Here is a 72,089-nt window from a genome sequence, read left to right as displayed (position 1 = left end):
TCTAAGAAATATTCTATAGTTAGTACAAGTAGCCTGAGCTGTAGATATTCTTAGTCACAGAGGTTTCATTTACGTCGGTAATTAGCCTAGTGAAGAAAATGAGATAGCCTACATCAATTACTTTCTTTTATTTCAAGTATATTGTTGTTTTCCCATATCTTCTCCATGTGGACTGTCTGGAGTTTTGGAGAAATAGTGTGTTATGGTGGTGAGAAAAAGAGCTGTAAAAGGAGACAAGGAAAGAAAGAGTAGTGTGTACATTTTGTTTTCAATAGAGTTACAAAATTTAACGCCAGACTAGTATATTCAGTTCCTCTCTAACTATTCTTGTTTTTTGCGGGGTGCTTTGATTTTGTCAGTGGTTCTTGGAGTTACTGACTTCTTCTCCCATGAGTATGGGATGAAAGATGGGTTCATAGACTTTACCGGGAAAAAATCTATCAATAACTCATAATTATAGACAAAAAAAATAAAAGAAAAAATTGTTTTTTTTATTATTTTATTTATAAAATTAATTTATTTTTATTTTATTTTATATTATAGAGATGTCAAACACAATCATGTCTAGATTCCTTTGGAACCACGTTTAGCTGCTTTATGTAAAATTCATTGTGATTAATTTGAAACTTCTTGAGTTTGTCACCAGTTGCAAGCTATTCTAAAGCAAATTTCCATACAATTGCTGGCATTTCTATTTAGTATTTCAAAGCCTCAATTCTTTTTTGAAGTGAGAGCTAGAAAATTGTATGGATGTAAAACTATAAGAGAAGTTACAATTCTTATCCGATCATGGTTGGGCCTTTCCCCTATACATGTCCATGTAAAACTATAAGAGAAACGTTTGGAAACAGTCTGTTGTGCATGTGCTTCTTCGAGAAGATAATCTTGGCCTCCACATGCTAAATAATTGATAAACAAAACGAACAAAAGAGAAAAAAAAAGACCAATACAAGAACAAGATTTAAGAACACAAGAGCTGTCGAGTTCTATTCATATACCTGCTCCAATTTATTTTAGAATTTTAAATAAATAATTCAATGTTCCCATTACATAAGTGGGAAGGAGCTCTGTTAACAACTTGAGAAGCGCCTTTAAAAATAAATAATAATAAAAATATTTTTTTTAAAAAGGTTTTGAACATCTCAGCAGCAGACATCTCAACTAGATTTTACACAACCTACTTTCTCAAACATAATGGATTCTACAACATCTTTTACAAATGTACAAAAGCATTCTCGGCAAGAATTAGGCATTAAAGTGGACTTGTGGAGCTGCTGAATATGTTCCATGTGGCTGCACACTGATCTTGGGAAGAAGTGAACCTCAGACTTACGGTGCTCTAAACCACATGCAGCCAAGATGGTATGTGTGGCAAGCCGTGCAATTTCCTTGAATGCATCAACTCCTGCATAAGCAAACAATTTCAAGTAAATCTCTTGTATTCGATTCACATGTCCTTTTTCTAATGACAAAAATGTGGTTCCAATCCGATGAAACTGACGTCATACAAACAGGCAAGTACAGAAAGGCCATAATGATTTCTAAAATTTACAAGCAGAATCTGGAAAGGTCACAAAAAAATTTCCAACAAGCTAAAAAGTACAATTTTATTTATTCAGTTGTTTGATTACCCCCTAATTTCTTTCCTTTTCTTTCATACTTAAGGTTGGGGGCACTACATTGGCCAGGGGGCCAATGCTGAAGGGGTAGGTCAGTTGTTTAATTATGATAAGGCATACCAAATTCAGCACATTCCATGCCAAAGAGATGACAATATGCTTCAAGAAGAATCTTGACTCAGTTTTGCAAGGACCAATAAAACACACTTCATCAGTTATAAAAGATCTGAATGCATTAAAATGAAACCCATACAGTGCATTTAGTACTTAGCAATGTCCTCAGATAAGGATACAATAGACTTAAATTAAAGTAACCTCACAATCACCTATTGACTCTACCATTAATAAAATATAAAATATACAGTAAATAATTAAATATATAGATAGAAGAATAAATTCAAAGATAATCATACCTAATTTCTTGTCTCTACTTAGAATCTTCATGTTCAGCTTGACGAGAGATTGGATCTCACTTTTGGCATCATTGTCTTTTCTGTCATTGCATTGGGTACAATCCTTTCCCAATCTAACTCTTTCCTTAGGAGCATCTGCCTTACCAGGAGAAGATGTACTGAGCTCTAGTTTGGCATAAAATGGATCAGAAGCCCCTGATATCGATCCAACCACATCCATCAAAGAAGAAGATCCATTTTGCTCATCAGGGACATTTGATGAGGCTCCGTTTATATTTTTCTGTAACAGTCTTGATCCATTTTGATTACAAACATCACCTTTAATACTAGACCATTCATACCTAGAGAATGAAGATTTAAAAGATCCTGGTAGATGAGTAGTTTTGAGACCCTCACTAGATTCTACAGTCTCACTAGTAGTAACACTCTGCTTTTGCTTTTCCAACTTGGGAAATTGACACTTTCCTTTTTCTTTTTCAATAGAACAATATTTATTTTCCTTCTCCTTTGTAGTTCTTCCTAGATCCTTAGCTCCAAATTGTGGTTGTTTAAATAACTGGAAACTTGAACTTATACTAGTAGCATCTTTTGAAGCTCTTCCTGTGCTAGAAGGAAGTTTTGTGACCTGATCAATAGACCTTGTCCTTTCATGAGCAAGTTCCATTGACTTTGCCCTAATCATCATTTTCCATGCTTTTTCAATATCATCTGAGCCTCTGTTGTCCCCAGAACTTTGAGCAGAACCATCCTCAGTTGTTGATTGCTGACTACTTGTCGAAGACGACAAATGTTGTTGACCTGATCTGTTATGCAATACTGCACTAGTCTTCTGTTTTTGACAACTTCCATTGCCAGATTTAAGTGAACTGGAGGAAAAGCTCAATGACCCATTACGAAAGGCATTCCAATTTTGACGAAGTGCCCGTATACGACTGTGGACATTTCGACAACGTTGCAATGTTCTTGGACCTGATTGAGTTGCTCTATCAGCAACATTCTGAAATTTTCTTGTCCCAGGCCCATTTACTCCCTGTGCAACATTGTTTCCCCTATCAGGGGCAACAGAAGGTGACAGTTGATTTGTATTTGAAACAATTCTTGTAGCTGTTCTGTTGACCATACGGCTATTTGAGTCTTGTACCATATCAAAGATGGTAACGTGTACCTCAGCTGTTGGCAATACAGTTTCATTGTCACTATCATCATCCATTTCCCTAATGATATGTTCATTTCTACAGACAGTGCAGTCATGACAAAACCAATCTCCCTCAGGTACAGTGAAACCCAGGCCAACACAGTATGTATGAGAAGCTGAATCACAAAGATCACAAAGTAATAGAAGACTATCATCTGTCATTTGATGGCACACATTACATTGAATTTGTGAATAAGGGTCAAGAGGCCCAGACGTTGAGTTTCCATAAGGAGTGCAAACCTGCAACAGACGCATAAGTTGGTATATTAGATTGGAGTGCAGATAAGTTTTATATCCAAGTAAAAATTGGCAAAAAAAAAACCAAAGAAGAGCTAATCCTCCAATTTTGCCACACACAACATTAAGTCAGCACACCCTCACTCAAGATCAAAGAAAGCAATGGGCTCATATTTGATAGTCTTTAAAAGTTATTTTTGGCTGGAGATTATAGGTACAGCCCAATTAGATACCAATAAGCACACAACTATATGAAGTTTTAGAAGTATGATACAATTAATACATATGATATAGTTATTTGGTAATTTTGGTTATATGCTGTTCTTAAATTTTTCTATTTAAGAATTCATATGCGTTTTGAAATCAAAATTGTTATGTAGGTGGCTTTTCTTTGGTCAATTAATTGACCGAGTCCTATTAGAACCCTTGTTTTTGATTTTCTCTTAATCAGTATACCCTAGCCGACTTTTGGTTTTACTCTAAAACTCTAAGAGCTAGCAGACTATAGCATCATCTAATAAAAGGCTATTTTGGCTATGTCAATTAAGTAGTGCCGCAACATAGAGCTAAGCTGTGGCATTGATTCTTAGAGAAATTCCAAGTTTCTTTTATCACATGTTTTTGATACGAGAGCTTTTAGGGTGTATTTGGGGTTTCAGTTTTGTGGGAGTGTCTTTGTGATGTAGGACAGAATTTCTTGACGCTACCTTTGTAATATCCTTATTTTGTTAGTGAAACTTTCTCCTCGACGCCACCCATGGATGTAGGCCTAAGGCCGAATCACGTAAATCTTTGTGTTCCCTTTGTAATTGTCTTTTCTATTTTTTATTTCTATTTTGCATAATCCCATTATTATTTGGTTACACAACAAATAGGTGTCAAAGCTTCTATCATCTCAACCAAAATTAATAGAATTTTAGCTAATTCTCTACATAAAATAAAAAAGAACCAATAACTGAGGTTGGAAAAATGCTAACCCTGGATGGTTCAAGTGTATATGATGAAGATAAACCCAAACTAACTGGGTTGTGAGAATCTTAACACAAAATGCACATGCACATGCATAGACACACTGAGAGAGAGAGAGAGAGAGAGAGAGAGAGAGAGTATTCTGTGTTGATTTCTCAAGTCCACTTCATCAGGTTTTCTCTTCCACAAACATACCCTAAGGACAAGGGATAAGTTTTTTTTTTTTTTTTTAAATGTCCCAATTACAATCAATTAGAGCACATCTTCTTTACTTTTCTTAGTTTTTTAAAATGTCTTTTGGCATAATCAATATAGAGATTAATAGTAATGTCAAACCAACATAATCACAAATTAATAAAAGCGATGAGATGCAATTATTCCTATTAAGAGTGAAAATCCCACGTTGATTAGGGAGATTTGATTGTTCCAATAAATAAAATGGTAAATAGCCTTTGTTTTGGATGTGAGTGTTAGAAGACAAAGTTTTGTATGGTGTGTTAGTGTGCCATTGGGGTATTGGGGTTTTAGGTTTAAGAGTCTTAAGTTTGTGATTTTTACCGATGAAATCATTTAAGTGTTCATTTGGGAACAACTTATTTAGTTGAAACTGAAAACTTTTTCCTAAAAGTACTGTAGATAAAGGTAAAAGTTAGCTGAAATAGTACAATGGGATGAATAGTACCAAAAAGTGCAGTGAAACCCATGAATGGTAGCAAAAAAAGCTGAATAGTAAAATAAACTGGCAAAAATAATCAATGCCAAACGCACAGTAACTTTTTTGTTTAGTGCATAATATCTTTTTCTTTTTTACAACTTGATAGCAAAGCTAGGTTTATTAGGATTAGAAATAGGGTTGGAAGAAGACCTTAAATATAACAAGCACAATGTTCAAGAATGAACCCTTTCATGGGGAAGATAATTTTGTTCCTTAAGAGTGAAACACTGTTAAAGGTATCTTGGTGTAACAAGGACTGATAAGGATGTGGTTTGGAGGGCTAAAGGAGCTAGCCTTTCTATCTGATTATGATTCAAAAAAGCTTGGATGAAAACAGTGAATAATATATGTTTGAGTAAGTATGATAATATTATGACTTTTAACCTCACTGCTTCCTTCATAATATACCTTGGTGACTATAATGTTGGTTAGCAAAGAGACACTCAAGAATGCAACAGTTCTTTTAAAGATAAAGATGTTTAAGAAGCCAAAAAATAATTTGAAATTTCAGACATTTTTAGTGAAATCCAAATCTAAGTTGAGGGAATATGTATCATGTAAAAACTTTTGATTGAGAGAAGTCAAGATTGAAATTTCGACCAAGGAAAGATACTAATATGTGGAATGCCATTCTATCATAAGTTAGAGCATATATAGTATTTAGTGGAGGAAGTTGAGAGCTGAATTACAAAATTTCAAGTCATAATTCTATGAATGCGGTGATTGTTGCAATAGATAATGGTAGTTATATTAATTTAGTAAAGGAGTAGATCCAATTATATTCTATGGATTTTGGATTCTATCTACTCCTTTCATGTGTTACAAGCTTGTGATTGTGATAAAGTAGCTATTATGTTAACTAGCAGTGTGGAATGTAAATTTGTGGGAAAAATTACCGTAAAACTATGATATTTGATAAAATATTTTAGAGTGATCAGTTTTAGTCCCTTATATGAATTGGCCAAACTAAAAAACTGACACGTCATCACTCCAATAGACACATCAAGCACTAAAATTGATATCTTAAAGTTTTTCTGGCCTAAAAGCGATCACTTTAAACTTCGGGTTTCGGGTAAAAGCCTAAAGTTCAGGGACCAATGTGTTTTATCCAAGCTTATTTGTTAGTTTTGGAATCCCACATTAAACAATAACAAGGTGCAATAATTTCTATTAGGAGATTGTAGTAATTGAAAGAAAAAAAAAACTGTCTTTTGTGTGAATTAGTGTGAGTACACAATTGGGTTTTGTGTAGTTTGTATAAATAATGAAAAGGGTTTCGAAATCAAAAGGCATAAACAAAAAGAAAGAGAAAAGTGGGCAGACCTGGTCACGAACTGGGACCTTGACAACGCGTTGGACAGCGTCCTTGAAGAGCCTTTGAATGGTACTGAACCTGCGCTTGCATATGGGGCAGCGGGACTCGACCTTGGACCACTCCATGATGCAGAGGAAGCAGAAGTAATGGTCGCAGCAATCGATTTTGCCTCTGATCGATTCTCCACCGTCGGATAAGCAGATCATACACGGTGAAACTGAATTGGCCGTCCATTGTTGTTGCTCTTCTTGGTGGTGATGATTATATGGGTCCTCCTCCTCGTCGTCTTGGATTTTCGATTTCGAGGTTGAGGTTGAGGTTGAGGTGGGGGATAGGGTTTTGCGGCGCTTGTTTGGGGACTCAGTCGCCGCCATTGGAGACGGAGTTGCTGAGCCTCGCCACTCGGTCGGGGTTACAAATTTATTGTGGGTACTGAAAAACTCGGAGTCGGTATCAACATCCTATATGTTATCGACTTAGGAAATTACGTTAAAAGACCTATGAAATTACTCCTAAGTTTTGTTTGGTTTTGGTTTTTTTTTTTTTTTTGATAAGAAATTACTCCTAAGTTTGTAAAAGGTCGATTCTACCAAGGAAAATGTTTTTTTTTTTTTGGGTGGTGGTTTAAATTTGGTGTTTTAGGTATAACAAGCTTATAATTTTTTTTTTTTTTTTACTCTTTTAAAAGAAAGGGTTATAATTTAAATTTTTAATTTGATATTATTATCTATCTTCTTTTTTTTAGTTTGAGTAATAATAAAATAAAGAGAAAAAAGAAGAAGAGAAATCGTTAAAAAAAAAAACTTTGTGTTTCACTTAAGAAACTATTTTCAATTTTTAACAATCACTTTCTTATCATTTTAAGCATATTTTTCTCTCTTTAAACAAAATCTTGTCTCTTTACTCTATCTATTCAAATCACTACAAAATTGATTCCAATAAGTCTTAAATGGAATACCAAATTTAATCCATAATTTCCCTTTTTTTTTGTTTTCTGTTTTTTTTTTTTTTTTTTTTTTTTTTTGTTTCATTACTGTCTAAAATAATGAAAATAAATAATAGAGATTAATAGAGACTTTGTATTTTTAAAAAAAAATCATTAATTTATGACAAAAAAAATGGGACCTAATCTAAAATAGGTATATACTTTGAGAATTTTTATGTAATTTCTCTTATCAAAATTGGTAATGTTAATTTGCTAATTCATTTTTTTTTTTAAATAAAGTTAATTTCATAATTTAATCTCATGTCCCATTAAATTTTAATTAAATTAATTTAAAACTTCAACAAAATTAATTGATGTGGAAATTGAAGAACACGTTAAAAGATTATTATAAAAAGTGTGAAAATTTCAAAATAAAGTTAATTTCAACTACTATTTTTATTATAAATTAAATGAAAAGAAGACTTGAGGATGATATTTACTTGATTTTAAAAGTTGAAAAATTAAATTGATTAAATTAATATAGATGAGTAACTAGATTGAGCTTTACTCGATACTTTGAGAATGTACCCCTTTTGTATTAAATTTTTGATTTGGTCTTCAAAATATTTGTGCACAAAACTTATTAATTTGATTCTTAAACTATTAATTTTGTTAACGAGGACTATGAAGTCCTCAACTTTTTAAATTAAGTCAATATTATTTTTAAATTTCCTTTCCATTTAAAGTTTTAATGGAACTAGTTGTTGTGTCAAACAAAACATGTACATATTTGATTCAAGGAAAGATGCCAACTTGGTATAGGAAAAAAAAGTAATGTTACCAACAAAACATTTTCCGCAACAATTGAATTGTCTAATTTTTTTCTATATCATTTTAATTGAAACATGTAATTGAAAATCTCAATTATAAATAATAATATTTTTTATGAATCTTTTTTATATTTTTAGAATCTCTAATTTAGGAGGAAGAGAAATAAGGAAGGTGGAGTGGGTGGTGGTTGAGTTATGGTCCCTAGTCCTATGCTAATTAACGGAGGTTGATACATGTACACTAGCCTATAAGATGGAGCATGACATTTAGCTTGATGCCTTTGATAGAGTTAAAAGGATTATTGGTTTTTTTACATACAGAAAAATAAAAGTTGACACCACCTTGATTAACCTTTTTTTTTTTTTTTTTTTTTTTTTTTTTTTTTTTTTTTTTTACAAATGAAAGTGTCCAGACCTCTTCGAATATCTGACTATTTCCTTGAGTGTATGTAGTTCTTCCATCCCACACGCATTAGGTTATTATAAGGAGGAATCTCATAAGAGTGGTCCTAGGATCTCATGGATATCATGAGGTCTTAAGAACCACTAAGCCAATCCCTTAGGGCTACCTTTATTAGATTTTCTAAATTCCTTGTATTATGTATTTAAAAATATCCTAATATAAATAAGTTAAAATTTATTGAATATATTGAGTATTTTGGATGGAAAATCAGGTTTTTCTCTTATCTATTTATTTATTTATTTTTTTGTAAAACCAAAAAACTAGGTCTGGGTTGGGTCTAGGTATCCATAGGTAAAAAATCTAGGCAAGAATCGGGTATGGGCTCCAATTGGGTAAATTTTTTGGGTCGAGTTTGGGTATACCCGACCCAAATCCGGTCCATGACCATCCTTAGTAGGATATTCCAAGTTTGATCGATTTCTCCTCCACTTTACTTCCTTTTTAAAATCTTACATGTTAGGCCTCATCTATTAAAAGAAAGTTTGAGCTAACATGTAATTAAATCATAATCTTAAACTTTTGGGAGCATTTAACAACCTTCACCTTAGAAACAAAAGAAGGGATCCTTACAAGTGGTTTTCTAATGTCCAAGTAGCTCTTGGTAAGTAATCTTGTAATCCAGCTCTAGTCACCATTCACCAATCTTACAGCTTGTTTAGATATACTAGATCCCTTTTATTCACGTCTCATGGGCCCAAGGATTGTCCTACAAAACTTACCTCACTTTGTAGTGTCGAGTTTAAACATGTTTATCATGGACATGCTTACCATGAAATTAAGACATTAATCGGTTTTTGGCATATGCGGGAATTGAACCTCGTCTCTTATTCAACTATCAGAAATTTTACCAATTGAACTAAGAGCTAAAAGTGTCATATTATAAAGTATGAATAATGTATGTAAAGCTTTCCTGTAAGAGTTTGGAATAAGTGTAATAATACTTTTTTTTTTTCTTTTGTAGAGAAAAAGATAAAAAGATTTTATTAAGAAAAGTCCATTATATTAGTCAAGTATAGAATAAAACTATGGTGGAATAACCTCCATTCCAATACAATCTGAAACACTAAGAGCATTCGCATCTGAAATCTTCACACTATTCTATTTTACTATCTCAAAACCTATTTTATCATTTATACCATATCAATTTACAGCACCCAACATCCCAACTTTTATTTTCCTATTCTACTCATTAAAATAATATTTCTACACAATAAAATAATATATCCCAAAATCACCATCATTCACTATACAACACATTATTTATTCTCTCTCCCATTCTTTCTGTCCAAGAATAACCACAAATTTACTGAAACCACCATTACCACAAGCCCACCACCGCTGCACTACACACACTTGACACCACCACCACCAGCAACCCATAATCTATCTCAACACCAAAAAAAACAAAATAAAAAAATACAGACCATCAACACCACAAAAAAAAAAAAGAAAAAAGAAAAAAAGCAACCCACGATCCCCACAACCTGCAGTAGCAAACCCAGACCTAGACCTACAACAAACCCAAACCTAGACCCATGACAGCAAACCCAAACCCATACTAGTAAATCCACCCCTTCACCACCCACGACAACCCCCACCTCCACGGCTCCACCATCATTAATCACCACACCACCACCAAACCAACCAATTCGAATCCAAACCAACCTAGTCATGACCCACCCGATCTCCATTGCTCGATCAAAACCCATGAACCACGCTGTGCAAAAGCCTTACAACGACTTCTTCGACGAGTTACCACCATCAATGTCGACTCTTTTCCTACTGTACCGTCTTGATTTGTTGTATAATATTTTTTTCCAGCGAGGTTCTAGTATCGGTCAACAGTTTGACCCACCTCTTGAATCTGCAGGACTTCAACGTCTTCAGTAACCGCTTCTCCAGTGAAATACCCAAATCTTTATCAGGTTTTCCCATTTCTGCTTTTTCTCAAAACCTAGGTCTCTGTGGGTCACCCACGAACCACACTGATCAAAACTCATGAACCACCATCTCGACCCACTCCGCGGGACCCACAACCACGCCAGAAAAAATGAACCATTGTTGAGAGAGATAAGACTGAGAATGTTCTGGAGAGAGAGAGAGAGAGAGAGAGAGAGAGAGAGAGAGAGAGAGAGAGAAGATGAGACAAGGTGAAGAGAGAGAAAGCGGCATATATATAAGGGAGAATAAAAAATTATTATTTTGTTTTGCAATACTGCTACAATACCATTGCAAATTTGCAATGGTTCTTAATGGGACTGACGAACTCTCTTTTCTTGGACGACCTCATCAAATATACTCGTCCACCTTGGCACAACACGGACGAAGGCAGGCAAGATTAATAAGAAGATTCAATGCCTCGAATAGTTATCAATCAGTTGGCAAACCGTTGGAGGCTCTTCAAAACCAGCATTAATAAACCCTGAGGCATTATAGAAAGAGCACTAAAGCCACAATTAAAGCCCCAACAGCTAGAAACTATGAATCCATATATACACACCCATCAGAGACAAAAAAAAGGTATATAGATTCACCCAAAAATACTCTTACACAGATATTTCTGATATTTAGAACTTTCTTATTTCTTTCAAAAAGCTTTTATACACTAACTTTGGCATCGAAGACGTTGTGGCAAGCACCAGATCACCTTAGGAGAGCCTTTGTCCTATGTTTGCAGGACTAGTGACGAGGATTTGGCTCCGTCTGGACGAACCTACAGGACTGACAATATACGCATCATTAGTTTGGAGCCGTCTATGGAGACGACATTTTCGCACTTAGGTTTGAAAGCGTAGTTCCAGTCAATTTCCAAATTCAAATGGAGTCTAACCAAGATTCTGCAACATTAGCCCTACAAATCCAAACACTTGTAGCTAGCATGGAAGAACTAACCAGATAAAACCAGGAGATGAGGCTGTAGCTTCAACAACAAGAGAACCGGTCTAGGACCAATCAGGAAGACAAGGGAGATAGTCATAGAAGGAGCGACTGTCGAAGACTAGCTACTTTAGACGGACCAAACTCGAATCTTCTTCGGGAAATGAAAAAGGAGATGGACAAGCTAAGGAACGCCATTAAAGGGAAAACAGATCGAAGCCTGGATAAAATGGTTAGGATGACGGATTCACCTTTTACGATGGCAGTCTTGGAATGCCCAATACCATCAAAATTTCACCTGCCTTAGCTTGAACCGTTTGATGGACTTAAGGACCCTCTGAACCACCTTAACACTTTCAAGATGATATTAGGCCTTCATCAGTCTCCTGATGAAATACTGTGCCGTTCTTTCCCTACCACTCTCAAAGGAGATGCAAGGGAGTGGTTCACGAAGTTACCAACATTGTCAATCGACAGCTTTGAGCAGTTGGTCAATTCTTTTTTACGCCACTTCATTGGAGGACAGCACCCGAAGAGGCCAGCAGACCACTTACTCACTATCAGACAAGGAGAGAAAGAGACCCTGAGGTCATACGTGAAGCATTTCACTTGAGAAACTTTAGCGGTAGACGAAGCTGATGACAAGGTGCAGTTAACAACCTTTAAAGCTGGATTGAAATCCCGGGAGTTCATGGTCTCACTCACGAAGAATCCTCCAAAGATGATGGTAGAGATGCTTCTGAAGGCATAGAAGTACATGAACGCTTAAGACGCCTTAGCCGTGATAAAAGACGTAGAAAAGACCAGTGAAAAAGGAAGGAAGGAAGATGACCAGAGAGGACGAAAAAGGGAGCGCTCAGATCGTCAAACTAACGATGGGGGTAAAAGGAAAGACGAAAAAGCTCCTTGGACGGTAAAATTTACTCCTCTATTTATGCTTGTTGACAAAATTTTGGCACATATTAAAGATGAGCACTACCTCAAATGGCCAAGGCCATTACATTCGTCACCCAACGTGCGTGATAAGAAGAAGTATTGCAGTTTCCACAAGGATCACGACCACTACACAGAGGATTGCAAGGACCTGAAGGAGCAGATAAAGGAACTCATACGAAAAGGGAAACTACAGAGGTTTATGAAGAAGGGAGAACCTAGTAGGTCCAGGGATGATAAAAAAAGACAAGCGCAAAGCCTCACCAAGGGACAAGGACCACACGTCCCAACGTCTGCCAAGTGTGATCAGGGAGATAAAAACGATCACAGGCGGGCCATCCATAGGTGGGTTGTTCAGATCGTCAGACTAACGATGGGGGTAAAAGGAAAGACGAAAAAGCTCCTCGGACAGCAAAATTCACTCCTCTAGTTATGCCTGTTGACAAAATTTTAGCATAGATTAAAGATGAGCACTATCTCAAATGGCCAAGGCCATTACATTCATCACCCAACATGCGTGACAAGAAGAAGTATTATAGTTTCCACAAGGATCAAAACCACTACACAAAGGATTGCAGGGACATGAAGGAGCAGATAAAGGAACTCATACGAAAAGGGAAACTACAGAGGTTTATGAAGAAGGGAGAACCTAGTAGGTCCAGGGATGATAAAAAGGACAAGCGCGAAGCCTCACCAAGGGACGAGGACCACACGTCCCAACGTTCGCCAAGTGTGTTCGGGGAGATAAAAACGATCACAGGCGGGCCATCCATAGGTGGGTTGTTCAGATCCTTCAAGAAATCATATTAGAGGCGGGTGAACAGCGTCCACAGAATACCCCCCTTGAAGTAAAGACAAATGGACAGGGACATGTTTTTCTCGGAAGAAGATGCTAGAGGAGTGAAGTTGCCTCATGGCTGGGAGAGGCCTTGTTATTAAAGGGTGGGCCCCACATGTTTCGATACTGAGTCACCGAGCCATGGGCACATTTCTGACTCATTGTGGATGGAACTCAATCCTTGAGGGAATTGTAGCTAGGGTGCCACTATTGACGTGGCCATTGGGAGCTAACCAATTTGTGAATGATAGTTTATTGGTGGACGAGTTAAAGGTGACAATAAGGGTTGGTGAAGGTAGAAAATTTGTGCCTGACCCAGACAAGTTGTCACGAGTTCTAGTTGATTTGGTGAGTTAGGAGTGAGTCGAGTGTAAATGAGCAGTTGAGTTGCGTGGGGTCACACTTGAGGCCATTAAAGAAGGTGGGAGTTCGGTTATTGAATTTGATTCGATGGTGAGCAAGTTGGCTGCACTTACATTACCAGTGAAGAAGGTGGGAGTTCGGTTACGCTCTATTTGTTTTACTGGAAAACTATCTATCCTGTGTTTAGTAGCACAAAAAAAAAAAAAAAAAAAAAAAAAAAAAAATAGTCAACGAAAAACTATTTTTAGTTAACGAAAAACCTTAATAAAAACAAGGCTTATTTTCTATGGGATGTTTTCCAAATTTTTTTTTTTTTTGGAAAACAATCTCTCTCTCACACATCACATCTCCTATAAATATTATCACTTTCTTTACCCTTTGTAGCCGCGGGAAACAACTTATTTTGGCGCCTACTCTATCTCAGAGTCTCACGGTAAGCTCTTAGTTTTCTCCTTTCTCTTTGCTTTTTCTCTCCTCTCATATTCTCACTATCTCTCCCCCACTAGTCTCTCCTCTTTTTAGTTTTCACAGATCTCTCTCTATCTGTCTCTCACAGTCAACAAATCTTCCTTGCACTGGTAATATTTCATTCTTCTCTACAAAAACCCCAATTTTATAGTTTGCTTTCTGTGTCGCTAATGATATATATAGTAATTTCATGTTTTTATTAGTTTCTTGATTTCAATTACAGTATTCCCATGTTCAACGTTTTTTAATATTAAATTTTATAACCTTCGGCATTTGTTGTGGGGTGGGGGGTAGTTTGAGTTGAAAATTTGTATGAGAACAACTAGACTATAGTTTAGGTGTTTTATATGGTTTTTGATGTTTGTGTATGATGATTTTGACAGCCAAGCATGTGGGCATGCTTAGACATCCATAGTTCTAATTATTGTTATTACTGTTTTCCATGATACAATTTGTTGTTCTGCCTACTCTATTCATAATTTAGTCTCCTAAGATTTGCATGGCTGGTTCTTGTTCGTGTGTGTTTTAGTATACTTGATTTTATTCTTCTCGGTTTGATGGATTCCTGTTTGGATTACTGCAGAATTTTGAGCTTGCTTTTATTTTTTATCACTGTGAATTATGCAGATTGTCTAATGCTCTATTAGTAATATTAGAATCCTCTCTCAATGTCTAGGGAATTAAAATTATTAAAGAGTTGTTTTTTTTTTTTTTTGGTTGTCCTTGTATTAAGAAAGTTCCTCATTTTCCAATTGGAAATTGAGGAGTGAACTGACTCGGGCGTGTCAAATTAAGGTAATACTTGTTTAGTATCTCAGGTAGAACATCACTAGCAGAATTAGTTTGCTAGATAAAGCTATATCTGAAATAGCATAGTCTTATCAAACTTATGGAGTGATGATGTTGTTACCTTATAGTTTAGTCTCATCAAACTTAAAGTGGTCATTTTTTTATGAAGTGTTTTCTTTAGGTACCTGTATATATGAATGCTTTCTTTAAGTACATTTTTAATTCATACTCATTTTTTTTTTTTTTTTTGGAAATATACATGGATAACCCATCACTTCCTGCTACTATAATGGGGGCAGCTACATCTGTTATTGCTTTAGGTGTTGTTCTTTTGAAAGGACTAAGATCTAGGAGAGTTATGCCTAGAGAACCTCATGTCAATCGAGAGTATGAAAGAGAGACATATATGAATGATATTCTTTGTAGAGGTGATATGTGTTGTCAACATCATATAAGGATGAGTCCCGTTACTTTTATAAGCTATGTAAAATTTTGAGCGAGAATAATCTACTTCAAGAGACCATTCATATGTCCATTAAAGAACAAGTGTTAATTTTTACACACTATTGGGCATGATGTGAGGTTTTGAGTTGTTGGTGGGAGGTTTTATAGATCAGTTGAGACAGTGTACCGATACTTTAGGCATGTCCTTATAGCAGTTTTACAATTATACAAACACATGATTAGAGAGCCTAACAAAGATACACCCTTTGAGATAAGAAATAGCAGTAGGTTTAACTCCTATTTTAAGGTAAATTCCAAAGGCTTTCATTTTCCTCTTTTTTATATATACATATAAAGATATAAGATAAATGTAACTTATATTGGTCGTAATTAGGATTGTGTGGGAGCTATTGATGGAACTCATGTTCGTGCATCTATTCCAATTCAAATACAAGGAAGGTTTTGCGGCCGAAAGGATGGAAGAACACAAAATGTCCTTGTTGCTACTACCTTCAACTTAAAATTCACTTATGTATTAGCTGGTTGGGAAGGAAGTGCACATGATTCACGTGTCTTAAATGACACACTCTTTAGGCCAAGGAGATTAAAAATTCCTGAAGGTATTATAGGAATAGAAAATGATTTTATTATGGATAATAGCTTTTGGAGTGATTTCTTTTCCTTTTGACTATGAACGTGTAGGTAAATATTATCTTGGTGATGCTGGCTATGGAGTTCGGAAAGGAATTATATCCCCTTATGGTGTTCGTTACCATTTGAAAGAGTTTAGTGATAACCCGCCAAGAAATGACAAAGAATTATTCAATCTTCACAATTCTTCTTTACGCACTAGCATTGAGCGTTGTTTTGGGGTTTTGAAGAAACGTTTCCGTGTGTTAGATGCAGAACCTTTTTGGTCATTCCCAACACAAGTGGATGTAGTCTTAGCTTGTTGCATAATTCACAATAATATAATAGGAGTTGACCCTTTAGACTCAATTATGAGCAATGGGCTTCGTGGTAGTCCACTTGCAGATGACAGTACAAGTAGAAGAGTCCAACAATCACAAAGGGAAGTCCAAGAAGAAAATAGAGAATGGGTTCAAAAAGGGGACGATATTTGTCGTAAAATGTGGGAGGATTATAATGCTATGGAGTGATTTCATTCTCTTTATATTAGTGGGTTGTGTAATGGATTTTTTTGGTTTCATATTATCAAGACTTTTATGTTACAATTATTTTTGTTTGTCATGGACACCCCCAGTTCATATTTTGTATTGAATATTATTTATATTCTTCTTTCATTCTTTCTCATTTTTCTTGTAAATATCATTGTAATAGAATTGCAATGGGAAATAAAAAGGATACTCAGAAGGTCAAGGACACCAAGACCAACTCCAAGTGGTTACAACTAATGCAGAATTTATTACCTAAGATACTTGCAGATGAGGCTCTTCATGGAATAAGCAATCCAACACATTTAAACATGCATAATATGCTAAAGTAGCTGAAGCAATTACTGAGAAATTTATGATTGAATGTACTCCAAAGCATGTGGAACATTGCTTTAAAACACTCAAAACCAATTGGAATACAATTGCATTACTTCGTAATAAGAAAAGCCGGCTTGGATGGAATGATGATTTGAAAATGATCACCTATGATAGGACAGTGTACGATGAAGAAGTCAAGGTAAGAAACTTTTATTATTTTTATTTTATAGGTAGAAGCTTTTTAGTTTGTATCATTGTAAAGTTTAAATTTTTTTCATTATTCTTATTGCTCTCATATTAGTTTTTGTCTCTTTTCCTTTCTTTTTTTTTTTAATTGTTTCTTTTCCTTTCTTTACATAGGCACATCCAAATCATGCACAATTTCTAAACAAGAAAATTGAGATGTTTGGTGAGATGGCTTTGGTTGTGGGTAAGGATATGGCTACAGGAGGTTTTTCCAAGGGAGTAGGTGATATAGGTGTAGAGTCATTGGATGACTCACCTCTGCTTGTTGATGTTGATGTTGATGACATATCCAAAAGAAGCAAGTTGATCCCTCATATATGGCCTCAAATGAAACAAGGTCTCACAAGAAACGAAGTCATGCTACTATGATTGAAGATGCTGTTTACCAAGATTTGTCCATACAACTTGGTAAGGTTGCTTCTGCAATAGAAAAGATTTCTGAAAATTAGCTAAATTTTGGTAGTCTTTATGAAGAAGTTATGAAGATTGATGGGTTTAAAGAAAATATGCTTGCGTCTGCATTTGACCATTTGAATGGGGATGAAAAACAAGCAAGGTCATTCATGTTGAAAAATGACAAGCTTCATAGACAATGGCTACAAAACTTCTTTGACAACTATTTAAGCCAATTTTGATTATGTAGGTGCATTTTTGTTAGAATTTATGCTTTTCTATTAGGACAATTTGGCATTTTGGTATTTATCTAACTATTTGGCGCCTAGTTTGTAGGTTTTGAGATCATTTTAATGGGTATTGGTTTGCAACTTTTAGCCCTTTTGTTTCATGGGCATGTAGATCTGGAAGCACTTTTTGTCCTTTTGTTGGCTAAAAATTATTTTAATATGGAATGATTGGTTTGCCATTGTTACTAGTGGATATTGATTGCATAATTTTGGTGGTTAATAGTGTAAGTGCCATGCTCAATCATGACAAGAAGCTGAGAAAGCTATCTGCTACAAAGGTGTGGGATGGTAAAACTTAAGCACTTCTTGCCACTATGCGTGTTTCTGCTCACTTGGTATTGATGCTTAGAGTTCTAGAGCCACAAAAATTGTAGTGGTATAGCTGCAATGAGATAGTTTTTCAAAAAAACAAGATAGTTTTCCAAAAAATGTTCTATGGAAAATGATTAGTTTTCCAGAAAACATTAATGCTGAAATAAGCAGAGCATAATTAATTGATTATTATTCAAAAAAAGAAGTACTTATATTGAAGAGATTATTCCACAAGTGAAATATTTCTAAAAAGTATTTTAATGTAGAAATAACATAATTTTTAATAAGAATTTGTATGTAGGAATTTCACTTTTATTTTTTAAAAATTAGTTTTTCTAGGAATAACTTAACAAGCATGTCCATTTAAATTAAAATTAAATTAAATTAACAAGATGTAGACACTCCATTTTGCAACTCTTGTTTGACCTAACTCATGTTGTATCGCATATCATTACCATATCATTTCACAAGTGCAAAATTGTAATTTTGATCGTTTGATCTCCAAATACATTTCATGAAATATATTTTCAGATTATACCAATAAAAACGACAGTTCATGGATCTCAAACGCGTGAAGGAGTAGTCATTTCCTACAAGGTAATTCTTTTAGTGATTTTTTTTAATATCTTTTTATTGCTCATAAGATTTTGATTGTTCCTTATGATTTTTAGTTGCTTCTTTCTCTTTTACTTTTCTAGAAAATTTTGAATCTAAAAAAAATAAGCCTCATTACATGCGTGAAGCGCATGTGGTGAGCCTAGTCTCAAATTAATTAAACTATTATTTTATTTTCTTGGTTCATAACGTATAATTTTTTAGTGGCCTCTATTACTCACACTTTAGTGTACACATAGCACACACAAGCCTAGTAAATTAAAAAAATGTTAAGACCACAACTTTTGACATGACTTTGCCATAACTTATCATAACTTGCCACGTGAGTATTGAGGCAAAAGTTACGTCAAAAGTTCTGGTCCTATTTTTACTTTGTAAATTGTGACTTGTGTGTATGTTGTATACACTAGAGTGTGTGCACCGTAATTATCCTAATTTTTCATGCAAAACTTGAAATCCCATTTGATAGTAGACTTAATGAGCCTTAAAGAAAATCACGCTTCCAAGTTCTTGATCAGGGTAATTACATTAAACCCACCTATGGTTAAGCTAATTTAATAGTGATTTTTTATTTATTTATTTTTTATATATACTCGCCATTACTAGTGATATCGTGGAAGACTAAAGAAAGCACACACGATACTCTCTTTGATGGAACATAAACTAAATTATTAGTTTTTGGTAGTAAACCTTGAATCCACGAGAGTCCTTGAATCCACAAGGAGAAATGGTTCTTGAATCTACCAAAGAAACAATAGACAAAAGTCTATATTTTTATTCATCTGAAAACTCTTAAAAAACGTTTACAGATTAAGGGGCCTATTTAAGGGCTCCGTAAAACTTGACAAATAAGAAAATATATTCTAAAATAAGTATTAATTAATATCTAACCATAACAAAAACTAAATTTGACTTAAAAAGATTTAAAAGCACCTAAAAACAAGGAAATAAATGTCATAAACCTAAAATAATGAATTTTACATAAAAATAAGAAAATTAAATAATAGATTATGTAATACATCAGTTAGAAATGTGAGTATATATACTTTTGTAATGTTCAATAGGAGATTAATAAAAGAGTTTTGCATGTTTGGTTACTAGTTACTTTTGCTGAATTGTCATTATATTTGAACTTTAGGAGTAATTTAAAAGCACATTGAATTCTCGGAAAAAATTGGCCTTGGCCCTTTATAAAAAAACAATCTAGCATTTTGCCCTCTTTCCCAAACTAATTAGGGAAATGTTCCTCTTTTGAAACTCGATTTTCTCAAAATCGAGTTAAGCCCTATAATGGCGTTTTTAAGAAGCCTATAGTGACGTTTTAAGGACCTATAGTGGCGTTTTGTAACGCGATCTCTATGAAGTCGAGTTATAGGTAAAAAAAGAAAAAAAATTGCATGTAACTCGACTTCATGGAGATCGAGTTACAAAACGCCACTATAGGTCCTTAAAACGTCACTATAGACTCTTTAAAACGCTACTATAGGGCTTCATTTTTTTTTTTTTTTTTTAAACTCGATTTTCAAAAGAGGGACATTTCTCTAATTAGTTTAGGAAATAGGGCAAAATGCTAGATTTTTTTTTTTGAAAGGGGCATTTGCCCATTTTCTCCTTGAATTCTCTTAATTTTTTTTTGGGTAGTTTTTAAATGCATTTCTATTTACAACGGCAGATTTGAACATTGAAGTTAGTGCCCCTCCCCACTAGTCTCTAAGTCACCTCTTTGAGTTCTAAAGTCTCATTTTTAAACATCAACATAGTCACCGGATAATAAAAAATATGCTAGGAGTGATAATACTAATAAAAGTATAACTTTATCGTCCTCCTCAAGGTTTACCCTAAATTTTATAATTTAGTATTTAACCTAATAGACATGTTGAGATACTCCAATAGATTTGAGCCTTCCTTGTTTGCAAGTAATAAAATTGCTTCTTCATGCACAACTCCTTGTAGTCTTCATCCATTTCTTTGTAGTCTTCATCACTTATCTTTTCAAGTTTTTTTGCCTTCCCAGGTAAGACCTTCTAAACTCCTTGTTGGATTAAGAAATGACAAAATTTAGCTACAAAATTGGTTGTAGGCTTGTAGTGTAAGATTACAACCTTACTTAATATCATTAATATTACTACATATTTTCAAAATTTAACCATTAAATTGCATGTTCTTTACGCTTTTAATACACATGTCAAGTTTTGTGCCAATAAGATATTATTTACTATATGATCTATAAGATTATATTTTATGCATAATTTTAAATTACAAAAACTTGCAATTTAAAGAATTTATTGATGACATAGTTTTTGATTTTTAATTTTCTAGAAATTTTGCAATCATGGAGGACATAAGAGAATGTAATCTAATGGTGGATTTGTCAGAATTCACTTCTAATAAAAAGATATTTAGTAAAGTTGTAACCTTAAATTATATCCAATTTTATAGCTAAACTTTGTCTATTAAGAAATCCTTCATTTGCATTTACCAAAAAGAAACAATTTCCTTAGTAAAAAACTTCTTGTCATCTTTATCATAATTAAGAAATTTGAATCCTAACCTTCATTTGATACCACTTATTATGCAAATAGTACTCACAAATTTTTTTTTTTTTAAAGTAAAGACAAAATTAATGAATATATACAGAGAACATAAGAATTTATGTATTTCAACAAAATGTTTATGTCCAAAAGCGATGACAAGTAGAAAACTTCATTATAAAATAAGAAATTTATAATAGCAATACAAGGATTCTCTCACGAAAGACACAAGATACATATCTATATAAAGTATTAAAAAAAAAAAAAAAAAAAAAAAACTGAAAGGAAGAACTTAATAAGCGTCAATAAGCCTCGTAATTTTTTTATTAAAGCAAGGTTGTAACCTAAACCCAACCTGAAAATAAGTTAAAATTTAGATCTAGACATAAATCATATTGTGTGGTGGAATACTTTTATTTGGATCAATGCGATTTCATTTTGTTTTCAATCTGATGCGGTCCAAAAGTAATTTCCAGAAGGGCTTAGTACTAGTAGTACTTGGTATCTCCGAAAGGCCCAAATTTGGGTTGGGCTTGAGGACCAGATATCTTGTATTGGGCACAGGCATATGGGCTTACCCCTACTCTTTTCTTTCTTTTTCTTTTTTTTTTTTTGATTTGCAGCAGCACATGAAAGAAGGTGCAAACAGTTATGTTAGGTATTAGACAGCATAAGCTTTTGGACAGAGTTGATGACACTATTTTTTTTGTCTCCGTTTTTAGGAAATGATGGAAAAAATTTTATTTCAAGAAATCTCACTGTCTACCATGAGAAAGAAAATTGAGGGTAACCTTCCAACCGAATAGCTTCTTTCTCACCTGGCTTACAAGATCTCAAAATATAAGAACATGAAATTTCTATAAAAGATGGGACATGATAACTTCTTTGCCGCACAATCAATGAGTACAAATCCAAATTTGTTTCAGCTACCAATTAGCGGACTTTGACGGTCTAATAATTGAGTGCATTTTTTTTTTTTTTTTTTAAATCTGAATAAAAACTTTATTGAACGAAAGAGGAAAACAGAGGAGAGCTCAAATGTTGAGCTTGCTCGAACAAAATTATGCTCCCCTTTCTTCTTCTCTTCAATACTAGCCATGTGTCATAACAAGAATTAAACAAAATGTAGAACGTTATACTAGAAAATAAAGCATATGAAGTAAGTACTCATTATTTTGTAAGTAAGCTTTAGCACTAAAATGATGAGATTCGAATTAATCACTAATATTTCATCATATATGTGATCAATAATCTTAATCATTAATGCAACCCAAAGGCAAAAATCATGTATAGATATGTGTCAATGAGTAAAACCATAAAAAAAAATGCTACTATGATTACATAATTTATATTCACTCTAATTTTTTGATGTCAACTAATTGTTTGATCAATTCATCCAAATCTTTGTCGGAGCTTCCTCCCTTGACCGCGCTCAAGGCCGCATTACTCAACTCTTTGGCTCGAACATTCTGGGGCTTAATTTTGTCGAGTGAGACTACCAATAATCGAGCCAACTCATTAGAGTCAGGAATATTTTCAGTGCCCTCGCCAGCTCTAATTGCCACGCCTAATTGGTCGACCAATAACATGGCATTCGTAAACTGCTCTGCACCCATTGGCCATGTCAACATCACAACTCCCGAGATAAGCCCTTCCAACACCGAGTTCCACCCACAATGAGTCAAGAATGAACCTACAGCTCGATGCCTTAGTATAGCCACCTGTGGGGCCCACCCCTTGATCACTAATCCCCTATTGCCCACACGATCTCTGAGCCCATTGAGAATCGAACCTTGATCATCAGGCACCCTCGTACACAAAATAAAATGGATCCCACTACACTCCAACGCTGTTGTAAGAACATTTAATTGTTTACTTGTCAACACAGCACGACTTCCAAAGCACACATAAACAACAGAGTTGTCGAGACGAGCATCCAGCCACGTCATAAGCTCGTGACATGGCACAAAGCTGGCCCCACCTCTAGTAGCCGATCCAATCAAATCACCTTCAGATGGCAATACAGGTCCTACCGCCCACACTCGATTGTGCCCAACCTCTCTCTTCAAATGATCAAAGTACACACTCTCCAAACTGGCGAACGAGTTAAACACAATTCCCCAACTCTCGAAATTGGCCAGCATGCTGTTTCTGTGAAATTCCCAATCTGGGTCAGCTTCAAGATCGTTTCTATAATGTAGAGGGATCTGCCACCATGGGTACGTCGGGGAATTCGGGACCTCAGGTAATGAAATTAGGAAATTGATATCCTCACCGGGATCATTGTTTTTGGGTGGGTGACGACTCATAGAAAAAGCTACAGACATCCCAAAAGCTCCGGAGGGTGAGAAGCAGAGACGTGGCACTTTAAGCTCACAGGCAAGGTAATGGGTCCAGCCGAGGAAAAAATCAGATATGATAGCCACAGGTGGTGAAGGTTGAGACTGGAACCATTGGAGTATGATAGGATAGTGAAGGTCACGCAAGGCGCGCACGTTAGCGATGAGTCTCTTATGTGGAGGTGGAGTGATATCTGGGGCCGGGAGAACCAAGTGTTTGAGAGAAGATGGGTGGGTGGAGAGGTATGGTTCAAGTAAATGGACGTTGTTGGGGGTGACCAAAACGGTGACGTTTAGGCCGCGGGTGAGTAACAGGTGGGTGAGGTCTAGGAGGGGGATGATATGGCCTGCGGTTGGGTAAGGATAAGCAACGATGTGGAGGTTGGTCTTGGACTTGGTGGTGGACATGGCTTTTTTCTGTGAAGATTAAAGAAGCTTTGTTGTGCGGTGAGATTTGGCTATTATTTGCTGGTGGGTTTTAGGTCTTCAACTTCTAAGGTGATGAAATTTGGGAATGGGCAATAGTTGTTGCTTAGTTTGAACATAAATATAGCCAAATCAAGCCCTTGCTGCCTTTGCCGACTTTTATTTATTATTTTTTTAAGGTTCCTTTCTTTAGTTCTACGTCATGCGTGACGTACGTAGATATATAGCAAAGCGATGTTACACTGGTGGGTAGTGTGGACTCGTGGACAAGGAAAAACATCCCTGTTCTAGTTACTATGGGTACGCTAAACTTAAAAAGTGTGCAATAGGTGTTTTTTTTGCCTTATTGGTTAGCCTTTAAAGACTTAGTTTTGCAGCATCAATAACAGAAAAATAAAGGGAGTTATTCCAAGTTTTCTAATAGATATATTAGGAGTGTAATTAATTTAGTTAATAATTTTTTAATTATAAAATGAACACTAGAATTCTCAATTTTTGAAAAGAGCAAAAGGCAATATTTTCATTCGAGGCTAAGAATTGGTTAGGCAACCATATTCAATATAAGCAACCTGGCATGAGCTATAAAAGGTTAATTAGTTGGAGAACATATCATGTAAATTTAGCTGCCCGGGCGTGGTGCGTTGGTAGGAGTCTTGGACTGGGTCACACTTGTGGATTCGGGAGTTGCTTGGTTCGAGTCTTGTGCTTCGCAAAAATGTTGTGTCATAACGTGAATAGCTCTAACGCACCTAGGGGTGCCCCATAGCATGAGTTTTTCTGGTGGATAGCCCTAATGCACCTAGAGTTGCTTCACACCATGAGTTTTCAGGTTCAAGTGGGTTGGGTTAATAATTACAGGCGTGAGACCCATTTTTGTTCATTAAAAAAAAAAATCATGTAGATTTAGTTGGATCAAAATTTTCTCAAATTATTTGAAAACTTTAACACGTAGAATTACTTTAATCTTGATCTTTTCTTTTATAACAAATGGTCTAAATAATATCATAGGCAATATATTCATCCCAATAATAGTCAAATTTTCTGGTTTTTGATGGACCAAATAATTCTCATCATCCAGAAGGAGATGCTGGACGACCAAAAGTGCCATGAAACGAACATTTAATGTGAAGCCATTATACATAAATAAATTTAGAAGATTACTAAAAATTGTGAACTTAGCCTTTAATCTTGGGGAAACCATTCCCGAACCCAAGATTGTTAGAAAGGTGCTTAGATCTCTATCCAAGAGATTTCATGCCAAGATCACCACAACTGAGGAATCGAAGGATGTTGACAAAATTCCCTTGATAGAGTTGGTTGGCAATCTGTAGACCTATGAGTTGGGTTTAACAAGGATAGGGAAATCTAATAAGGGAAAGAGCATGGCATTGAAGGCCAAGAGCAGTGACACTGATGAGTCTTAAGACGATGAAGATTCTAAGATGAAATCCTATATCACTCGGCAATTCAAAAAGTTTATAAAGAATGCCAATGCTAAAGGATTTGACAAAGACCGCAAGCAGTCTAGCTCGTCTCAGTTTAAGAACTAGGACAAAGGAAAGAAGGATGCTAGGGATGGTGGTTAGTACACTGTTCCCTTAGGACCAAAATGCTTTGGATGTCAAGACTTTGGACACATGAAACAAGAGTGCCCTACATATCTCAAGACCATTGGGAAAAGCAAGGCATTTGCTGCTACTTTAAGTGACACCAAGCCTGAAGATGATTCTGACAATGAAGATGATGGAATCCTAAATGCCTTCACTGCCACTGTAAATCCTACTGAAGGGATTGTTGAAGATGTGGATGTAGAAGAAGACTTGGTGGAGTCTAAATTCGAGAAGATAGATGAACAAGATGACATCCACACAGCCTATGCAAAATTATACAAGGTCTCAGAAAAACATGAGAAGTTATATAGGTTGGCCACCAAGAAGCTCAGTAAAGTGGAGCTTGAACGAGAAGAAATTTCCACAAAGTTTGATGAAGCCAATCAGACCATTGGAGTACTAAGATTTGAGAATAATTTCTTAGTTGAAAAGACTAAGAAGCTTGAGGTAGAATTGTTCCAAGTCAGAGCTTAGTTGGAAAGGACTTCAAGTGCAAAGCTTGATGAGATGCTCAGTCTTCAGAAATTTGCTTCCGATTGAGCTGGTTTAGGGTATGATTTCTCTTCTCCTAGTATTGCTTCTGCTAGTACTACTGTTTTTGTTTCTCTTACTAATAATGTTGAATCTGAGAACAATGATGTGAAAAATATGTTAGCAAGTGAGAGCATAGATAAGGGTAAATCTATCTTAGGAGCACCCTCTAAGTTTGATAATAAAGAGATTAAGAATCTTAGGACTAAGAAGGGAAACACTCAAAAGTCTAAACAGAAGAAGCAGCATCTCTATCATCACTGTGGAGTAGCTGGACAGACTCGACCTAATTGCTACAAGTGGTTAGCCACTCAATAGAGTAACAGTATGATCTCATCGGAAAACCAGAATCAGTTTCTATCCTCCTTTGCTCCTCTTAGAGATCTTCTTAAAGCCCTCATGTTCCTTTCAAACTTGAATGGTTTCAATTATTCTCCCTCACCGCCGGATCAACGGTTTGTTAAATGGAAAGGTTCTTCCAAGGCGTGGAAGGAAAAAAGCTTCAAGTGATTTAGTCACTTTTTCTTTCTCTCCCCTTCTGGTTTTTGTTTTTGCATTACTTGTTTGTTTTGCTTTCATACTTTGAGTCAGTCTAATTTTATGCATTGTTTTGTTTAACATGTTTTTGTTTGTTCATTTTTCAATTTTGCTTTATTTTTTTTTTCATAAATAAAAAAATTGAAAAATCAGAAAAATACAAAAACAGTGTGTGTTTGTGTACATCGGTACTTGTATACCTTGGATGGCCATTGAAACAAAGTTTCTAAACTTTGTATCTTTTGTAGCTTAGATGAGTATCTCTATGCACAACTAAGCAAGTGAACTTCGTGGCTTGTGTTTGTGATGAGTAAGATTAAGTAATCTATTGTACTTAACACTTGTATCATTCTTTTGACAGGAAGGACTAGAAAATCCTAAGAGAAAGGCATAAATAACCATCTCACCACTGTTGCCCATCAATCATGAAATGACATCTGTATGCTTCGGCATAGCAAAAGTGAAATGTCAAAAGCTTAACAGCATTGGGTATTTCTTTTCTATGTCTTATATGCCCATGCATGGTTTGCTTAAAAGAAAAATATGCAATGAAAAATACAAAGCAAAAAGAATCAAAATGTTTTATATATGATTACAAGCGTGTATTCTAGGAGATGTGGGAGTTATAAAATGTACCTCGAAGGTGACAGTCCCCATCAAGCAGTTATGATTGTGTGTGAGTTAAAGTGATTTTCTCATATCTCAAATCGTCATGTGGACATTTATGCAACCTTGTAATGTTTTTCACACACAACACGCAATACTCATTACTACTCTTGATATATGTGCATGTACAATGTGATTTGGTCATCACAAGGAATACATGTATTAATGTATGCTCACTAAACTATCTTAACTTGTTTTTGAAATATAAAATTGGTTAGACTTGTTTAGTGTGTGTGTGTGTTTTGGATCTAAATCCTTGACATTTTTCTTGATGAGAGATGATTTTGAAAGCTTAAAATGTTGGTTAGATGTTTGGTTGAATAGCATGTTTGATTGCATTCATGTCTGTGTTTTTCTCTTCTTTGAAAAATTGTTTTTAAGCAATCTCGACAGCTTCTCAATACCTCTCGATAGCTAAGCTATCTATCGAGCATTTTCAGCTTCCTTTCTCGATAGCTGTTATCGTAATCTTGATCCATCGGGATTCTTGAGATTCAATCTTGATAGCTACTCGATCCATCGAGGAAGTTTCTGGATGCTTGATAACTCCTCGATCCATCGAGCCCTTTTTTCTGTGGACACCTCTTGACAAATTCTCGATAGCTATTTCTCTTGTTTTAATTCTCGACAGATCTCGATACCTCTCGATCCATCGAGAAATTGGAATTCCTATAAATAGGTTCCGCACGATGTTTTCTTCATTTCTCCTCGATCTCTCTCGATAAAAAACGTCTCTTCCTCTTCCTAATCACCTCTCTCTCACTCTAGATTTCATTCCCAAGGGTTTTCGGCCTAGATTGATCTTTCTTCTTCTGGTAAGATCTTCTTTCTTTCACTTTTTCATGCATTTCATGTTTCTGACCTAACTTTTGGGATTTTGTGAAAAACTTTGGGGTTTTTCAAAAATTTTGAAGTTTTTGTGAAATTTTTGGGACGGGTTTTTGTTTAAATGATTTTAAAGCATCAAGCATTGCATCACATCTGCATTATAACAATGTGTTATGCATTTTAGATATGTGTTTTCTTTGGTGCAATGATGTGTGCTGGTAGGTTTGGATTGGGCTGAGCCCATGATGTTTTGAAATTTTGCATGTTACATGTTCATGCATTTTTCATGCATAAGTACCTTCATTTATCTTTATTTTGATTTGATCTGTGTTGGTGCTTTTTTGCAAGTTTCTTTCTCTCTCTCTTTCTTTCGGTTAGTTGCTCTATGGCACCTAAACAAAAATCCACTCCGTTCTAGAACCTTCTTCGTTCAGGGGCATTTTCCTTTGATTCTACCCCCTCCCATGTCCGATTCTGTGATGAGAAGGCCAAGTCGAACTTCTTGGAGAACTTTTCACGACGTGACATTCATTCGGAATGCCAAGTCGTTCTATTGGATTTTTCTAATACTGACCTTCCCATGGTCATCTACAGTTGGGGTTGAGAGTCACTATATGGCATCCTGGTCACTTGTCCCTTCGTGATCATACAAGATTTTTACTCCAATATGCATGGATTCGATACTTTAGTACCTCATTTTATCACTCGCGTTCGAGGTATGCACATCATAGTTACTCCGGATATTGTATCCGAGGTACTACATGTTCCTAGGGTAGTACATCCTGACTACCCTAGCTGCGATCGTCTGAGGATTGTGTCCAAAGAGGAACTCTCGTCTCTATTTTGTGAGACACCTTCATCTTGGGGTAACCGTCAAAACACCCCTTACTCGTGCTTTGCAAAAGGTCTGAGATTCCTTAACATTGTGATGACATTTGTTCTTTATCCATTATCTTACTATAACTCCATCACAGAGTTTCGTGCCCGATTTTTGTTATCCCTTCTTGAGGGACTCATTATTGATTTTCCCTCTCACTTCATTCTATCCCTTATAAATGTCTATAGGGATATGGTTACTCGTGATAAACTCATTTTTCCTTCAGTTATCACGTGGCTTCTTTGCCATTTTTTGTCTCTTATCCCGCGTCTCCTCATTTCTCGGTCATGTGTGCCATAGATGCGGCTACCGTTAGACGGAGTGAGGCTTAGCTTCGACCGAAGTGGCCACAGATAGAGATAGTAGCTCCTCCAGCTTCTTCCTCCCCTTCCACATCCACACCTTCTTCATTGGCGAGTGGTGTGACCTTCGAGGCGGTCATGGCACAGCTGCAGCGCATGAATGCTTGCCTTGACACACTCAGTGATGAGTTATGTTAGGTGAACACCCATGTCGGCCGTATTGCTAGACGGCAGGCTCGCCTTGGTGGCTTCGTGGAGTCTTCCTCTCCTTCTCCAGAGGCATTTGAGGACGAAGATGATGATGATGACTCCGACGACGATGATGATGATGAGGATGAGGATGAGGATGCTAGCTCGCCCAGTGATGATGAGATGTCTACTTGATTTACTTACCCTTTGTCACTCGTGACAAAAAGGGGAAGTAGTTTTGATATGAGAGTAGTCATATACATAGGGGGAGAGTTAGTATAGGAGATTTTTGTTAGGGGGAGTGTCTATATTTTTTTAGGGATGTAGTGAGGACTTATGTATTTTTTCTTTTCTTCTTTTAGAGATACATTGTTCTTACATTGTGATGGCAAACCTTGTACTTATGATGTTATATATATATGATGAGGTTGTTATTACAGTTCTTTCACCTATCTTTACATGTGTTGTTTCTTTTCTCTCTTCTTGCTATAAACTCTTTTCTTGCAAAGTTTTTCAAGAGTTTGTGTTAGGATAGATTTTATTGTATTCAATAAGTGAGTATGAGTTAAGTGATTTATGACTTCTCTCATATGTTCATTTGTTTGTTGTGGTTTTGTCATGGATTGCCAAAGGAGGAGATTGTTAAGACATATGTGAATCATTGTTAGGAACATATGTCAATATAGAATTGGCTAATCTTTTGACAAAATACACTTTACTTGTAATTGGGTAAATCTAGGATGTGTTTAATGCTTCAAGGAACAAGATTTCAAGTTTAAGTGTTAAAGCTATGCAAGTCTGTCCAAGAAACAAGTGAAGAAGTGTTGGATTTTAAAGCTCGACAGCTAGTATCTATCGAGGTTTAAAAGGTTATTTAAGCCCGATACTTGACAGCTGCTCGATAGATAAGTTATCTGTCGAGGTTTATGAAAATCAGTTTTTCAGAGCTGATTTCACTCCAATTTGTGAATAGATGTTTGGGCTTTCTTTTTCTCATAACCCTAAACATATATAAGGATTATTTTAAGGGTTGTCAAAGTGGATGCAATTCAGTGCAAAAGTTTTTCACAAGCATATTGTGAACCAGAGACATATACTCTAGTTTATCTTTCTATTCAAGAAGCTATTGTGTTTGTACACTGTAGGGTTTTGTAACCAAGGAGCTTCGTGATCTTCATCGTATTGATGAATTGAAGAACTTTGTAGCAAACATTTTTCTCAAGTTGATGAGTAAGCCGCATATAGGGATCCGCACATCGAATTGGTTAGTTACGTACTAGGAGCCATGCATTGAAAATGAGAGATTGTCACTATAGAATAAGTCCAATTGGGTATTAGGGTAAGGGTTCAACTGTAAGTTGGTATAAGGTATTGAGATTCCTTTACTTGTAACTGCTTGTTGTGATAATAGTGAATTCTCGGGAGTGGTGATCTTAAAATCACCTAGTCGGGTTTTTGCCGTGTAGGTTTTCTCCATTCGTAAACAAATCACCGTGTTAATTTATTTTCCACTGCATTTTAACTTAGTTGGTGATTTGTTTGTGCTACCACGCTTATTGCATGCTAATTGAATTAATTAATTAACTTGGCTAATTAATTGGTTAATTCATCACAAGGGGTCAATACATTCTTGGCCTATCAGTTTTATTATTTTTGTTAAATTTTTGGGTGGGATAGTTGCTAGTTGGGATAGGTTAGCTAGGCTGATTGAGGAGGAAGGGGGCTTAAGGTTTTGGAGGGGGCTCCAACTACAAAAATGTAATATATAATAAGTAAAAAAAAAAAAAAAAAAAAAAAAGGTCGGGGGGGCCCCACTTGGGTCCATCCCTATGCAATTGCTTATGGAGTTTCTCATATTTATTTATTTTTTCAATCAATAAATTTTTTCGATCAAACAATATTAAATTTACACCAATAAAAAATGTGGGGGTACTATGTTCTTTACTACACAATAAAATAAAAATGTTATTTCTATATATTAAGAGTATTCAAAAAGTTACTTGTCAGTTATCTGATGACTAAATTCTCTAGATAACCCCTAATCTTTACAAAATATTACTTTAGAAAAATAAATAACTTAGGGTTTATTAGTAATTTAAATTTAATAATTCAAAGGAAAAAAAAAAATTGCTCCCAGTTATTTTTTCGTGCTCACTTTCCTTATTCTTAAAAATAGGTCACACATCACACATCCTTGACGTGATGGTTACTCCATAAGTATAAGTGCTTGTGGAATGTGGGGCAAATGTCACGACCCAAACCCGATACCTGGATTTGTGACAATGACTGGCATGCTAATATCAAGCTTGAACTTGATATTAATAAGAACCAACTAAACTTTTAAACAAAAGCTTTCCTCTCTTTTTTCATTCTTATAAGTAAAGAAACAAGAATAAGAATGAAAAAAAAGAGAAAAAATTTTGTTTAGAAGTTTAGTTGGTTCTTGTTAATATCAAGTTTAAGCTTGATGTTAACATGCCAGTCATAGTCACAAATCCACGTATCGGGTTTGGGATATAACAGAAAGAGTTGAGATTCAAGTCTCTAGGAGGAAACTTCACACATATATATACTTAGATTAGATTAAAGCTTTCCTCTCTTTTTTCATTCTTATAAGTAAAGAAACAAGAATAAGAATGAAAAAAAAGAGAAAAAATTTTGTTTAGAAGTTTAGTTGGTTCTTGTTAATATCAAGTTTAAGCTTGATGTTAACATGCCAGTCATAGTCACAAATCCACGTATCGGGTTTGGGATATAACAGAAAGAGCTGAGATTCAAGTCTCTAGGAGGAAACTTCACACATATATATACTTAGATTAGATTAAAGTAAAATTTCTATCTATCTAAAGAAAAAAAAAGGCGACACTGTTGTAAAATTCAAAACTCACTATTATCCATATTGGCAATCCACATTAAAAAGCAAAAAATTCCCAATAACATAGACTCCTACTTCTAGCAAAATACAATAACTACAACTTGCATGTCTCCCTACTATTTCCTATTTCTATCCAATTTCAATAACTATATCTTACATCTCTTCCACCGCCCTTCCTCCCTGATGTTCTACTTCTTCCATCATCTTCAAATAAATGTTCATACAACCGAGTTTATTCTCTCAAAAAGGTATGCATATTTATTACCGTAAAGTCTCAATTCATTGTTGTACAACAACAAAAGAAATATAATAATTTTTGAGCAATGGAAATTACTGTTACTTCTCTAGTATCAGAATTGGTTTCGCCCTTCATCATAAGTTGATTTGCGACTACAATTAGTCCATTATATACTACTTTCTCAATTGAATTATATTGTGTATCATACTTTCTCAAAAAATAAATAGTTTCTTCTCTTAGAATTAGGGTCAACAATGTCAAATACCACTCAACCTCCCCCTAAAAACATGAACTCACTCAATACACAATCATTCACCTCCTGTCTTCCACTTTTTTTAGAGCCATTTTGTAAATCAATACTACTGAAAAAGGTATGTAAACCTTTAATTTTGGTAGCATTCTCTTTTGAAATTGACACAGCATTCATCTCATCCTCTTTTTACACAATATATATGCACTGAATTTGCTTTTTTGTTCATGCAGATTTTTTGCTAGAGCCAATTTGTGATAGAACTGCACAATCACATTGTTGGAAAAGAACATATGTAACAGTAAACCTTAAATTTTGGTAGTCATTAAATTGATTCTTACGGTTCATTAAATTTTGGTCGAAAAAGTTTTCATCTCATCCTCTTTATAGACAAAAAAATAAAAATAAAAATTCGAATATGTGCTGTTGTTTTTTGTTCATGCAGGTTTTTTGCTAGAGCCATTTTGTGATAGAGTTGAACAATCAACACTACTAGAAAGGAAGGTATGCATTTATATTTTGTGGCTAGCCTAATAACACTCCTGGTTGTATCCATAGTTCTCAAATGCATAATATGATCAAATATATACTTAAATCTCAAATTGTGATTAATAGAAAATTATGAGACTAAAATGTATCTAAAAGGTAAACTGCCAAATTGTATTGACTACACATATTTTGGGCACTGATTCAATATCAAGATGCACTTATCAAATGATAAACTATTGATAGTATAGAAATAAAAAATTGAATATTCATGAGCATTAAATTCTCTAAAATATACCTATTCAATATTTTCAAAGGAGGTGCACCTAAAATCAACATCACTAAGTTGTGTTCATAAATAAAAAATAAAACAGTCATCATCTTATTTCTCAAATTTTCTCAGCAACAGTTTTTTTTTTTTTTTTGCTCGTCTCTATCTCATTTCAATACCAACTGAGCGCAGAGTTGTGGCTCATAATCATCTATGTACAAATTAATTTGACAAACTAAATATTGAATTCCCTATTTGCCATACTTCATCACCAACCAATCGAAAAACACACAACTATAAGTTCACTTTCCTTTTATCTTTTCCTATTACTTTAATTTCGAGACATAAAAAATTCTCAGTGACACCCATCTCTATCCTCTTTTTTTCCTCCTCTCATATGTACACAACAACAAAACGTGTTCAAACTTCTAAGTACCCAACGCCCTCCAAATCATATAAGCAATAATAAAAAGTTCCACACAAACATATATATTTTTGTAATGAGAGATGCTACATCTACAACATTTTTACAACAAATCACATGTGGTTAGTTGTTATTGGTTCAAATTTCAAACTAACACTAATATTACCTTTTTACCCCGACAATAACAACTAGTAACAATTTACCACTTAGGATTTGTTGTAAAAATATTATAGACATATAATTTTTCTTTTGTAATATATGCATACAAAAACCTAAGAGAGATTCCAAAATATATATATATATATATATAAATAAAAGAGATAGAAAATGAATTGGATATCCGAGGAACCATGAGGAGTAGATAAAATCTTTGTCGAGTTTGGATGATGGCACTTGTATCTCAAACAGTTTGTCTATTCCTGTGTGTTCTTTGTGGTTGCATTAAAGTTAATGAATGGCTTTCAGTGAGATCTAAAACGGACCTACTAATATGATCCGAAAAAACAGTTTAATCATATAAGATAAAATAGATAAAGAAGATGTATAAGCGTTTCAATTCACAAAAACTATAACGATATCACAATTGCTAATTCAAATATTCCTATGAGACATTTTTTCAAATAGCTTATGGGTTTCATCAAACACTATAGGTAGTCGTAATCAATAATAACATGAAAGTGAAAACAGGACGAAATTTACAAATCTATTCAGAAAATTTATATATCAGAATCACTCCCTCTTACAAAAAGAAAATCTATCCACTTTTACTTGTACTTCTCTGCAATTTCAAAGTAACCTTCACTTGGTAGATTAAAGATAATCAGTGGGCCAAAGGATAGAGCTTAAAATTGCAAATGTATCTTAGGAGTGGGTCACAGGCTTACAGCAAAATAACAATTACTAATTCCTCACCGAAATAAACAAATTGCATTGGTTTAGATTGTAGATATAATAGTGAAGGTAGATTGAGAATAGAGTGAAGAAAGTAGGCATGAGAATTTTGGGAGAACTGAGATTTTGGGGCCGTGAATAGTATCCCAACTCCCAAAACCTGTTTGTACTCTTTTGTTGTTGTGGAAGAAATATTTTTTTTTTTCTTAGGATTTCTGAGAGAAGATGACAATGGTGGTATAGATTATGATGAAAGTCATAAAACAAACTTAAATTAATTGAACATTTAAATTTCAATTCGTAAGCTAATGGGAGAGTGCAACTGTTTTATCGGGCATTTTTTTAAGGGAAGTTTTTGGCTGTAAGTGGAGAAGTGGGAACTGGGAAGGTTTTTTTTTTTAATATATATTTTTTATATTATAATTTTTGTGGGAAGTGGGCTGGGGGGGGGGGGGGGGGAAGGGGTGTTTATTTGGTTGAATTACCATTTTAACCTCATTTCTAATGTTTTAAGACTAAGACTATTTAATTAAATTGTAAGGGTATTTTTGACCATTTTTGAAGTGATAACTAACCTTTTCAATTCTCTTAATATATAGAGATTATAATTCATATCGTAATTTTTATTTAATATACCAAATATGTCCTTAAAAATCCATAATTATGATCACAGTAGATACCATACCCTCAAGCGTTAAAAAAAAAAAAAAAAAACCATAACGGATAGTCATGCCTTTTATGTTCTTTGCTAAGGAAAATATCTACATCAGTTAAAATGAAAATTTTGCAAGACTTAATTTTAATTAAATAAATTTTGAAATTAAAATGTAGCATGCACAGATGAAGTGATGAACTAATTCATATATATATATATATATATATATTAATGCCTGGATTTCAAGCTCTTATGTACGTGTGTAATTATATAGAAATTATGCATCTATTCTATGTACCATCCATTTTCAAAATGTAATTTGACATTATGGAAACTAGTGTGTAGCCCCGTGTATATGTACAAGTACAATTAAAAATAATCACAATTATATATTTTTCTAGAAGATATTTAAATTATACGTAGTATTAGCTTACACTTGTTTTAAACCATACATTTCTAATTTTCTACAATATGTAACGGTTTCTCATTATATATATATATATATATGATTTAGAATTTAATTGGATTTAGACTCTTTAGTTTTTCACCCAATATGGTGTCAATGGTTAATTTGATAATATGTTATGGTCAATAAAGGCTTCAGCTTTTACACATTTTATAACTTGGACGCTTTGTACATCAACAGCAAAAGTTTATGGTGGTCAATGTTCACTGATAATTCGTTATGGTCAATTTAGAGAATTTAAAATTAACAGAAATTTTATTAAATGCCTCAATGAGTAAACAAATGTGTATAACATTGTACGCTTTTTTTTTTTTGGAAGAGGATAACATCCTCATAATTCATTCAACAAAGATAGAATCAAAGTACAAAGCCTCCACCACTGGGGGGGGGGGGGGGGATCCTCAATCCATACAATATCCTCCACTAAATCCTTGGCATATCTAGCTAATACATGGGCAACATTATTTGCACTTCTCTTAACAAAAGAAACTTGCACCCAACTAAGCCTATCAAGCATACACAAAACATCCTGGAGAATATGTCCCAGCCAAGACGACAGCCCCTTCCTCGTGCGCAATGCATCCATGAGAGCTTGGTTATCACTGATAACGATCAAGGAATCAATTAGTTGAACAGCACGGATCGCAATGATGTTGAGGGCCTGAAAGATAAGAAACAAGGGATCAGAGGAGACCGGGGTTGGCCGGTCACAAACCCTCCGATGGTAAAGTTAGCATTTTCTCGTGAAAGAAAGAATTCTCGTCTTAAAGAAAGATAGTGTCTGGAAAGAAAAATACTTAGCCTTTTCTTGTCGGAGATTCGTGCCCTTTTATAGGTTTAGGAAATGGTTATCCATTGGATAACTTCCCCCATTTTCACGGAGTCCGGAGCGTATAACTTGATAACCGCTACAACAGTTATCTTTTCATGTCAAAACTGTCGTTAGGCCCGTCCTAAGCGCTCCTGGACGAAAGATCGTTCATCAGTCAGTAGACGTCATCCAGAGTTTTCTGTGGACGATAGACGGGTAGTCTGTGCCTTGTGGACTAAGGACGAGTGTTCACTCTTACCTTTTATATGGACGACCTCTATGGACGAATAAGGAGTTGCTTATTTTTTTAGACACCATCAGTTGCCCCCTTGTCCATGGGTCGTCTTAAGGATAATTTTAGGCAATTTTCAAAATGTGCACTTAATGCCACGTGTCACAATCTAATTGATAAACTGATGCGTCTGGTTATTTTTTCGAGGAGTATGCCACGTGTCGTACTTTCGTTGGCTGCGTCGTTTCGCATCCCAAAGTTTACAGCCTATAAATAGTAGAATTCCTCCAGTACCCTTCACATTTCTGAGATTTCCTTCCCTGAGCATCCTCGTCTTAGCGCCTCGTCTAGATGTATCCTCTCGTCCTTAGTTTCCTCGTCTAGATTTCAGGTATTTCTTTAATCCTCGTCCTCAAATTTTAAGTTTTCCTAAAAATGTCTGAGACTGTTCTTTCCTTGTCTAGTAATAGTTTGGGCAAAGCCATAGACGAGTATCATGACCCAAGTAGTTTTAGTGGCTCTAGTGATAGTAGTAATAGCAGCACTAGTAGTGGAGGAAACACCATGGACGAGTATGTGTCCAGTGTCCCTGGGGTACCTTTAGAGGTTTTCCAAGGACTCAAGACAAGGAGCGAGTCTAGATCCTAGGCTGGTACAAGTGCCCCTTCGTCCACAGTTCAGGACGAGGTTGAGGTAGTGTACAGTTGTGCTATAGGAGTAGAATCCAAGACGGATGATAGGAGATTAGATTTGCTTAAAAAATGGTACCAAATCCCAGACGACCTCAAACCTAGGTTAGCAGTTCGTGGGGAGTGGTGTTGTCAGCCACATTTTGGGATAGGTATTTACAAAGCCTATCTTTTAGGTGGACTTAGGTTACCTTTAAATGCTTTTACCAGAGAATTACTTACTAGGTTAGGTATAGGTGTTTGTCAACTTAACCCCAATGCATGGAGGTTAATTGTCTCCATGCAAGTTTTGTGGAGGGAGGTATTTGAGGGGAACCGTCCTCTGACTGTGGACGAGTTCCTTTATTGTTACAAGCCTTCTGAAATCAATCAGTCCCTTGACTTTTATCAATTCACAGCCATAGGGAAGGATTATAGATTGATTAAGTCTATAGTTTCCTCGTATAGGAACTGGAAGACGGAGTTCTTCTTCGTCTCAGGTTTTTGGGCTGGACGCCCCCTCGAGGTTTCTCAAGACCCATTTCCTCCCTACACAGGAGAGTTAGGGAACCTTCGTCTTGAAGGTATGCTTATGGTTGTCATTTTGCTTTGTGTTGTACTTACCTTTGTAGACGGCTGTCTAATAATTTTTTTATTTTTTATTTTTTGCACAGGTGCTAGACGACCTCACTTAGGCAGGTTTTATATTGAACGAATTCAAAAGGTTCGTCTGCACACTGACAGGGCTTTCCATTCTTTGGTTAGTCTCCAACGTCTTGCCACTTGGGGTTTGGGTCCCAACCCGTCCACTGAAGCCCTTGCACACGAGCTTACCATTCGTAGATGTAAGCTCGCCTAATTGTTTCCCCTTTCCTCCTCTTTTTTTTTTTTTTTTTTGGTTTGTTTGTTTGTTTTTTTTAATACCTTTCTTTTCAGGAATAGCTACAATGAAGGAAAACAAGGGCAAAGAAGTTGTGAATGAGGCTGCTACAGCTGGGCAGGAGGCACCGCCTCAATCTCATCCGTCCGTAGGTGATAAAAGAAAGAACTTATCGCTAGGGGTTGACTTGGGGAATCTTCCAAGCAGGCGTAGGGAGAAAAAGGTCAAGCACAAGTCGTCCAAGCCTAAGGACGTTCAATCCACACCTATTCCTATTCATGAGCCTGAAGGCATCCATATCCTTGATTCAGAGCCCAAGGACTCTCCTATGCAAGCCCCGTCCACAGTTAAGGCACTTTCCTCGTCTCAACCTTCTCACCAAGTACCTCAACACCTCATTGGGAATGAGGATCTTGCTTGGGAAAGATTTAGGATGGCTGTGACTGATGCGGACGTGTCTGCCTGCTATAACATGTCTTTGAAGGACTTCGAGCATTCTGGGGTTCATGATCTTTTCAAAGTATGTACATTTTCCCTTTCTTTTTTTTTTTTGTCTTGTCCTTTTTGATAAGATTCCTAACAAAACCATGATTCAGGCCATGTCCAAGTTCATTGCTGCGTCCAGGCAAGCAACTGATCTGGACAAGACGAGGGTCCTGTTAGAGAAGAGAATCAAGGAAGTGAAGGACGAGAGCAAACGGTGGGCTGAGGCAGCTGCTAAAGCCAATGAAGGGGCAAAGGAGCTGCAAAATCAGATTGAAGAGCTGAAGACTGATGTTGTGGAAAAGGACACTCGTCTTGATCACTTGCAAAAGAAGAATGACGAGCTGAGTGATCTTCTTAAGAAGGCCAAGGAAGATGCGGTTGCAGAGTTTAAGGCGTCCAAGCAGTTTACGGACCTACTGGATACCAACTATGTAGCTGGGTTTGAGGACTTCAGGATGGACGCTGTGGAGAACTTCCCCAATATTGATTTCAACTCTATCAAACTCAATCTTAGTGGTGCTCTTACCAGTTCCCTCCTTTAGATGAGCTCAGAAGATGTTAACGTAGAGGATGATGCTACAACCCGGCCACCCCAGGACGACCAGAACACTGACGCCCCTCCAGCCTGATTATGCTTTTTAACTCTACTTTTTTTTTTTTTTTTTTTTTTTTTTTTTTTTTTTTTTTAAATTTTAAGACTGTTGTTGTAACTTTATGTTAATCTCGTCCATAGCTTTCAGACAAGTTTCAACTTTATGTTAATCTCGTCCATAGCTTTCAGACGAGTTATCAAGTTTTACTTTAGAAGGTGTTTGGACGTTGGTCGTCCACCCTTAAAACAATTGTTTGTTTCTTTTAGTTATAACAAGGACGAAAGTTCTGTTTTTGTTTTAAATTTATACTTGCCCATGAAAGTGATACCTTATAAAGTGCTTGGAACTTTTAAGATATAACTCTTGGTGAAATACTCGTCTTGGTGAAATCCTAAATATCAACATCACTCGTCTTGAGACTTCGCCGTTTTTTCATTTCTAATGCAAATGACAACCTTGCATTCGTCCATAAGCTTGATTGCTTTAGAATGCTTTGGTCGATAAACCAAAACATCGTCTTTGCATTTATCCGTCCATGTGTGGACGTGTAATATGTTTCATCCCGTCTGTTTCAGGGACGAACGTTTTGTGGACGTACTATGTTTCATCCTGTCTGTTTCAGGGACGAACGTTTTGTGGACGTGCCATTTCAAGGGAAAATTTTCTCGTCTATACTTGGACGTGCATACATTTCCCTTGTTTATTGAAGTTACATCTCTACGTCCGGAGAATTTCCTCGTCTTGGGCTTTTCGGCCTTGTTGTGGGTTAGTTCAAACGAAAATAGCATGGAGACTAGAAATTTACACAACATTTTGTACATAACATAAATATTGTTTACAGATAAGGCATATACATATATTTATGCCTTTCTTTTTATTTAATAAGTACAAACTCCATAACTTCGTCCATAATCACAACACAACACAAATAGTAAAGTAGTAGTATCAAACACAAACAACATTAAATATAAGTAGAATCATAAGTCTACAGACAAGGTCCAAGCTCGTCCATGGTCATACTTCGTCTAGGCTCACTTTTATTGATAGTACCTCCTCAAGTGCTCCACATTCCAAGGGTGCTCCAATTTCCTCATGTCCAGGGCCTCCAAGTAGTAGGATCCTTGCCTTTTACAGTTGATAACTCTGTTGGGTCCTTCCCAATTTGGGCCCAATTTCCCATGTGCTGGGTTTTTGGTTGCCAAAGAGACCTTTCTCAGGACAAGATCTCCTATGTTGAAACATCTTGGCTTCACCATTGCATCATATTGCCTATCCATAAGGTTCTTGTACTTTGCTGTCCTGTATTCTGCATCTGCCCTTACCTCATCTATTAGATCAAGGTTTAGACGGAGTTGCTCCTCATTGTCCTTATCTTGATACATCATCACCCTGTGATTGGCCATGTGTACTTCTGCAGGTATGACTGCTTCGCTTCCATAAGCTAGCTTGAAAGGAGTTTCCACTGTAGGGATTCTCACCGTCGTCCTGTACGCTCATAGAATACCAGGCAACTCATCTGGCCATATCCCCTTTGCCCCCTTAAGCCGGGTCTTGATGATTTTCAACAAGGATCAGTTTGCCACTTTAGCTTGGCCATTTGCTTGAGGATGAGCGGGTGAGGAATAGTGATTCTGTATTCCAAAGTGTGCGCAGAAGTCCCTGAAGAGTGCGCTGTCAAATTGTCGTCCGTTATCAGATACCAATACCTTGGGCACTCCAAATTTACACACAATGATCCTCCACACGAAATTTTTAACATTTTGTTGTGTGATTGTTGCTAACAGTTCAGCTTCCACCCATTTGGTGAAGTAATCGATGCCCACAACTAGAAACTTCATCTGCCTTATGCTTAGAGGAAAGGGACCCAAAATGTCTAGTCCCCATTGTGCGAAGGGCCACGGTGCCATCATCGGGGTGAGGTACTCTGACGGTTGCCTGGGGACGTTATTAAATCGTTGGCATTGGTCGCAGACCTTGACGTATGCTTTAGCATCAGCTTGCATATTTGGCCGGTAATACCCTGCACAGACGACCTTGTGGACAAGGGACCTGGCTCCTGAGTGATTGCCACATGCTCCTTCATGAACTTCCCTCAGTACGTAGTTTGCTTTGTCCAGAGCCAAGCACCTAAGATAAGGTTGAGAAAAGCCCCTCTTGTATAGCACTTCGTCCATAAGAACATATCTAGCCGATCTCACCCTCAACTTCCTGGCTTCATCTTTCTCTTCTGGTAGCCGTCCGTCTTTCAAGTATAATATAATCGGGGTCATCCAATTTTCTCTATTCTCCACCTGTTGTACTTCTGGGATATCTATACTTGGCATGTACTGAATTTCATCAGATTCGTCCACAGATTCATTTGCTGAGGCTTCTTTTGCTATAGTATCAGCTTCCACATTCTCCTCCCTTGGGATTTGAACGAATTCAGTTTTTTCAAATTTTTTCATAAGGCGCATCACTCTACTAAGGTATTTCCTCATTCGTTCTTCCTTTGCTTCATACATTCCATTTACTTGCCCCATGACCAACTAAGAATCCCCCAGGACGAGTATAGACTTGGCTTCCACAGACTTAGCCAATTCTAGCCCTTTGAGAAGGGCTTCATACTCGACTTCATTGTTAGTTTCTTGGTACTGTAGACGAACCTTATGTTTCAATTTGTCTCCTTCTGGGGATTGTAGGACCACACCAATTCCACCTGCATGCCTTGTAAACGAACCATCCACATGGACGACCCATCTCTTACTGCCTTCTGACTCATCATGATTTGGGGTAAACTCCGCAATGAAATCTGCTAATGCTTGAGCTTTTATGGCATGCCTTGGTTGATATCTGATGTCAAACTCACTGAGCTCGACGGCCCACTGAATCAATCATCCTGCGGCTTCCAGTCTATTCATTGCCTTCTTGAGCGGATGATCTGTCATGACATTAATGACATGGGCTTGGAAATAATGCCTCAGCTTCCTGGAAGCGGTGATCAATGCGAAGGCTAATTTATCCATTTGTGGATACCGTCCTTCCGCTCCCCTCAATGCCTTACTCGTATAGTACACGGGTCTTTGCACTTTATCTTCTTCTCTTATCAATGCTGAGCTCATGGCATGCGGGGTTGCTGCTAGGTATAAATATAACTCCTCTCCCACTACGGACGGACTCAGCAATGGAGCCATGGTAAGGTATGTCTTCAGATCTTCGAAAGCTTTCTGACACTCATTAGTCCATTCGAATGCTTTTCTAAGAACCTTAAAAAATGGCAAACATTTGTCAGTGGCTTTAGAGACAAACCTGTTGAGTGCAGCAACTCGTCCAGTAAGGGATTGGATTTCTTTGGTATTTTGCAGAGGCTTCATGTCCAGTATTGCTTGAATTTTATCAGGATTCGCTTCAATTCCCCTGTGGGAGACCATAAAGCCAAGGAATTTCCCTGATGATACTCCGAAAGCACATTTGCTAGGATTCAGCTTCATGTGATACTGTCTCAGCGTGTCAAATGTCTCCTGCAAGTCGTCTAGATGCCTTCCTTCGTCCTGACTCTTCACCAGCATGTCATCTACATAGACTTCCACATTCCGCCCAATCTGTGAACGAAACATATGGTTGACCAATCTCTGATATGTCGCCCTTGCGTTTTTTAAGCCAAATGGCATCACCTTATAACAGAATAAGCCTTGACTGGTGACAAATGATGTTTTCTCTTGGTCTGCCTCGTCCATCCTTATCTGATTGTATCCAGAAAAAAGCATCCATGAAACTAAGCAACTTGTGGCTCGTAGTTGAGTGTACCAACTGGTCAATGCGTGGCAGCGGATAACTATCTTTGGGGCAAGCCTTGTTCAAGTCAGTGAAATCTACACACATTCTCCACTTGCCGTTTGCTTTCTTGACCATTACTACATTGGCCAACCATTTCGGGTAGTACACTTCCTGAATAAACCTTGCCACCATCAACTTTTGAACCTCGTTTTTGATAGCACTCTCTCTTAGGGGCAAACACCCTCTTCTTTTGCCACACTGGCTTGGAGGAAGGACATACATTCAGACGGTGGGTAATGACACTAGGGTCTATACCCGGCATGTCCTCATGACTCCACGCAAACACATCAATATTTTTCTTCAAAAACTGGACGAGGTCCTTCTTAATCTCCTCTTCTAGATCTGCTCCAACCCTGGTACACTTCTCAGGGTTATCTTCATCCAAGGAAATGTCTTCCAATGCTTCGGTAGGCTCTGCTACCACTCTCCTTTCTTCAATATTCATGGCTTGAACTTGTTCATCCATGGCCAACATGGCCAGATAACATTCTCTTGTTGCTAGTTGGTCCCCTTGTACCTGCTCTACTCCGTGTTTTGTTGGAAACTTGACTGATAGGTGGTAAGTAGAGGTAACAGCCTTCCAACTATTCAAGGTTGGTCTTCCAATTATGGCGTTGTAGGAGGACGGACAATCTACCACAAGGAAATTCACATCCTTGGTGATTTGTTGTGGGTATGCCCCCACTACCACTGATAAGGAAATAGTACCCACGGGTTGTACCTTCATTCCACCAAAACCTACTAGGGGGGAGTTTACTGGACAGAGCTGGTCTCGTCCTAACCTCATTTGCTGAAAAGCTGGATAATACAAAATGTTCGCTGAGCTTCCGTTGTCCATAAGCACTTTTCTAGTTGTGTAGTCAGCAATCAGTAAGGTGATGACGAGAGCATCATCATGGGGGTGATGAATTCTCTCAGCGTCTTCGTCCGTGAAGGTGATCGCTGGTTCGTCTGTGGACCTTGCTCTCGATGACCGTCCAGAAAGTTGGACACTCTGCACTACCTTCAAGTATGCTTTCTTGGACTTGGATGACTGGCCTGTCGCACTTCCCCCTATAATGACTCTTATTTCTCCGAGCGGTGGTCGAGATGATTCTTCCATCTTCCCTTTCAGTTTCTCGTCCCTGTGGTCTCGTCCAAGGAAATTCCTCAACTTGTTCCTATTGCGCTTATTGGGATCTCCCTTCATTTTCTCCGGCTACTTCAAGAAGGATCATCCTTAATCTGCATAAGGACCTGCTCAAGTGGGATGTTCAAAGGGGTATACTGCTGGTTTCGTGCTGAAGAGCCCGGCTTCTTAGTATCTCGGTCTTTCCTTTCTTTCGTTTGTCCCTTCTTTGGACGGGGGCCTTGCTCCGGATGGCGACTGGGATTTGCGTCTACTTTCTCAGACCTCTTTCTCTTCTTAGCAATGATTGCGTCTTCTGCATTCATAAAATTTTGAGCCGAATGGACAAGTTCGGCCATGGACTGGGGTCTTTTTCATAGAGTTTATGTATAAACAAATCCGAATTCACCCCATTATGGAAAGCCGCCAATAGGAGCTTATCATCTGCTTTGTCCACACTCAGGGCTTCTCTATTGACACGGGTAATGAATGACCGTAGACTCTCGTTCTCTCCCTACTCTATGGTCAATAAGCTGGACGAGGAACACTTGTGTCTTTGTCCTCTAATGAAGTTATTAACGAACAACTTGCTCAACTCTTCAAAAGAACTCACTGAATTCGGGGGTATTTTGCTGAACCAAACTCGTGCTGGGCCCTTGAGGGTAGTAGGGAAGGCTTTGCACATTATTTCGTCGGGAACCCCTTGAAGATGCATGGTGGTTTTAAAGGTAGCAATGTGATCAAATGGGTCATAACTTTGCCGATAAAACCGGTGGACCCTTTGCTGATAAAGCCACCATAACTTCTCCTTTGTCATTTCGGATAATGGCTCCAACCTCGGAATTTTCGCCATCTTGGAAGATTGACGCGTCAAAGTTCAACTTGAAGTGTTCCACAGGTGGTGGTCTCTATCTCGTCGGACACGGTATATGAGGTGAGGCAGATAGCTGGATGTTGGCTTGCCGAAACTCCGCTAGAAAGTCTTGCGCACATTTGATCAACAACTCAGGTGGCTGTATCTGCTTCCCATGTATTATACCATTTCTTTGGTTCCAAATGATCCACGCTTGGACCAGGAAAAGCTCAAGTTCGTCAGTAGACAAGCGAGCAATCAGTAAGTCCGTAAGCTAAAGTATATCACCTTGATCTCCAGTGCATTTCTGCAGACGAGCCGAACACCCTGCCCAAACATCCCGTGCCACACCACAGTTCCAGAGAGCATGTATACCCGTTTCTGCTTCAAATTTGCACATCTCACACCTGTTATCCTGTATTATCTTTTTGTGCACCAAATTTACCCGGGTGGGCAGTATATTGCGACAAGCGCGCCAGCCAAACACTTTAATTTTGTTTGGCACTTTCAGCTTCCACAGAACCTTCCAAACAGCACTTCCCACCGTTCTGTTGGAACACTCTGCCCAATTCGCTTCCTTCTGCAGTTGCTGAGCTACTTGATGCCCAGACCTCACAGTGTAATCCCCGGACTTGGTGAAGGTCCAAAACAGAGAATCATGAATAACTCTTCTGCTTAGTGGCACATGCAATATAGCTTCCCCATCTTCATGGTTGAAATGTTGCATGACAAACTCTCTGTCCCACCACCCAGTATCCGGGTCTATGAGGTCAGCAACCATACAATCTTCTTCAACATCATGGGCTGGATGTAATACTTTATTGGTAGGGTAGTTGGGAATCCATGCATCCCTTAGAGCTCGGACTGAAGTTCCATTACCCACCCTCCAACAAGACCCCCTCTGAATCAATGGCTTGGTTGCTAAAATGCTCTTCCAAGTGAACGAACAATTTGGGGAATCAATGGCCTCCAAAAAATTTCTTCTAGGGAAATATCGTGCTTTAAAACACCGGCTAAGTAAAGACTCTTGATCTTGAACTAGTCTCCACCCTTGTTTGGCAAGCATGGCCAGGTTGAATTGCCGTAAATCCTTGAACCCCATTCCCCCATCCACCTTTGGTCTAGTTAATTTTTCCCAACTCAACCAATGGATCTTCCTCTCATTTCCAACTTGCCCCCACCAAAACCGAGCACAAAGGGCTTGAAGTTCTTCACACAATCTGACTGGTAATTGAAACACACTCATCGTATAAGTTGGGATTGATTGAGCCACAGCTTTAATAAGTATCTCCTTGCCTGCTCTTGAAAGCATTTTCCCTTTCCACCCTTGAAGCTTTTTCCACACTCTATCTTTAATAAACGAAAAAGTATGGTATTTCTTCCGGCCCACTAGAGTAGGGAGACCAAGATATGATTCAAATCTGTCAACTTCACTCACCCCCAATAAAGCTTTGATTACATCTCTCTGTTGAAGTGAAGTATTACAGCTGAAGTAGACTAACGATTTATCCATGTTTATGCATTGGCCTGACGCATCTGCATACAATTTCAAAATCTCCATAATTGCCTTTGTCTCCTTATCTTTGGCTTGGCAAAATAGTAGGGAATCATCTGCAAACAATAGGTGAGAAATAATAAGAGCTCGCCTACAAATAGAAACACCATGAATAATCCCATCTAATTCAGCCTTCTGTAAGAGAGATGTAAATCCTTCTGCACATAAAAGAAATAGGTAAGGTGATAGAGGGTCACCCTGCCGGATTCCTCTAGAGGGATGAATCAAGCCATATGGCTTTCCATTAATCAAGATTGAAAATGAAGGAGATGAGACACAACTCATAACCCTATCCACCCAAACTTCTGAAAAACCCATCTTGATCATTATTCTTTTTAAAAAATCCCATTCTACCCTGTCATAGGCTTTACTGACATCCAGCTTCAAGGCAAGTGCTCCAGTTTTGCCTTTCTTTCTTCCCTGCATCATATGTAGGACTTCATAGGCAACCAGCACATTATCTGTAATTAGTCTTCCTGGCACGAAAGCACTCTGGGTTGGGGATATAATTTGGGGCAGAATTTGCTTCAACTTGTTAGCTATCACCTTTGCAATAATTTTATAAATGATATTACAGAGGCTAATAGGCCTGAAGTCAGAGACCTGAACAGGATTTTTAATTTTTGGAATGAGCACAATAAAAGTGTGATTAAAGGCAGGAGGCATAGAACCAAAATTAAGAAATTCAAGAACGGCAGACACAACATTATCACCAATAATATGCCAAAACTTTTGATAAAAAAGGACATTCATACCATCTGGTCCAGGAGCCTTTGTAGGTCCCATTTGGAACAAAGCTACTTTAATCTCATCTACGGTATATTCACTAGACAGTGTTTGTTGCATTTCAGTGGACACCTTCTGTTGTATTGCTTCTAGACACTCCTCAATCCAGGAACATGAACCTGTGGAAAACATATTATTAAAATAGTCCACAGCTACTCTTGCCACTTCTTCTATATCCTCACGCCAACTACCCTGTGGGTCCAAGATCCCTTTAATATAATTTCTCTACCTTCTCTGAGATGCTTTTGAGTGAAAAAAGCTTGTATTTTTATCCCCATGTTTAATCCAATTTACTCGAGACCGTTAAGCCCAGTATACTTCCTGCTTTCTCAGCCATTCATCCAGCTCCTTGCTTGCTTGGATAAATTCACTTCTGTGCTGTATAGTGGGAGGAGCACAAGTCAGCCATTCTATTTGCTTTTGTAACGCCTTTATCTCATTTGTGCCTGGATGGGTTTTAGCAGCACCCCATGCCTTCAACTCTGAACTGCACCCATTTATCTTTAATTTGACCGTCTCCAATGCCGACTCACCAACCCCACTATTTTCCCAAGCCTCTTGGACTACCTTGGTGCAGTCATCCTACAACAGCCATGCTTCTTCAAATTTGAAACCACGTTCTCTCCTTGCATGTCTTCTCAGAGTTGCATGGTTCTAGAGTATCAATGGGAGATGATCCGACGCATGCGAAATGATGTGTGTAACAGTAGTTTCAGGGAACTTCAACTTCCAAGCTTCATTAGCTACAGCCCTGTCTAACCGTTCCTTAGTATTTGCCGCCCCAAGTCTCTTATTATTCCAAGTATAAAGGTAGCCAATGAACCCTAGATCAGCAAGATGACACTGCTCCAAAGCTTCTCGGAACGCATCAAGTTGTCTAGATGAAACTGGTTGGCTACTTAACTTCTTCGTCGAACACAACATCTCATTAAAATCTCCAATGCACATCCAACCACCATCAACGAATGAAGAAATATGAGAAAGAAGGATCCAAGACTTAAAGCGGTCTTTTGTTTCTGGCCATCCATAGAATTCGGTAAGCAACCAACGAAAACCATCACTTTCGGTCACCCAGGCAGAGATTTGGTTATCCGAAAATTTAAACACATCCAACCTTATATCTTCCTTCCATAGCATAGCAAGTCCACCACCCAATCCTGGTTTTTTAACAGCAAACTTATTCTTGTACGGTAAGTCACTGCACCATTGTTTTATTCCTTCGATATCGAGCCGAGTTTCCATGAGGAAACATATTTCAGGAGCTTGATCCTTCACTATTTTGTGAAGACTACAAACTGTCCAAGGGTTCCCAAGCCTTTGGCAGTTCCAACTCAGAAGTTTCATTGCTCCCAGCAAGGGTGGTCATCCACCCCCGCCGATGTGTTATCTGCTTTGCCATCTTCCTTGTCTCCCTTAGAACGTTTATAATATGTAGGTTCTGCCTCACTGTAACAATCTGCATTCATAACATCTTCCAGCCCTCTTTTACCCATTATGGACTTCAGTTTATTATTAGATGACACTAATGGCACAATATCCATTCTATTTAGCCTTGTCCACGTTGTTTTTGGCTTATTGGGCTTTGCCTCCGCATGGCCCAAACTAGAATTATTAATGTTGGACGTACCGTTAGCCTCATTATTTAAATTTTGGTGCACAGCTTCATTCAACGGAAATAACGGCAACATATCAGCCACATTCGAATTTATATCAACATTAACTACTGGGATTTTTTTCGGAAATTCTGCAACGCTCCCTTCAACCACGCAGTTTCCATTCCGAGATTCTTGGCCTGCCCTGTACTCCGAAACCCTAGCCACCGCCGTCATCACTTCCATCCCCTTTTCATTCTCCGATGCTGGTGTATCAGTGCTACCCACTGGTTTAGACCTCATTGGATTCTCTCTGCTTCGCCGTGGCAGAGATTTATTCCTTCCACTATCTACTTTCAGGCACTCACCATACTGGTATTCAACATTGTCAGTCTCCTTAGATGCTGCAAAATGCGCCGGACAATGTTGAAGATCGTGACCAAGGATCCCACAGAAATGGCAAAACATAGGCAACCTTTCATACTTATACGTAACCCAGTGACGTTTGCCATCCGATCCCAATAAAAAGCCACCTCTCCGAACCGGTTTGGAGATAGGAAGGGCTACCCTAACTCTCAAGAAAAGCTTCTGGTCATCTGTGCGCCGTCGACGCTCCACATCCTCAATTGATCCCATTTTATTTCCCACCTCCGCCGCCACCTTTGGGGACATCATATCAAACAGCACCCCCCAGATTTGGACCCACAGTGAAGCATGCTCCAAGGTTACATTGTTAGAGCTCATACCCACCCTCCATCGAGTAAGCATTAGAAGCTGATTATTAAAAGTCCACGGGCCACCCCTCCAGATCCGATTTAGTTCAAACTCCGACTGGAACTTAAACTGAAAAAGATTACTGCCCACCTTAGAGATCTGCAAACCTTTCTCTAGCCCCCATGCTTGTCGGAGCATGTTCTTTGCTGCCTTCCTATTATAAGGTTTGTAAGTTAAGAACTTTCCTATCAAACTCAGAACACAACCCTCAAGCTCATCCAATCGTCCCTCTTCGGAGACCTGAATATCTTCTTCCTCTTCAGCCGTTAACTTAAGACTGGTCATTCGGTCAACAACATCCTCATCCATTGTGCAACAATTATCACTTAAGCGTTAAGAGCAAAATGAGAAAGGGAGAGCCCTTGGACATACCAAGGGAGGCAAGGCTCGTTGTCACGAGAGAGAGAGAGCTCCTATCCAAGGAGAGATTTCTTTTTTTTAATCTCTAGACTGACCTTTTTGGAATACATTGTACGCTTTTATGAAAATGTGTACAACATTGTACATTTTATGCAAATATGTACAATATTGTATACACTTATTTAGTCTATAATGTAAATCTTAAACGAATAGTGTCATATAATCCAATAATTCTCATAGTTACAAAATAATAAAATTAACACACTTGAATTCTCAATTTATGAAAAGAGGAAGGAAAAATTTTCATTTAAGGAGATCTATCAGCTAAAAATTTAGCTGGATCAAATTTCTCTCAAATTCTTTGAAAATTTTACCACATAGATGCAGTAAAAATATATCATGATTCTTCTCTATAATTTATATATAGTAAAATTTCATGGTTTTTAAAGCATACACATATATAGATCCACTAAAAATGGTCTTTAAAGTATTCTAAGTTCACAATTGAAAATTATACAAAAATCAAGATGAAACATGTTTGTCATATCATCCACCATAGCACATTACCACACAAACACATGTACTCAGTAGAGTACTCAATCAATACAAAAATTATTCATAAAAAAAAAAAAAAAAAAATCAATACAAAAATTACACCTACGAAAACTTTTAAGTGTCCTGCCATGTAATTTACATGAATTGATTTGGTTCATGAACACATCACATGGAGTCAAGCTACAATCGAATCATGATAAATGCATTGTATTAAAAGTCAATAAATTAAGTTGACCAGAATTGCCGTGCATGGATAGAATAGATAGACTTTCCATCTAAACGCAACAGACCTTGTGCGTTTGGCCCCGCGTTTTTGGATTAAAAAGCCATAAAGGATAAAGCCATGCGTTTGGCTCTGCGTTTTTTGAAAACGACAAAAAGTCGTGTTTTTGGAACTCGGTGATGGATAGTTTTAAAAATCGCTGGTTTTTAACGTATAACTTGCGTTTTGGTATCATCTTCTTTAAAAGTATGAAATTCTAAAAATATCCAAGTAACATTCCAATCTCAAGCTAATAGAAGTGTGGGCTAATGCATTTCAGGAGAGTTATCATGCAAAAGAGGAGGTTGACACATTAATGATAGCCTAGGATTATAGAGGAGGTAGACACATTCATGCAATATTTGCTTTTGGGGTTTCTCATATTTACTTTAATTTATTTTCAATCAATAAAATTGTTCCATCAAACAAATTTTTTTTTTTTTTACCACCAATAAAAAAATGTGGGGTACTTTGTTCTTTACTACACAAAAAAAAAAAAAATAATAATAATAATAAAAATTATTACTATTATTATATGCTTTAGAAAATGACAAATCAAGGATGCTATGAGAATGTTGTGAGAATGTTGTGATTATTGTAGCTATTGACTTTCGATAGCCTAACAACACAACTAAGCCCATTTGGAAATTCGCACTAAAACAGCATTTCAAGGATGTTATGATGCTTGATGCTGCAGTTAAATCACTACATTAATCAAGAAAATGAGTAAAAACAAGAAGACTAAAGACACAACAAATACAGAGATGCAGTTAATTATTCTCCACAAAAGATGAAAAAGGTAGCTTGCTGAATCTAACAATCAAAGGATAATGTACTAGTTTTAAAAGATTACTGATCAAGAAGATCTATATAGCAACTATTACAATATTTAAATGTTCCAATGGTAAAACTTCTTGATGGATATGTTATCTAGACTTTTGAACTATGAAATCTAGCACTTGTACATTAATTTAAAAAAAAAAAAAAATCATACACAGGTTGGGAGTTCTGTTTCTAAAAAGTCAATTGACTACCTTAAACATAAGGTGTTAACCTGAGAAAAATTTGAAAGATCGATCTTATGGGGTTGACACTAATGATGTCGTGATGACATGATCTGTTAATTGTGAATCCAGTGCTCACACTGTGGTCATCTTTAAGGCTTTAGCTTTCACACATTTTATAACAACAACAACAACAAAAGTTTATTGATCATTCTGCTGATATGTTATAATCAATGTTATTGAATTATTATTCTTAGTCATATCAGAATTTAAACTAATCGCTATCAATTTGCTCCTTAATATTATAGAATTTAAATTTATCAGAAATCTTAATATATATATAATACTTCAATGAGATTATATCTCAGAAGATAGATTGTATTTTATTTTATTTTTTGGATAGCTAGATTGTATTTGAATGTGTGTGGATTGTGGATTCTTCTATAGCACCTCTCGGATATATTAGCCATGGTTAATATTTTGTGTGGGTACGGTACCCACCCATTGATCTAACCATTTATTTCACTTGTTTTCATCTTGACCGTTTATGTGATTTTAATGAATTACCAGTTACTAGTCAAGCAGGTAACATATAAAATCAAACATAGGAAAAAAAACAGACGTTTCTTTTTTCTTTTTTCTCTCTCACCTCACCGTCTTGCATGCTCTCTCTACTTCTCTACTGCGTTCTTTTAATTTTGCTCCTCCTCATCGTTCTTGGCAGATCTTCACCTCATCTTCATACAAATCTCAGGTAACCATTCTTCATACATTTTCGCTGAATTTATCATCAAGATTTGGGTTTTTGAATGATGGATTTAATTAATGATTTATTTCAATTGAATGTGTGAGTAGGATAGGTTTTTTCTTCATCCCTTCTCCCTTTTCCCTGAATTTATCGTCAAGATTTTGGGCCTATTTGATTTTTTTTTTTTTGGGAGCAGTAATGTTGTGAAATCTGAATTGAAATTTCATAACAGGCAGATTCAAATTGCAAATCAAGCCACTTTCTTCGAATTTTCCCCCAATGGAAACTCCATGTGAAAATTTCCCATTAAAGAATCCCTCAGCAAGTTTGTAATGTGAAACTTTAATTTTTACGTATTTATTTAATATATAGAAAATTTGATTTCATGACATAAATCTTTGCACTCATTTTGGTTTTTCATTTCTGATTGCTAGTGTATCTTTCTTTTTGTTCAATGGCTTTGAAGTTCTAAAATACGTAAATTAGTCAGTATAGTGCGTAGAGGTGGAGGATCCCAGTATATGTCATTCAATGATAAATTGACAAACATAGTAGTTGGATCTCCTTCAGAGATGTAATAAGTCCTTGACTCTTTTAAGCAAAAAGATTATTTGTAAATTAAAAATTGGTTCTTTCTTTAAGCAATTCTTTAAGGTCCCTTGCTAGTATGGTGACTTATGACATTAATGTGATATTCCTTTTATTCGCATTGGCTCTTTGTTATGCTTGCTGAGTTGGGGAATATCTTCCCTTATTTGTATTAGCTTCATCTCTCACTTGCTTTTGTAATTTCTTAGTGAGAAAAAGGAGCTAAGGAGCCTTGCAGCTTTGGGTGTTATTTATGTAGTTAAACGCACATAGCTAGAAGATTGTGATTGTGAAAAGTAAGAGATCCATGTTCTACTTAGATACATAGCCTATGATCTACTTCTTCCAAAAGGTTTGCTTATTTCTATATTAAAAGTCCTGGTTTGTGTGTGAGTGTTTTGAATTTCACTTCCTAGTTCAAGCCAGACTTATATCGTTATGTGGGCTGTTTTTATTTCTTTCATTTGTTTGATTGGTACTTGTCAAACTTTTGAGCATGTTATACATTGTAATCTTAACTTGTAAATTATGATTACATAGATTTTGTTTGCTCCACAAAAGGAGCAATGGTTCAAGCAGCCAACATAAATCAAAGTAAAAACTCCACAGTTCATCCTAGCATGTCATCTAATTAGGTACTGGGGAATAGGAACTCTGGAATTAGATAGCTGTCATTGGAGAAAAACAAAGAAGAGAGGTTAGAAATCAACATGAACTGAGACAATTCTCTTAAAGCAGCTTCAAAATTTTCTGAGCAAAGTCAACTTCCTATTATAAATGGTAAAGGTAATGGTCAATTGATGGATTAAAAAAAGGGTCAAAGAAGACACAACATGATTCAAGTGTTAAAAATGAGAAGCCATCAAGTGTGTTCAAGATGAGAGTATTTTGCTTCTCAAAATCCTTTCCTGAGGATAGGGTAAGTTGTTAAAATTCCTTCAATTTTGCACTAAAAGAATCGTGGCCTTTGTATAATTATCACTATTTAGAAGTTCACTTATGTGCCTCTGGTTGTAAATGTGTATGTTAAATTGTAAATGTAGAGAAATGTACACTAGCTATTTTTAATAATTCTTGAAAATATTATCAATGTCATTTGCAAAAAGAAAATTTGTGCACTGAATAAGACTTGGAATGTGAAACATGAACTTGCAGTCTTGCAAACCTGCCTGAAACTAAAGGTCTTTGGTTGCTATGTTAAGAATTCTATATTTAATGGTATAGAACATATTGCATATATATTAAACAATTTGGTTTGGATTAGGCTTCTGAGTTCTTTCCATTAACTTGAAATCAACCTCTTAATATTTTCATCATAATGTTATATACACATACACACATTGAATCCCCCTAGATTTGGGGCTTTAGTTTGTGTGTATCTTAATTAAAGTTGGCGTTATAAATTATCAAATAAGATTCTACAGATTGGTTTGAACACTGGAAGTAGTTATGGATATGTTGTAAGATTTTAGAAGAAAAAGTATTTGTTGGCTTTGAGAACTTGATTGCTCTTTTTACACTTACTAGCGTGCATTTTTTGGGTTTTGCTAATTGTTTTTGATTCTTAATATTTTTTTTTTTTGGTTGAATATATTTTTTATTATGTTCTTTCATTTTTTTTGGTATGTAGTAATGAATTTGAGACAGGTATTAAATATTCAAATGTGTTTAACTGTTACCTATGATCTTTCTCTCAGTGGGCCGAAATTGTTCAATGGGTAATTTAAGGAGGAGGAAAGGTAGTGGATGATCCTGTGAAACAAAATATGCACTTTACATTTTCTACACATGTAGATGGACAGTGAAGCCAGTCATCAACCAAAGTTAGAAGGTCTAAGGACAAGGTTGACGCCATCCATCGACAAGATATTTGCAGACTTGGTTGTTAAGTATATACAACTTTTGAAAGAGCAAGTTAGTTTTAGTTGTTGAGAAAATGTAGCTATAGTGTATGGATTCTAATGTGATATTATAGAGTTTTTAGCCTAAACAAAGTTATTAGCAAAACTTGATTCTATGGCGAAACTTGATTCAATGGCGAAACTTAATTCATTCATGCTTGGACTTCATTTATATGTTTTTTTTTTTTTTTTTTTTGAGAAAGACTTCATTTGTATGTTAAAAGTTAAAACTATGACATTTTTTGTTGAAACTATTAACTTAAAATTTAACTATTAACTTAAAACTATTAACTGGTATGGTAGTTCATGAACTTCAAATTTAACTTAGGAGTACAGTTATGTGTAAGTTCAAAGTTTTGTAACCTTAAAATGAATCATAACTTGCCCACAATGGATTCCAATGGCATCTTCCACTAATTATGATGCTACAGGGAAGGGGTGGACAGGAGGAAAGAGAAGGTTTGGGCTTTTTAGATACCTAAAATAATTTATGCATTATTTCTTGCAATGCTAGTGGTAATGGATTATTTCTTGGTAACAGTGCCATACTAATGAATGAATGGTGATAACAGATAAAAAGAATCCACTCCTTTCCAAGTATATCACAAATTAAGATAAGTATACCTAAGAAATTCTATAAAGCCCAATAGTATTTTAGAACACATTTCCTAATGTTCCATTAGTTCAATAGAGGAGAATTCCATTGACAAGACAAACTTATCCAAATAAAAGTGGTTTCTTCCATCTATAGCACATCAGAAAATAAAGATTATTATAGAATTTTGTATATTCACACACTACTTTCAGAAAATTGACCTTTTAACAGCCAATTATGTTCAAATTACACATTCCAATATTTTATAGGAACAAATACCAAATGGCTTTAGAATAAAGAGTTTGTATAAATTTTGCGAAACCCAGAGAGAGAGAGAGATATATATAACTACTTTGTGGCACTGATAAGTTTTCAACAACGAAAACATTTCATTGCTATTAGGGCTCTCTCAAACTTAGCTAATGGAGGCTCTGCTGACTCAAATGAGGCTCACACTTATTATTATGGTCGAAATGCTAAACTTTCAAGGACAAAATTATTTTGATAAATTTTTTTAAAAGGACTGGGTTGTTCGTTTTGGGTAAAATTGTCAATTGTGCTTAATTGTTTTTAGCTTTTCTATTGGTAATTTTTGTCATTGTGGAAAATTTTTGGGATGTTTATTTTGTTTTAGATGATTCTAAATGTAATAATAATTTTATGAAACAAAATTGCATAGACACTTTAGTTGAGGTTGTTATACCCATGTCAGGCACAGTCATTTGGGACACTTCTGCACATGTGGATCTAATAAAAATGCCTAAAAAATATAAAACCTGGTGTAGTAGCCTTGATTGATGACTATTTCATACTAGATTTGTAGTTTAAATTCAAGTGTTTACTGAAAATTTTAAAATTGTCAACAATCTTTGGATTGGATTTTTTGCATAACTTGCTAATTGTATAGTCACTCTATTTCCAACCTTGGACACCACAATAAACACACAACTATGACTAAGTTGCAAATGTTGCATAAGAACAATTAGAGAGCACATAAGGTTATACATCTTCGATTTTATAGTATATATAAATAATAAAAATACAAACATCAAGAGAGTGGCCTCAACTATGTTATTTTATAGTGAGGTATGCCCCTGAATGTGATGGAAGCTACCAAGGGAGATACGTAGGAAGTTAATTGGTATATTCAAATATTTGTGGAAGAAACCAAAGTAAATCCAACTAATTTTTTATTTTATTTATTTTATAGATTTTAGATCTAAAATTTTTTAATAACTTTTAAAAAATTACTATTGTGATGAGCGGTTATTAGTAAGTAAAAAAGTTACTTTAGTGGTGGGCCCAAATGTAAAATTATGGTTAGATGTGATATTGGTACTGCCTACTGTGACTATTGAACTATCAATTGTAATTAAGGAAAAAAATAGGGTACCATCGAATATGACAAAAGTACGGTCAAAAGTAATGTTGGTATTGCCCAATGTAATAATGGAACTATCAAATTTGAGAATAAAAAATAGGGTACTACTGAATTTGACAAAAATAGAGTCAGATGCAATGTTGGTATTGTTTAATGTGACAATGGAACCATCAAATTTGAGAAAAAAATAAATAAATAAAGGAACCATTATATGTGACAAAAGAACTGTCAAATTTGATATTGGAACTGCATAATATGATAATGGAACCATCAAATTTGAGAAACAAATAAAGAAACCACTAAATGTAGCAAAATAACTATCAAATGTGATGTTGGAGTTGCACATTGTGAGAATGGAACCGTCAAATATGAGAAACAAATAAGGGAACCACCGAATGTGATAAAAAAATTGTCAAATGTGATGTTGGAATTGTACAATATGAGGATGAAAGCGTCAGATGTGAGAAAAAAAGTAAGCGAATCACCAAATATGAGAAAAGAACTGTCACATGAAATGTTGGAACTGTACAATGTGAGGATGGAACCGTCAAATGCAATAAAAAAAAATAAGGGAACCACCGAATGTGAGAAAAGAACTATCACATGTGATGTTGGAGCTACATAATGTGAGGATGAAATAGTTAAATGTGAAAAAAAAAAGTAAGGGAACCACCCAATGTAACAAAAAAACTGTCACATATGACAAAAATAGAGTAGATGCGATATTGGTACTGCTTAATATGACAATGAAACCATCAAATTTGAGAAAAAAAAATAATAAAGGAACCACTATATGTGATAAAAAAAAAAAACTATCAAATGTGATATTGGAACTGCACAATGCGATGATAGAACCGTCAAATGTGAAAAAAAAAATAAGGGAACCACCAAATAAGCAAGAGAAAGAGATATAAAGGGCTCCTCCCTATGTCGGAGAGGATTAGAACTAACCCATTTATTGTTTGCAAATGATAGTTTGCTGTTTTGTAAAGCAACAACAAATGAATGTGCACAACTTTTGGGAATCCTAGATTGTTATGAGAGAGCTTCAGGACAAAAGGTGAACAAAAACAAAACAACTATCTTTTTTAGCGAATCCACCACAGAAGATATCAAACAGGAGATAAAAACTGCATTGGGGATCCAAGAGCTTGTACATTATGAACAATACCTTGTCTTACCATCTTTGGTAGGCAAAAGAAAGAAAAGAGAGCTTCAGTTTTATAAAAGAAAAAGTTTGGAGGAAGTTGTAGGGTTGGGAAGGTAAATTACTTTCACAAGCCGGGTGTGAAGTTTTGATCAAGGCAGTGATCCAAGCAATCCCAACCTTCACTATGGGATGCTTTAAAATTCCCTTGGGTGTATGCCATGATATAGAAGCCATGATAAAGAAGTTTTGGTGGAGACAAAGAGGAGATAGGAGGAAGGTACATTGAGTAAAATGGAAGGAGTTGACAAAATCAAAAATGGAGGGTGGAATGGGCTTTAGGGACCTAGCCTTGTTCAATGACTCACTTTTGGCTAAGCAAGCATTGCGACTTTTGAAAAATCAAAATTCTTTGTTTTACAAAGTCTTTTAAGGCACGTTTTTCCCAAATTATACTATCATGGAAGCCAAAAAAAATAGAGGAGGGTCGTATGCTTGGACTAGCATCCTACATGGGAGAGATGCATTGTAGAGAGGATGTAGATGGAGGATTAGGAATGGGAAATCAGTAAGCATATGGGAAGATTTCTGGCTGCCAAGGTAGCAAGCGCCGCAGGTCCAATCTCCTTATATTGAGTCACTAACCGATGCAAAGGTGGAAATGCTAATAGATGAAGAGACAAGGCAGTGGAATCATGAGGTAATCGATTGAATCTTTACCCAAGAAGAAGCAGACTTGATCAAACATTTACCTCTCGCAAGGGTGGTGAGTGAAGACAGCTTGTTTTGGCCATTCGCACAGAATGGAATATACAATTGCAAGTTGGGTTACCGATCTCAAAAGCAAAGGAGGATCATAGAGGTACTGAAGCTACTGTGGAATAAGAAAAAGCACTCTGGAAGGCCATTTGGGCCCTGCAAACACCAAACAAAATGAAAAACCATATATGGAGTGCATGCCGAAATTCCTTACCAACAAAGGAAAATCTAGTGTGCCGAACCATCATCGCAAGTCCAATCTGTGACCGATGCAAGCTGGAACCAGAAAACAACTCTACATGCACTCTGGACATGTAAGGAACTGGATGTGGTTTGGGAAGATGTATCGGCATGGGCTTGTAGAGAAATCACCAGCTTCACGAACTTCAAGGAGTTGCTTTTGTGGCTCATTAAACACCATCAAAATCTGGAGTTGTTCCCTGCCACGGCATGGTTAATATGGTCACACAGAAATCGGGTCCGACTCAACCAACCGAGCTGTAGTCCACACCAGATAGCACCCTTGGCGAAAGAACTTCTAGAGGAGTTCAATGCAGTCCAGTCACGAGGGTGTGCAGACCTGTACCACACGGACTCGGTGGTGTGCACCACCACTGGATATGGTCAAGGTGAATTTCAACGCCGCAATTTTCACGAAGGAACGTAAGTCCAGAATCGGGGTGGTTACCTCAGCTGCATAGCCCGTTGGAGATTGAAGCAGGAGTAGCATCCCTAGCTTTACAGCTTGCTACAGAACTGGGATTCAATCGGATTGTTCTTGAAGGTGACTCAAAAGTGCTTATGCACGCCCTGGCTGATGATTCACCCTTCTTATCCACGGTTGGTTCACTGATTGATGATGTTAGATTCAAATTACATTACAAAATTACATTACTCTCATGTTAGAGGGGAGGTAATATGATCGCTCATAGTTTACCTCGTTACGCTTTAACTATTTCAAAATTTGTTGTGTGATGAAGGATATTTCACCACCGTTTCTTTCGATTGTATTGTTAGACATTGCTGGTTTACCTTAAATAAAGTTCGTTGGCTTGACCCTCAAAAAAAGGTTAAAATTTAAAGCTAGACATAAACATATTATATGGTGGAATACTTTTATTTGGATCAATGCGATTTCATTTTGTTTTCGATCTGATGCAGTCCAAAAATAATTTACAGGAGGGCAGAGAACTAGTAGTACTTGTTATCTCCGAAAGGCCCAAATTTGGGTTGGGCTTGAGGACCAGATATCATGTATTGGGCACAGGCAAGTGGGCTTATCCCTACTTTTTTTTCTCTTTGTTTTTTGAGAATCGAGTGTACTGAAACAAACTTTTTTCTTTGCTTTTGATTTGCCGCAGCACATGAAAGAAGGTGCAAAAAGTTATGTTAGGTGTAAGTCGGCATAAGCCTTTTGGACTGTGTTAATGACACTATTTTTTTGTCTCCGTTTTTAGGAAATGATGGAAAAAAAATTTATTTCAAGAAATCTCACTGTCTACCATGAGAAAGAAAATTGAGGGTAACCTTCCAACCGAATAGCTTCTTTCTCACCTGGCTTACAAGATCTCAAAATATAAGAACATGAAACTTCTATAAAAGATGGGACATGATAACTTCTTTGCCGCACAATCAATGAGTACAAATCCAAATTTGTTTCAGCTACCAATTAGCCGACTTTGACGGTCTAATAATTGAGTGCATTTTTTTTTTTTTTTTTTTTTTTTTTTTTTTTTTTTTAAATCTGAATAAAAACTTTATTGAACGAAAGAGGAAAACAGAGGAGAGCTCAAATGTTGAGCTTGCTCCAACAAAATTATGCTCCCATTTCTTCTTCTCTTCAATACTAGCCATGTGTCATAACAAGAATTAAACAAAACGTAGAACGTTAAACTAGAAAATAAAGCATATGAAGTAAGTACTCATTATTTTGTAAGTAAACTTTAGCACTAAAATGATGAGATTCGAATTAATCACTAATATTTCATCATATATGTGATCAATAATCTTAATCATTAATGTAACCCAAAGGCAAAAATCTCGTATAGATATGTGTCAATGAGTAAAACCATAAAAAAATGCTACTATGATTACATAATTTATATTCACTCTAATTTTTTGATGTCAGCTAATTGTTTGATCAATTCATCCAAATCTTTGTCGGAGCTTCCTCCCTTGACCGCGCTCAAGGCTGCATCACTCAACTCTTTGGCTCGAACATTTTGGGGCTTACTTTTGTCGAGTGAGACTACCAATAATCGAGCCAACTCATTAGAGTCAGGAATATTTTCAGTGCCCTCACCAGCTCTAATTGCCACGCCTAATTGGTCGACCAATAACAAGGCATTCGTAAACTGCTCTGCACCCATTGGCCATGTCAACATCACAACTCCTGAGATAAGCCCTTCCAACACCGAGTTCCACCCACAATGAGTCAAGAATGAACCTACAGCTCGATGCCTTAGTATAGCCACTTGTGGGGCCCACCCCTTGATCACTAATCCCCTATCGCCCACACGGTCTTTGAACCCATCAAGAATTGAACCTTGATCATTAGGCACACTTGCGCATAAAATAAAATGGACCCTACTACACTCCAATGCTGTTGCAAGAACGTTTAATTGCTTACTTGTCAACCCAGCACGACTTCCAAAGCAGACGTAAACAACAGAGTTGTCAAGACGAGCATCCAGCCAAGTCATAAGCTCGTGACATGGCACAGAGCTGGCCCCACCTCTAGTAGCCGATCCAATCAAATCACCTTCAAGTGGCAATACAGGTCCTACCGCCCACACTCGATTGTGCCCAACCTCTCTCTTCAAATGGTCAAAGTACACACTCTCCAAACTGGCGAACGAGTTAAACACAATTCCCCAACTCTCGAAATTAGCCAGCATGCTGTTTCTGTGAAATTCCCAATCTGGGTCAGCTTCAAGATCGTTTCTATAATGTGGAGGGATCTGCCACCAAGGGTACGTCGGGGAATTCGGGACCTCTGGTATTGAAATAAGAAAATTGATATCCTTACCGGGATCATTGTTTTTGGGTGGGTCACGGGTCATAGAAAAAGCTACAGACATCCCAAAAGCACCGGAGGGCGAGAAGCAGAGACGTGGCACTTTAAGCTCACAGGCAAGGTAGTGGGTCCAGCCGAGGAAAAAATCAGATATGATAGCCACAGGTGGTAAAGGTTGAGACTGGAACCATTGGAGTAGGATAGGATAGTGAAGGTCACGCAAGGCGCGCACGTCAGCGGTGAGTCTCGTATGTGGAGTGATAGCTGGGGCCGGGAGAACCAAGTGTTTGAGAGAAGATGGGTGGGTGGAGAGGTATGGTTCAAGTAAATGGACGTTGTTGGGGGTGACCAAAACGGTGACGTTTAGGCCGCGGGTGAGTAACAGGTGGGTGAGGTCTAGGAGGGGGATGATGTGGCCTGCGGTTGGGTAAGGATAAGCAACGATGTGGAGGTTGGTCTTGGACTTGGTGGTGGACATGGCTTTTTTCTGTAAAGATTAAAGAAGCTTTGTTGTGCGGTGAGGTTTGGCAACTATTTGCTGGTGGGTTTTAGGTCTTCAACTTCAATGGTGATGAAATTTGGGAATGGGAAATAGCTGTTGCTTAGTTTGAACATAAATATATTCAAATAGCTGCCTTTGCTGACTTTTATTATTTTGATATATATATATATATATATATATTTTTATACGAGGCAAAATGTAAAGAGAAGATGTTCCTCCAAAAAAGAAAAATGAAAAAGACGGGACATGATAAAGTTTGGCATGGAGTTGAGAATCCCATTGTTTTAACTTTGAAAAAGTCTTGTGCCACCAAAAAAAAAAAAGTCATAACTCGTTCATGTGGAATTTTTTTTTTTGGTACTAGATGGACTCTTTAACTTTTAAGGCTCCTTTCTTTAGTTCTAAGTCATGCATGACGTACGTGTATATAGCAAAGCAATGTTACATTGGTGGGGAGTGGGGACTTGTGGACAAGGAAAATCATCCCTGTTCTAGTCAAAGCATTTACATTAATAATGTCAAATTTTTACTTTTAAATACCATAAAAAGTCATTTTATCAGTTTTAAGTTGCCATTTCATAACTATCAACATGATTCTATTTTATTTATTTATTTTTTTTATAGCTATTTCATTTAAATATTTTTTTTTTATTATTCTTTCATAGTCACTTTCTCAGATACTTTGGACCTGTTTGGTAAGCATACTCAAACACATGTTTTCAGTTTTTAAACAACATTACACATATTTCTATATACTTTTTCACTCATACCATATATAAAAAAAATACAAACAACATTACCCAAACTCCTCTACCAAACAGGCCTAAAGCCTTTGCCACCACCACACCAACCAGCTATACATCTCTTGCCAGCCACCGCATGTAATCTTTTTCGATTAAATTTTTGATCTTGTTCATTTTCATTTTCTTCTCAGCAACATAATCAAGCTAGAGACTAACCCAAAAGAAATAATCACTTAACTTCCTCACAAATCATATTCATACAACAGATCTAGATCCCATAATTTCCATTTTCACAAGGGTCATGAACCTAGCTTTCAAGAGCAAAACCAAAACCAAAAAAATTAAAAGAGAAGACTACCCTTTTCTTCTCCTACTTTTGTTACATTTTTATAGCAAATAATTGCTTAAAAAAAATCAAGATCGAACACCCAAACCCTCTATGAATCAGAACCCAGATTAGGCCAATCTGACCCAAAAATTTCCTTTGGATGTTATCAAAAAAAAAAAAAAAAAAATCAGCAAAGGGACTATGTCGATGGGGTTTTCTCTGTAGGGACTGCTCCTTTTCTTTGTAGGGATTGTGTCGATTAGCATCACAGCTGCGGTTTCAGGCATTGTTGGAGATAAAGAGAGAGCAAGAGAGGTTTGGGTAGGTGGGCGAGGGAGAGTGATTTGCAAAGGCATGAACTAGAGAAAGGAAGAAAGAAAGAAAAAACACAGAGAGAGCCAAACCGGAGTAAAAAAGAAAAAGAAAAAGTGGGAGAAGAAAAGGTAAGAGAGAGAAATAAAAAAAAATTATTATTATTATTTTAATCTTTGAGTTATCATGCACAGCCAAAGATGACTATACACTATAGTTGAGGAGCCATAATTTTTTGCTATGGCTCCACCAATCCAGCTCCAAATTTATAGGTGGTGGTGCTAAAAATAGCTACTAAAACTAGCTTTTTAGTATCACCATTGTGGATGCTCTAGAGCATTCGCATTCGCAACTTCCATCTTATTCTGTTTTACTATTTCAAAAAACTATTTTATCAATTATACAATACCATTTTACAACACAACCAAGTCGAAAGCCTTTGGGTACCATCTCGAGAGCCCATAGTCGAGTTTCGGCCTGACTTCCCAACATTTTATTCAAAGACACCAATTTCTCCCTCAACAACGTTTAGATGGAAAGTCTATCCATGCACGGCAATTCTGGTCAACTTAGGACACGTTTGGTACACTATAATAGATACTGTAATGTAATAGATATTCTTATGGCATAACTATTCGATTGTTTGGTTATATTTTTATTACAATGAATAATTATCCCTTATGAATAGCTATTCTTTAAAATAAGAAATATTTCCTTATCAAAAGTACTGAATATCTATTCCTTCACCTTATGATTATAACTTTTTAAAAAAATTTCCTAAAAAGCCATTAGTTGCCACATCTTCAAAATGAAAGAAAATAAATTTTCTTTGTTGTTAATTATTAGCTCTATTTTGAATACCCTAAAATAAGTGTATTTTAGGAAATTTGACTTAAAAATGATTTAATTACACATTCTTTTTATACTCTACTAAATTGTGGATGCATATTCAAGATTCTATTCCTAAATGGTCACCAAACTAATGAATAGTAATACTTATTATATTCCAACTTAATGTATTCTTTGTAATACTTATTTCTATTCCTATATAATAATCATTATAGTGTACCAAACGTGCCCTTAATTTATTGACTTTTAATGCAATGCATTTATCATGATTCGATTTTAGCTTGACTCCATGTAATGTGTTCATGAACCAAATCAATTCATGTAAATTACAAGGCAGGACACTTAAAAGTGTTCGTAGGTGTAATTTTTGTATTGATTGAGTACTCTACTAAGTACATATGTTTGTGTGGTAATGTGCTATGGTGGATGATATGACAAACATGTTTCATCTTGATTTTTGTATAATTTTCAATTGTGAATTTAGCATGCTTTAAAGACCATTTTTAATGGATCTATATATCTGTATGCTTTAAAAACCATGAAATTTTACTATATATAAATTATAGAGAAGAATCATGATATATTTTTACTGGATCTATGTGGCAAAATTTTCAAAGAATTTGAGAGAATTTTGATCCAGCTAAATTTTTAGCTGATATATATCCTTAAATGAAATTTTTTCCTCTTTTCATAAATTGAGAATTCAAGTGTGTTAATTTTATTATTTTGTAATTATGAGAATTATTGGATTATATGACACTATTCCTTTAAGATTTACATTATAGACTAAATAAGTGCATACAATATTGTACACATTTGCATAAAATGTTTAATTTTATACACATTTTCATAAAAGGGTACAATGTTCTACACATTTGTTTACTCATTGAGGTATTTAATAAAAATTCTGATAATTTTAAATTCTATAAAATTGACCATAACATATTATCAGTGAACATTGACCACAATAAACTTTTGCTGTTGACGTACGTACAAAGCGTCCAAGTTATAAGATGTGTAAAAGCTGAAGTCTTTATTGACCATAACATATTTTCATATTAACCATTGACCACCATATTGGGTGAAAAACTGAAGAGTTTAAATCTAATTAAATTCTAAATCATATATATATATATATATATATAAAATAAGAAATTGTTACATATTTTAAAAATATAAGGTTTAAAATAAGTGTAAGCTAATATTACGTATAATTTGAATCTCTTCTAAAAAAATGTATAATCGTGATTATTTTTAATTGTATTCGTATATATATATATATATATATATATGCATAGGGCTACACACTAGTTTCCAAAATGTCCAATTACATTTTGAAAATGGACGGTACATAGATGCATAATTACTATATAAATACACACGTACATATGAGCGTGAAATCCAAGCATTAATATAAATATATATAAATAAATATATATATATATATAAATATATATATATATATATTTATATGAATTAATTCATCACTTCATCTGTGTATGCTACATTTTGATTTCAAAATTTATTTAATTAAAATTAAGTCTTGCAAAATTTTCATATTAAATGTTGAAGATATTTTCCTTAGCAAAGAACATAAAAGGCATGACTATCCTTTTATTTATTTATTTATTTTTAACGCTCGAGGGTATGCATGGTATCTACTGTGATCATAATTATGGACAGGGGCGGAGCTACGGCCCTCCCAAAATTTTTAAAAATTATTTTATATTATGTATAAGTATTAAAATATTTAAATATTTAGCTACAAAAATAGAAGTTGGCCCCCCCCAAATGTTTAAGTTAGTCCAATGATGCTCTTAAAAATCAATACAATTTTTCAATTGATCTAGTAGTTATAGAGACAAGGTAGTTTTTGTTTTCTCTAATTTGTTTTTTTTTTGTACATGTTTAATATCAAACTAGACAGCTTTTGTATAGTATTGGAGTTTAAAACATGATAAATTCTCCTAAAAAATTATCTTGCGAATATACAAATGTGAAAGTTATTAATTTTATATACAATATATTTATAAATTATGACCTACTCTAATATCAAAATATTAATGTTTATATTTGTGTATGCGCATTTATGCCTGAGTGTGATGGTTTATCTTGACTCGAGACTAATATATTAGTAACAAAATTTGGCCCCCCCAAACAAAAAATCCTAGCTCCGCCCCTGATTATGGATTTTTAAAGGCATATTTGGTACACTGAATGAGAATTACGATATAAATTATAATCTCTATGTATTAAAAGGATTGAGAAAGTTAGTTATCACTTCAAAAATTGTCAAAAATACCCCTAATTTAATTAAATAGTCTTAGTCTTAAAACATGAGAAATGAGGTTAAAATAGTAATTCAACAAAATTACCCCAACTTCCCACTAAAATTAAAATCTAAAAAAATAAAAAAATATATATATTTAAAAATAAAATAAAAAACCTTCCCACTTCTCCACTTACAGACCGCCAAAAACTTCCCTTAAATAAATGCCTGATAAAACAGTTGCACTCTGTGACTCTCCTATCGGTTTACAAATTGAAATTTAAATGTTCAATTAATTTAAGTTTGTTTTATGACTTTCATCATAATCTATACCACCATTGTCATCTTCTCTCAGTTGGAAATCCTAAGAAAAAAAAAGGCAAAACTACACTGCTAGTCCCTAAAGTTTACCTACTGAGTGCTATTGGTCCCTGAAGTTTGAATTGAACACTATTAATCCCTAAAGTTTATAAAGTGAGCTTTATTGATCCCTCTATTAACTTCTGTTAGTTTTTTTCCTATGTGTCTAACGGAAAAATGAGGTGGCACTTTTTGAATGATGTGGCTTAATATTTTTATTAAAAAATACATATGAAATTTTTTGATTAGAATCCATTTTAAGCAATGGGTTAACCCAGTACACCCAGATCAAAAACATACAAAACATCAAACCCGAAGATATTTTGGGTATTTGAAGGCTTAATTTGGGTGAGTATGGGGACTTTGGTCCCGTGGCTATAGGGATCTCTTCGTCTCGTCTGTGTTTCATGCTCAATTGCTTGTGCAATTGTTTCATGTTTGCAATTCTTTTATCAATTTTCAGCTATGCTACCTGGTTTGTGAATTTAGAGTTTCAAATTTTTGAGAAATGGATTGGAAATGTAAAATATAAACAAACAAAACAATGAATGATAGATTTGTGAAACAGAGTTGGGAGATTTTATTTTTCTTTTTGAACTATCAAGATTTATGACCCGCTATGCTATTGCTAATTGTTAACTATTTCTTAAAAAGCAATTACGTGGCTATGGGAATGGGGATGGAGTAATTAGAAAGGGAAAGAGAAGGGTTTGGAATTTTGGAGCTGCTGTGCTATAGAATTTGCTACCATGGACTGACGAGAGAAGGGTTTGGATTTTAGCATTTCTTGACATATGGGGGACCTATATAATGTTTTGTCGGAGCTCTCTCTTTCAGGCCGAGTTATGTTGCAGTGCCAGATGGAGGTGGAACCTAGAGAAGTGAAGAATATGAAGATTAAGGCTCAGATCGTGTTCTATTTCTCCAGTATCAGGTTTGGTGTGTTTTGATTTGGATGTGTTGGGCTACCCCATCACTTAAAACGGGTTCAAGTAAAAGTTTACTAACATATAAGTTTTTGATAAAAAATAATGTGTCAGTCATTTAAAAAATGCCACCTCATTTTTCTGTTAAATACATAGGCATAGAAATAACGGAAGTTAATGAAGGGACTAATAGAGCTTATTTTTAAAACTTTAGGGACTAATATTGCTCATTTCAAACTTCAGGGACCAATAGTGTTTAATAGGTAAACGTTAAGGACTAACAATGTAGTTTTGCCAAAAAAAAAAGAAGAAGATATTTTCCACAACAACAGAAGAGTACAAACTGGTTTTGGGAGTTGGGTTACTATTCACGGCCCCCAAATCTCAATTCTCCCAAAATTCTCATGCCTACTTTCTTTACTCTATTCTCAATCTACCTTCACTATTATATCTACAATCTAAACCAATGCAACTTGTTTACTTCGGTTAGGAATTAGTAATTGTTATTTTGCTGTAAGCCTGTGACCCACTCCTAAGATACATTTGCAATTTTAAGCTCTATCCTTTGGCCCACTGATTATTTAATCTACCAAGTGAAGGTTACTTTGAAATTGCAGAGAAGTACGAGTAAAAGTGGATAGATTTTCTTTTTGTAAGAGGGAGTGATTCTAATATATAAATTTTCCGAATAGATTTGTGAATTTCGTCCTATGTTTTCACTTTCATGTTATTATTGATTACGACTACCTATAGTGTTTGATGAAACCCATAAACTATTTGAAAAAAATGTCTCATAGGAATATTTGAACTAGCAATTGTGATATCTTTATAGTTTTTGTGTGATGACGTCGAAAAATCAACAGTAAACTACATGGTTCTCACATGCTCAAAACAACACCTACATAACACAAAAAAGAGAAGACCTCGCAGAGAGCACCGGTGTGGGGCTGGCCAAACACCCTCCGAAGGTCAAGTTAGAATTTCTCACAACTCTAGAGTGCCAGAACGGGTAAATTATGCGTACCTATTCTCTGAGGGTCTTTGGGTTTTTATAGGGGTGTAGAGTTGAACTATTATGCTTGCATAGCAAGTCTTTTCCATATAGGGAAAATCCTCATTAATGAGCGTATCTTCCGGAATCTTCTTTGTATTAGAATTCTATTCACATTGGGATTCTATAGACTAGGGTTAATCGTGGGGTGCAAGTCGTTTCCATTTAGAATTTCTTGGGGCCCACATAATGAACAACTAAGTGCCACGTGGCCTTTTGGTCCGTCCACCCCTTTTGTCCATCCATGTAGGATCTGTCTATTATTGGCCCATTTGCTTAGCAAGCCGTCCATATAATCTGATCCGTCACCTCCAATATTCTTCCTCTTCAATTGCCCCCTCACCCCGTGAGTTTGTGCTCTCTAAGTGGACGGGCCCGCGGGGTGACGATTTAATTTGGACTTTTGACAAATGCCCCCCTAGACTAGACAGGCTAGCCTAGGATCATTAATGATGGACACGTGGCATTTGCTGAATGGTTGCTCACTTGGATCGAAGCGCCCCTTCATCTTCCGTGCCGTTCTCCCTATATAAACTGAGACTTCTTCCGCTCATTACTTTACTTTCTACTGAAATTCACAATCAGAGCTCATCCATCACCCTTGTTAGACGCCTGTACCGTTCAACTATTGCATTCGTCACCATTACCTCTTCATCATTTTACCCCGTCCTAGTAAGCATCCTCTTCCTTTTACTTCAAATTTTTAAGCATTTTTACTTTTCTAGACTCTTACACTTCTGTCAACCATTATAGTATTGTCAGTCTTAGGATTTACCGTCACGTGTAGGTCATGTCTAATGCGTCAAGTAACCAGTCGTTTATCCACGATGGAGCGGGCTACGATGAAGTGTACCCGTCAGGTCACAAAGACCCTGATAGTCCCAGTGAGGAGAGGAGTCTGTCAGCTTCCTCTTCAATGGATGAGGATTTAGGGACAGAGAAATCAAATGGTGACTCTAGTGACAGTCTAATGGATGTTGATCCCCCAATCCAATCCGTCATAGGACCTGATGGCTTAGGGAGTTCATCCTATTTCTCTTATGGAAGGTCAATGATTTTATTTCCAAAATCAAAGAAACACACTTCAAAACACTTAGGGATAAGTATCAAATACCCGACAGTATTCCCATGCGTTTACCCTACAAATTAGAGAAGTGTTACTACGAGGGTCTTGAAGACATAGGAATCTATGAGCAAATGCTGAAGGCAGGGCTCAGGTTTCCCTTAAGCACCCTCCACCGTCGTCTCCTCCAATACCTTGGATTGTCCGTCAACCAGATCTCCCCAAATGCTTGGAGGGTCTTCCTTAGTGTGGAGGTCTTATATGGTGCTATGTCGGACGGAGTACGGAGGTTGACGGTGGAAGAGTTTTCCACTGTTACCGTCCTGCCGAGGTTTCTCAATCCAAGGGCATGTACAACTTCACGCCCAGGGGCCCGTTACTAAACCTCATTTGTGAGAATCCTGACTCCAACAGGGATTAGAAGACGTTATTTCTTTTTTGAAGGTGACGAATGGATGTGTCACCCCGGTGACAACGAATTTATGCCCGTTAACAAAACATGGGGCATAATGCCACCGTTGGGTATGCGTCCGTCAACAAATATTTTTTTATGTTTCAACTATTCTTCAACGCATAACTATCCGTCTTTCTATGCAGCTCGAGACCGTCCTCTAGTCACACTTGAATAGTTCAATTTTTTTGGAGAAGATTTTTAACAAAACCAAGCTTGAAGAGAGGACGTGGGCTAAATTGGTCAATCTAAACACACTGCATTGGTATTGTGATGGACCAGAGCCGCCCTTCGATACGAAGCCCAAGTTCATCAATGTAAGTCCGTCACTTTGAGTTTTTGTTATGCTTACTCAGTTTTCAACATCCGTCCTCTATTTTGCAGAAATGGATGCTACTAAGAGAAGGGCTTACATCAAGCAGCAAGCCGTGATGAAAAAACAAGTGGACGGTACCTCCAAGGGGACGGGTTCATCCAATCCGTCCACTAAGAGGAAACCACAAGAGAAAATGGACCGTCCTCAAAAGAAGCCCAAGACTGCTCCTGAGACCGTCGTGGGTTTGAAAGTCGAAACAAAGAAAACGATTACCCCAATTGGAATAGGACAGGGGAAGGGCTTAATGAAGGGTCT

At 36.4% G+C, this 72,089-nt stretch overlaps 5 protein-coding genes and 1 long non-coding RNA gene across 9 annotated transcripts in view; 3 read left to right on the top strand and 3 right to left on the bottom strand.

Moving 5' to 3' along the window:
* The window catches only part of LOC126704410 (phosphatidylinositol 4-kinase gamma 7-like), a 3,865-nt gene extending 3,570 nt beyond the window's left edge, over positions 1-295 (top strand). For all 3 annotated transcript variants that reach the window (XM_050403418.1, XM_050403417.1, XM_050403419.1), the window contains one exon: positions 1-295. This exon is cut by the window's left edge and continues 2,250 nt beyond it. The gene's annotated coding sequence lies outside the window, so the exon portion shown is untranslated.
* Positions 296-960: 665 nt separating this feature from the next.
* LOC126701670 (uncharacterized) lies at positions 961-6,940 on the bottom strand. The gene is made up of 3 exons (XM_050399975.1): positions 6,472-6,940; positions 2,033-3,467; positions 961-1,405 (listed from the first exon to the last, which is right to left on the bottom strand). Exons 1-3 carry the CDS (start codon positions 6,835-6,837, stop codon positions 1,158-1,160), a joined length of 2,049 nt encoding a protein of 682 aa, XP_050255932.1. The 5' UTR covers positions 6,838-6,940; the 3' UTR covers positions 961-1,157.
* Positions 6,941-16,741: 9,801 nt separating this feature from the next.
* On the top strand, positions 16,742-18,114 carry LOC126704110 (uncharacterized). Its single transcript, XM_050403143.1, has 4 exons — positions 16,742-16,843; positions 16,945-17,085; positions 17,247-17,469; positions 18,005-18,114. Exons 1-4 carry the CDS (start codon positions 16,742-16,744, stop codon positions 18,112-18,114), a joined length of 576 nt encoding a protein of 191 aa, XP_050259100.1.
* A 4,364-nt stretch (positions 18,115-22,478) lies between these two features.
* LOC126703611 (flavonol 3-O-glucosyltransferase UGT89B1-like) lies at positions 22,479-63,125 on the bottom strand. Its single transcript, XM_050402634.1, has 2 exons — positions 63,056-63,125; positions 22,479-23,993 (listed from the first exon to the last, which is right to left on the bottom strand). The coding sequence occupies exons 1-2, from the start codon at positions 63,080-63,082 to the stop codon at positions 22,626-22,628; spliced, it is 1,395 nt and encodes a 464-aa protein (XP_050258591.1). The 5' UTR covers positions 63,083-63,125; the 3' UTR covers positions 22,479-22,625.
* Positions 52,958-55,861, top strand: LOC126703613 (uncharacterized). Of its 2 annotated transcripts, XR_007648140.1 has the most exons (3): positions 52,971-53,223; positions 54,015-54,157; positions 55,503-55,861. It is a non-coding gene; the product is annotated as an uncharacterized LOC126703613 (long non-coding RNA). The 2 variants fall into 2 exon arrangements; XR_007648139.1 differs by lacking the exon at positions 54,015-54,157 and having other exon boundaries at positions 52,958-53,223.
* LOC126703612 (flavonol 3-O-glucosyltransferase UGT89B1-like) lies at positions 61,583-63,082 on the bottom strand. The gene has a single exon (XM_050402635.1). It carries the CDS (start codon positions 63,080-63,082, stop codon positions 61,694-61,696), a length of 1,389 nt encoding a protein of 462 aa, XP_050258592.1. The 3' UTR covers positions 61,583-61,693.
* Positions 63,126-72,089: the final 8,964 nt, after the last annotated feature.

Source organism: Quercus robur, chromosome 10 (genome assembly GCF_932294415.1).
Source record: "Quercus robur chromosome 10, dhQueRobu3.1, whole genome shotgun sequence".
In the NCBI taxonomy this organism is placed as follows: domain Eukaryota; kingdom Viridiplantae; phylum Streptophyta; class Magnoliopsida; order Fagales; family Fagaceae; genus Quercus; species Quercus robur.
Note: the sequence above shows the minus strand (reverse complement) of the source record. Positions and strands in the feature narration are given on the sequence as shown.

Excerpts from the sequence above, each read along its gene's own strand:
- LOC126701670 (XM_050399975.1), bottom strand. The coding sequence starts at position 6,837 with ATGGCGGCGACTGAGTCCCCAAACAAGCGCCGCAAAACCCTATCCCCC. Across the intron at positions 3,468-6,471 it reads AGGTCCCAGTTCGTGACCAG|GTTTGCACTCCTTATGGAAA; the intron begins GTCTGCCCACTT and ends CGTCTGTTGCAG. Across the intron at positions 1,406-2,032 it reads AAGTAGAGACAAGAAATTAG|GAGTTGATGCATTCAAGGAA; the intron begins GTATGATTATCT and ends TTGCTTATGCAG.
- LOC126704110 (XM_050403143.1), top strand. The coding sequence starts at position 16,742 with ATGGGAAATAAAAAGGATACTCAGAAGGTCAAGGACACCAAGACCAAC. Across the intron at positions 16,844-16,944 it reads CTAAGATACTTGCAGATGAG|CATGTGGAACATTGCTTTAA; the intron begins GCTCTTCATGGA and ends TGTACTCCAAAG. Across the intron at positions 17,086-17,246 it reads TGTACGATGAAGAAGTCAAG|GCACATCCAAATCATGCACA; the intron begins GTAAGAAACTTT and ends TTCTTTACATAG.
- LOC126703611 (XM_050402634.1), bottom strand. The coding sequence starts at position 63,082 with ATGTCCACCACCAAGTCCAAGACCAAC. Across the intron at positions 23,994-63,055 it reads CCACCAAGTCCAAGACCAAC|CTCCACATCGTTGCTTATCC; the intron begins CTCCACATCGTT and ends TCCAAGACCAAC.
- LOC126703612 (XM_050402635.1), bottom strand. The coding sequence starts at position 63,082 with ATGTCCACCACCAAGTCCAAGACCAACCTCCACATCGTTGCTTATCCT.